This window comes from Taudactylus pleione, unplaced genomic scaffold, assembly GCF_031769625.1.
Source record: "Taudactylus pleione unplaced genomic scaffold, aTauple2 ptg000305l, whole genome shotgun sequence".
NCBI classification, from domain to species: Eukaryota; Metazoa; Chordata; class Amphibia; order Anura; family Myobatrachidae; genus Taudactylus; species Taudactylus pleione.
In genome coordinates this window covers 4,352,867-4,424,955 of record NW_028284706.1, presented here as the reverse complement: position 1 = coordinate 4,424,955, position 72,089 = coordinate 4,352,867, and the positions used below count along the sequence as shown (strand labels likewise).

General features: G+C 39.6%; 2 protein-coding genes across 4 annotated transcripts in view; both read left to right on the top strand.

Moving 5' to 3' along the window:
- The first annotated feature begins 29,068 nt into the window (after nucleotides 1-29,068).
- Nucleotides 29,069-59,323, top strand: LOC148511533 (uromodulin-like). Of its 2 annotated transcripts, XM_088442141.1 has the most exons (10): nucleotides 29,076-29,135; nucleotides 39,109-39,150; nucleotides 39,733-39,810; nucleotides 41,741-41,958; nucleotides 42,174-42,328; nucleotides 42,932-43,183; nucleotides 47,389-47,545; nucleotides 57,247-57,325; nucleotides 57,962-57,991; nucleotides 58,777-59,323. In XM_088442141.1, the coding sequence occupies exons 1-10, from the start codon at nucleotides 29,084-29,086 to the stop codon at nucleotides 58,839-58,841; spliced, it is 1,128 nt and encodes a 375-aa protein (XP_088298267.1). In that variant the 5' UTR covers nucleotides 29,076-29,083; the 3' UTR covers nucleotides 58,842-59,323. The 2 variants fall into 2 exon arrangements, with proteins under 2 accessions (XP_088298268.1, XP_088298267.1); XM_088442142.1 differs by lacking the exon at nucleotides 39,109-39,150 and having other exon boundaries at nucleotides 29,069-29,135.
- A 9,619-nt stretch (nucleotides 59,324-68,942) lies between these two features.
- LOC148511532 (uromodulin-like) overlaps nucleotides 68,943-72,089 on the top strand; it is a 20,833-nt gene continuing 17,686 nt past the window's right edge. Inside the window, exons 1-2 of one of the 2 annotated variants that reach the window (XM_088442081.1) lie at nucleotides 68,943-69,074; nucleotides 71,282-71,341. In XM_088442081.1, coding sequence (XP_088298207.1) covers nucleotides 71,293-71,341 — 49 coding nt within the window. In that variant the 5' untranslated portion in view covers nucleotides 68,943-69,074; nucleotides 71,282-71,292. Of the gene's footprint in view, nucleotides 69,091-71,281; nucleotides 71,342-72,089 lie in introns of both variants that reach the window. The other variant, XM_088442082.1, reaches the window with a different exon arrangement.

Genomic DNA, 72,089 nt, shown 5'->3' with positions numbered 1-72,089 from the left:
ATTGTTAATACTGTATATTGATATGGGTTTCTGTTAATATGTCTATATGGCTTCATATTACAATAGGTACTCCAATTAAGATATATACATTGTAGAAAATTTAACCTATGACAGAAGAATTTGGATCAAAAGGGGACAGACCCTTCAGTTGAGAGATGGGTAAATAATTGCTATCAACCCAACTATATCCTTTCATTAGTCATATCCACCTGTTATTTTAGTAAGTGAACTATTCATATTGTTATGTTACAGCCTTATTCCAAAATGGAATAAATTTATTTTTGTCCTCAAAATTCTACACACAATACCTCATAATGTTAAAAGTTTTTTTGAGATTTTTGCAAATTCAATTATAAAAAAAAACTAAGAATCACATGTACATAAGTATTCACAGCCTTTTGCTCAATACTTTGTTGATGCACTTTTGGCAGCAATTACAGCCTCTAGTCTTTTTGAATATGATGCCACAAGCTTGGCACACTTATCTTTGGGCAATTTCGCCCATTCCTCTTTGCAGCACCTCTCAAGCTCCATCAGGTTGGATGGGAAGCGTCGGTGCACATCCATTTTCAGATCTCTCAAGAGATGTTCAATCGGATTCAAGTCTGGGCTCTGGCTGGGCCACTCAAGAACAACATTTTATATTATCCACAATCGGCAAATACAAAGACTCTTACAGTGTATTGACTGTGACTTGAAGAACCGAAGGCGCCATTCAGTCAAAACACAACTCCAAAAATCTAGCAAGTATCAATAGAATTAGTATAAATTTAGTTCTAGAAAAGAATCAGTGTAGGGTATATCCCAACACCAGCTTAAACCGCCCCGTACCAACTTCATAAAACTGACATCCATCAATCAAATAGTAAAAATAAGAAAAATAAACTAACAGTATATACATTAGACATCGTCTCCAAAACGTAAGATCAGTAAATAGCAAGAAATACCCAACCCCTGTCCCCCCACCCTGTATGACCATAACCCCAACTCATGGCATATCTGGATATCCAAACAACCCTCACCTTCCCCAAATTCCCAAAGAACTAAGGGGTAACTATTCCCATGTGCTTTAAGGCCATGGTGCATCCAGCCAAGGATAAAAATGTCCACTAGAAAACTTCTGAAAATAAAACCCTAACCAGATCCTAAAACTAAGCAAGCAGGATCATACCCTGGGGGGTGTGCAATACAGGATATAATAGGAATACAAAAACATACAGATAGAAGTTCACAGTACAATTAACAGAACCATGAAAATATAAATGAGAAAACATATGAAGACAGCATAATAAATGCACTTAAATCATCATAAAATGCAAAAACATGAGCAGATATCAAAAAAGTAATTCAAGGAGGGTCGTCCCACCCAGAGCCCCAAGAACAGGCCCATATTAAAATAGTCTCCCAAGTCACATTAAGGCAAACTATAACACCTGCAGAATAGAGAGGTTTTACAATATATGCTTCCAGAGGACCGCTCAACAATGGAAGGCACGGAGGTATATAATAGATTCGGACAACATCAATTTGAGGAGAAAATAAACTCAGAACACCACATTGTATGAAGACGGCCCTGGATTCCGGATATGCCACATTCCGAGATTCCATAGTAGTCACCCGGACATCAGCAGGATTACTACTACAGTCCAGGATGATGGAAGTAGAGTTCTCAGTCACAGCCCCCTGAATGCACACTGGAGAAATAACTGGTCGCAAGGAGGATAATTCAGCATGTAATTTCAGCACCTGAGCCTCCAACCTCTGTCCTGAACTGGCAATAGCCTGAAGGAAAAAAAGGGGTTTTGTCAAGCTTGACAAAGGCCGATCTGGGCTGAAACGCATTGGATGAGACACTATCAGAGCTAACATTCTACCTGGAAACCAGTGGCAGCTATTTACCCTAGTGAACACACACTCGGGATCCCGATCACGTGACTGAGGACGCAGACGGAGAGGCAGACGGAGACCGGAGTTTCATGAGGATAGACAGCGAAGCACAGGAACAGAGGATTAAGATGGTGAGGGTTTCCTAGGAGGTGGGAGGACGGCGCACGAGTGGTCAGACAGGTAAGATCCCAGCAGTGGAGGAAGCACCCGGTGTAAGGCTCACATACCTGAACCGGCGTCTGCTTCCTCCCAAGACATATGCACATCCTAGAGGTTGGAATGAGCGGCGTGCACTTCTAATCAAGTGCATTCCCGATCAGATCCACACTGGTTGTTAGCACGGTCCTGGACATACCAGTCAGACCTACACTCGTCCCCCATCTAGCCCGAAGACATCCCGGGCAACGATCTCACACAATACCACTGCAATCATCAGAGACAAACAGAACAATTATCCATTCCCTAGATATCACGGGACGCCGTGATCTCTATTGACAATTTATCTTATATTACAGTTTAAGATACGAACAATCTGCCTCATACAAATATATAGGACAGATTACATTAAGTAATCATCTATTCCACTACTTAATTTTTTACAATGCTGCCACCCAATACTGATTACACAAACACTTATACCAAGTTTGTGCAGTTTTTTATCAATAAATTAGAGTAATATCCTACCTTTCATTTGTATGTAATTTATGCGGGATTGTGTTTTTTAAGGCAAATAGTCATAATATACTCCTCTCCCTCATTGCATATTTAGATTCTCTGTATTTGAGACCAGGGGGATAGTAACATGCCACAATATCACACATTGTCTTAGGTGTAGCGCTTGACAAAACCCCTTTTTTTCAATTATAAGTAACACGCGGGGAGGACTACCCGCTTGCCAAGCAGCTCCCATTAAGATACATCTTCAATTTTCCTCTGGAGCACTGTTATTACTATTTTTGATTAATAGCCTGAAGGAGTTAATCCATGATACAAACAGATCGTAAGTATCAGTCAGCACCCACAGTGCAGATATGGTAAATATCAGACAGCGCCCACAGTGCAGATATGGTAAGTATCAGACAGCGCCCACAGTGCAGATATGGTAAGTTTCAATCAGCACACACAGTGCAGATATGGCAAGTATCAATCAGCGTTTACAGTGCAGATATGTTACCAATCAGTGCCCACAGTGCAGGTATGGTAAGTATCAGTCAGCTTCCACAGTGCAGATATGGTAAGTATCAATCAGCATCCAAAGTGCAGGTATGATATCAATCAGCGCCTACAGTGCAGGTATAGTAAGTATCAATTAGTGCCAACAATGCAGGCATGATAAGTATCAATCAGTGCCCACAGTGCAAGGTATTAGGAGATATCACAATGAGAAAACGTAGCTGTGTATTCCATCCACAAACCAACAGGCTTCACATCTGCAGCTTAAGTATCCAAGAGACTCAAAATATCGTGGCCTCACCACCACACAGCCTTCCAGGGGCTAAGGACATTGCATCCAGCAAGGAGGATCAGGAGCACTTCCTGGGGAGCCAGAGAGGAGCACCGCCAGACACCTGCTACTCCCAAGGGTCTGAGAAGCTGCAAGAGGTCAGAAGAAACAGACGCGCTGCAGGAGGCCAGGAGCAAGATGGCAACGCAGAGTCTCACAGAAGCTGGAGGTAAGAGCCCAGCACTCCTGGTAAGAAAGGCACAGGACCTCCAGATGGCCAAGCTCCAGGTAACTGCCACCCTTGGGGGGGGGTCAGAGGAGCCACAGGAGACCAGAGGAGACAGCCTACTCACTGGAAGCTGAATCCAAGATGGTGCCACGGTGTCCCAAACAGGCAGGAGACCGGAACACAGCACTCAGCAGGAGAAGGGGCACAGGACCAACAGCCAGCCAGAGATCCTGTCAAAGGTGTGTAGAACTCTAGAGAAAGCAAACCATGACCAATTAAGAGTTTTCTGTAGGCACAGGATAAGATAATCAGGATCAATAGGCTGGAGAGTATAGGAACCTGGATCCTACTCCATGCCTAGTTAAGCTGTGCCCCCCAGAATCATACATCTGTTGCCAGTCTTTTAGAGGGGTAGTATCACCTAAATTAAACTTATAGGCTTTTTCCTTGATCAAGGATGATATGGGGCTAGAGACAATCCAATCCAGAATTCTTTCCCAGTAATCTTCTTCTGTGGGGGGCCCAAGGCCTCTCTACCATTCTCTCTCATGACTATTATGTGATTCCTAGCAAAATACTGTAGAAGTTGGAGATCATACCCTTTTTTAAAAGGGGAAGATATGCAAAGCCTTTCAAATTGGGATAGGGTAATAAGAGAACCTGGTATTAGGAAAGACCTTAGAGAGTGTTGGATTTGGAGAAAATCATAGAATTTGTGGTGAATATTGGGAAGTCTTTATGGCATATTCAATAAGCTGCGGGGTTTTCCCTGTGGCTAATTGCTGCGCTGGATCAATTCAATTACCGTGATTCCTCATGCGCGAGTCCTTGAGACTCCGTGTGCGAGTCCCCATAGTCAGACTTTACCTCGTAGCTCATGAAGCAATCCTCGTAAAAACAACCAATCGGCCTCGCGCGCGTGGACAAAACCCATTGATTTCGCATTTTATGGTATGGGAAAAAGTCCCAATTTTATGGTGTGGGAAAAAGGCTATTTAATCCGCTGGAATTTTGAACGGAAATTAGTTGTGGGGAAGACCCCATGGCTAATTGAATATGTCCCTATGTGTCAGTGCTCCAACCACATGTTTTGTGTATTTTTTATTTCAATATAAAGTTGTACAGGGCCAAAGAGCCAAAATAAGTTCAGGAAAGTCCTAAAGATTTTCCTCACTTCAACTGCACTGCATTTCATAGAGTACATCTGCTTCCTCAGGCAAAACACTGTTATGATCTCACATTTTGTTTTTTCACTATGAACTTTACATAAGGCTTTGTATCCCCAATTCAGGATTCCCAAGTTCTTAACTGAGAATTACTCACACCAGCAAACTTGGGTCTCTCTGTCGTCATCCCCTTAAAGAGTACAGCATTCCCACTATCCATGTCATGGAATAGTTTATTTAATACACATTTCATTAGCATTACACTGCATGGTTTCTGTTATGTACAATATACTTTTTTTCTGGAATTATTCTAAGGTTGATTGTGCCACTGGTTTTAGGAAACTGAAACCTCTGAACTCAGGCTCTGTCACCTGGATTTAAACTTGATTTAAGATAATGGGAATCCTTCCTTACTTATTTTTGAATATCCTATTTGTTACCTTACCTTGGTACCTTCCTGTTTTGCAAATGTGAAGCACTGCATAATAAATAAAATTACATAGCATCCAATAATTTTCATAATGCATAATGTAATATGATCGGGGTAGGGGGTCCCTCTCCTGAGATAGATGGACACCTCCTTACACACAGCAGCCAGGAAATACCACTCCAGTCCTTGATTTTCGTGCAAGCTGGTCGGCACCAATTTTTATTGTGCAACATCAATAACCAAATAAACAAACATAAAATAAATCCTAGCCCATCTGGGCTCTAACTAGACAGTAAGTTCCCTCACTAACCGTACACTAAAATTAGTTCACATCCACAGTAACTTCTGGTTTGTAGCAAACAGTGTCTCAGAGCAAGCTAACCTGTGGGCCTGCTCTCCCAGGTATGAGACACAGCCACAAGTAAACCTAGCTTATCACAGCCATTTCCAGGTGCAAGCCCTAATGACCTGCTACCAGGCTGAAAGGCCCAACACCCGGAGTGGCCTGTGGGTGGAGCCCTCCCTCTCCTCACATCCACACCCCAGGACCCACTCCAGCTTATCACAAAAGCCGACATTTCTAGTCTGCTTTGTCCTGCAGACTTCTCCTGGGGGTTTTAAAACACATAGGACAGGAATCTATGACAGAAAAAGAAGCCATTCCACACTTCTCCTTTGCTTCTATCACAATATATAGTAACATAGAATTTGGTGAATCTTTAGCCTATGTCCTCTGATTCACTGTAGTATCCTTACTTAAATTTGAATGCAAGATTCTAGACATTGTCTTCTCTACATAAGGGCATCATGCAAGTAGAAACCAGGCTGGTATGTAATTGATCATAACTAGAGTTAAGCACACATCCACTTTATCTGTAATGAGGAGTGCTTGTACACATTTCATTATGGTTAGATACATTTATTAACTAGATTTGTTGAATTTTATGAAATTTGATGAGGGTTATTGAAATATGTAGAGTAATGAAAGAATTGAAAATCATAATTGTCATTTACTTATTTACATTAAAGAGTTTCTCATTCTCCTGATATAAATGCAGATCTCTGTTTTCAATAGCAATCAAGCCAATAATATGTTATTGGTGATTCTATGAGGTCTTAGAGGAAAGGTTGTACTTGAATGATTACAATCTTATAATGTCTTGCATAGAAATGTTTCATTTCAAATCTCCCATTACCTGTTGCTGTTAAAACACTGAGTAGTCTTTACACAGATAGAATTGTCAACCAATTTAAGTAAAACTTAGAAATTCCATGAATATAAAATGTGGGTATTGCGTAATTCTGTTTAGGGCAATGCTACATAAGCACTGGAGACTGTGTAGCCTTTTCTCCTCTTTCTCTAACTACCTGTGCCCTGTGGGCATGGCTATACCATCTGCTCTGTCTTGGTAATGCCAGATAAAGAGACAACTGGATGGTATTTTGACTAAGAATGTACTAGTACAGCTTGTCCCATAAAGGTCCAGTTGTTAGAGGATTAAAGGACAAAAAGCAGTGCAATCAGCAGAAATACATTTAGAGTAGCTGTAGCTTTAAAGATGTTTCAAAGGCATTTTCTAATTCTTGTAACTTAAAATTTAACAAAAGGCGTATTGTACATATAGTTACGGGTGTTTTACTTTTTTTCAGAATTCTTTACATTTTTGCTTGACATGCATAAATAAAGAGAAGACATCCACACAAATCTGTATATAATTCTCATACAGCCATGGCCAAATATTTGAGAATGACACAAGTATTGGTTTTCACAAAGTTTGCTGCTTCAGTGTTTTTAGACCACCCTGAGACCATTCATGTGTGGGGTTGATTCTCAGCCAAGGGAGTGTTCTCACTCACAATTTTGCCTAAGAACACAGCCATGAATAAAGAATGGTACCAAAACATCCTCCAAGAGCAACTTCTCCCAACCATCCAAGAACAGTTTGGTGACGAACAATGCCTTTTTCAGCATGATGGAGCACCTTGCCATAAGTCAAAAGTGATAACTAAGTGGCCAGGGGAACAAAACATTGAAATTTTGAGTCTATGGCCAGGAACCCCCCCCGACCTTAATCCCATTGAGAGCTTGTGGTCAATCCTCAAGAGGCGAGTGGATGAGCAAAAACCCACAAAGTCTGACAAACTCCAAGCATTGCTTAGGCAAGAATGGGCGGCCATCAGTCAGTATGTGGCCCAGAAGCTGATTGACAACATGTCAGGGAGAATTGCAGAGGACTTGAAAAAGAAGGGTCAACACTAGAAATATTGACTCTTTGCATAAACTTGTAATTGTCAATAAAAGCCTTTGACACTTATGAAATGCTTGTTAATTTACTTCAGTATACCATAGTAACATCTGACAAAAAGGTCTAAAAACAATGATGCAGCAAACTTTGTGAAAATCACTACTTGTGTCATTCTCAAAACCTGTATAATACAATAAGCTCAGATTAAAAAGGGTGTGTGGAATTGGGTGTTGTCTTCATTACAGAGCGCGTCTGCAGAGCCTCCAGACAGAGCTGCAATGAAGTCACATTTCTAAAAATGATAATAGATCAGAAAAGACAACGAGTCACAATCAGCATATTTTAGATGAAGTAATACGTGCAATCACGTATTAGAGAGATAATCGCATAAATGTTATTGAAACATAACTTTTACTTCAATTTTAAAAACATCTTCAGAAGGAATACTCATTTTAAAAACACAGGGTCTGAGTTGTACACAAAGTGGCTGTAATTGTAATAAATAAATAAATAATTGTGGGCAGGGCCAGATTAAACATTTGGGGGGCCTGGGGCACTTAAGACCAGGGGGCCCATCCCTACTCCTCCAACCCTCCCTCTTGTCAGCACAGCCACCCAATTGTCATCCAGCCTCTCCCCACTTGTAAACAAAACAAATTAAAAAGGAGGGGTGTAACAGCAATTAAAGCTGAGCATAATGCAAGACAGTGAAGCAGCATTTTATGTGTGTGTGTGTGATATATATATATATATATTTATATATATACAGGGCTGCCATCAGAGATTGTGGGGCCCGGGACTCACAAAATAGGCAGGGCCCCTCGTCTTGGGTGGGGGGGGAGCAGATTTTCCGAAGTGGGCATTGCTGTGGATAATGTGGGTGGAGCTCCAGCAGAGGTGGGGCTTTAATTTGAGCGTAAACCAGTTTAATAAAAAATATCAAAGTTTGGGCTGTGGTGGGTGCTAACATGTCAATCTGTAATATAGAAGTGAGGGTGAGAAAGCAGAGTAGGTGTGTCGGTGTGGGTGAACAGGGTGAGGGTGGGAGAAGAGGGAGAAAGTGTGACAGCAGGGCAGGGCAGGCTGAGGGTGGCAGAGCAATCTGAGGGTGGCAAAGCAGGCTGAGGGTTGGAGAGTAGGGTGAGGGTGGAAGAGCAGGATATCTGTACCTGGTCTGTCTCCACTACATGGGAAGTGGGATCCCCCTCTCCTGCCCATCTCTTTCACCATCATGCTGCAGTGGATGTATGCAACTTCTCCCCCCGCTGATGCGGCTCCTCACTCTCATCTCCTCGTCTGCTCTCTATCCGGCCTCTTCTGATGGCTGCTGGACTGCGGCTCCTTCTCCAGGCACGCCGCTGACACTCACCCGGCCAGAGAAAGGGGCCCGGGTAACAGCGGCATTTCTAATTTGGTGCCGGCTTCAAGTTAATCGGAGGACACGGACAGGCAGCCAATCATGAGCCGCCGCTGTGGGCGCTCTTGATTGGCTGCTGGTCTGCGAGCTCCGATTGGCTCGCGGCTGGCCAATCAAATATGTCACCGGCGCTTATCCTTTCTGCTGCCAGCCTTCCACCCGGGCCCCCTTTCTGCCCGGGCCCGGGACTTTAGGCCCGGCAGTCCCCCCCTGATGGCGGCCCTGATCTTGATGAAGTCCCCAGGACGAAACGCATTGGGGGAGAGCTTGCCTTGCCTTTTGAACCTATGAATATGCTAATTTCTATCCACCTCGCTCAGATAAGCTATTTATTTTAACCTTTAAAAAAAGATTTTTCTATTTTTAAAGTGCTTAGTTTTTTAGACTTTCTCTGATTTTACCCTTCCACAAAAGGGTTTTTTATGTATATGCTGTATGTTTTTATTATGTTTTTCTTCTATCACTGTATATTTTGTATTGATTAAATTGATAAATTATTTATTTATTAAGCACTGGCACTTTTCATTCATTTTTAAACCACACAATTGGTTTGAATAATTATATGACTTATGCACATTTATAAACCAGTCGCTCTATAGTCAACCCACTGTTCAATATATATATATATATATATATATATACAGTCCAATCGGGCGGCACACACGCAACAAACAAAATCAATAGTCCCTGGTGCCCTCCGCAGGAATTCACCATTTGGGGACCCGCGATACACACAGCAAGTGACGACGGCACTCAGGTCAATAATCAGGGTAATGGAAGCAGGGTATTCACCAATGTTTCGATGTTTATTACATCTTTTTCAAGGTACAAAAACATTAAAACAGCTTACCTTTATAGCTGCCACCATCACCGCATGTGTCCTACAGCATCAACGACCCGGGAACTGACACCCACATATGATGTCAGTACACCCGGCTCGTAGCCATAGTAACAATACAACAAGAAAAAACATACACGTGACCAGTAACCAGCAATAAGGCTGCCATACACACTACTAGAACATGTTGCATAAATAGAGAAACAGCTAATCATCAAGACATTGTAACAAAGCATAGTTTGCCAAGACATTTATAAAAATGTCAGAATAGCAGTCCTGCAACTTTAAAATTTATGGGGATAGAGCATAATATGCTGGATAAAAGAGGTGGAGATCGGGAGAATGCATTGATACAACGGGAAACTTTTGGGATTATCACCTTAAATACCCTGGGCCTGATTCAGACCCGGTCGCAAGCGCTGCGCGCTCGCAACTGGGTCGATGGTGGCCCAGAGCGCATGGGCACGACGGAGCCGGCTCTGTCGTGCGCATGCACGAGACCCGGATAGCGACGGACAATCCGTCGCTCTGGGTCTCGCAACAAAGGGGGCGAGCTGTCGATGTTGAGTGACAGTTCACCCCCTTTGGTGGGCAGGCTGGAGTGGTGGCTGCGAAAACGGAGGCATTCCCATGAGAACACATGTCATTTGGGGGTGGCCCCACTGACATCACAAGTGATGTCAGTGGAGAGCTTCTGGCTCTGTTAGAGCCGAAAGCTCTCTGGGGCTTGCGGCCACGAGACCCTACCACAAGGGTCTCGTCATAAGCCCGATATTCGCGATGGTCTTGACCATTGCGACCATCATCATTGCCGCTTGCTGTAGCTGTGGGTGGTCAACCACAACTATGGGAGCGGCCAGGAGGCCGTTCTAAAAAAAAAAAGCCCGGCCCTGATTCACAGCGAGCGCTCTGTCAGAGCGACCGGGTCTGAATCAGGGCCTCTGTCCCCCTGTGGTTTAAATGAAGGATTTGAGATCAGTCCATTTTTGAAAAAATAGATTATACAGGTGATCCCCATTCATCTTGTGTCCTTATATTCAGTTCTTTCTCTTTTCCTTTTTTCTTATGTATCTCTCTTTTGTTATGTATTTTTGATGATTGTTATAGTGTTATAGCATTTATATCACTTATGTGCATGTGTCTTTAAATATATTCTTTTAAAATGTATTTTTTCTTGCAGGATTGCAACTGATATGCATTTGTATCTGAGGTGTATTAATGTTGTTGTTCACATTTTATGTAATATATTAACACTGTATGCATTATTATTCTGAGATCCAGATGTTTAAATGCTTGTTTAATATAGCAGTTAGCCATTTTGGTATTGTATTAGTTTTAATGTGTTTTCTATGAGACATTTTCTATTTGTATGTTGCTATTTGAGCATACTGAAAGAATTAATTGTAACAAGCTACAGCTGTGAATAATTAAGTGTTGTGATGAATGAAGAGATGTGAGAGCATTGATGCTATTTAAAGGATGACTGTATTATGCAGCCAGCCTCCTGACAAAGTCTTACGATGAAACATATAGAGGCGTGGCTTGGCGTTTTGGATTGTGCAGAGGAACCAGTTCCCGGAGAAGTCCTTGGAGACGTCCAGGTTACAGACCGGGTTACTGCCTCTGCTTATTATTGTGCTGTTTACACTAGCGGTGGCTCTGACCGCTTGTTCTGGTACGCGCATTGTCATTTTTAAAGATTGCAATAAAATATTGTTATACTTCTAAGCACTGATGCGGCGCCCCCTTTCTATGTTTTCTTATTAGTGTTGTTCCTGGCTGGATTCAGGGGTTCTTATATTGGAGAAGACACCGATTCATTTCAGATATAGGATCTCTGCTTCATATGTGAGGAATTGATTATAAGACGCTGTTTGTGCAATCACTTGTGGGACTCATTCCCTGGACATTGGTATTGTTCTAAATCCGGAATTAAGTGCACTATTTATTTGTATATATATAGTGTGTACATATAAGATGTCCCCGGGGAAAGTAGGTGCAAGCGCCTTGTTCCCAGAGACCCATGCTTGCGCAGTAGATTCTGACTTTATAACGCCAGCCAGCCTCCTGATGAAGTCTTACGACGAAAGATGCAGTGGCGTGGCTTGGCGTTTTGGATTGTGCAGAGGAACCAGTTCCTGGAGAGGTCTTTGGAGACGTCCAGGTTACAGTCCGGGTGACTGCCTCTGCTTATTATTGTGCTGTTTACACTAGCGGTGGCTCTGACAGCTTTGTCATTTTTAAAGATTGCAATATAATATTGTTATACTTTTAAACACAATGTGGCGCCCCCTTTCTATGTTTTCTTTTTAATATATATATATATATATATCCATATATACACTGAATAACCACAGCGCCTGCAAGTGAATTACGCAATAAAGGTATCTGTAAGAGTGCAAATACCTTGTAGTTGCTATACTGTAGCTTCCATGCACTCCCCAGTAGATTAATCAGTGTCAGCTCATTTAATAAAGTACAGGTAGTGGGTACCACCCAGTGAGAAAATGAAATAAATTTATTGAAATTAGCACTTAAAAGTGGTACTGTGTTGATATTCAAAACACAATAACCATCAGGGTAACCATATAAAGTCCAGAACGTGACATAATAAGAAATATATATATATATATATATATATATATATACACACACAGACTTCTACAGTATGTACAGATACAAATTTAAATGTAATAACTAGTGCATAAAGTGCTGAATACAAGAACAAATACAATTAAAAACATACACTGTAGACAGAGAAACTTATTTTTTTTTAGGAATAACTAGGAGATACAAAGTTTGGATTATCTCTTAGTTCTTATTTAGAGAGGTCCAAGAAGGAAATATTGCACAGCGACTAACGCGTTTCGTCCTGTATTAGACTTCTTCAAGGGGATTGTGGCTAGTGTGGGATAACCAGATATTTATACCGCACTAACAGAGATAATTACAAGTGATTATTGAACCATGTGACATCAATTCCTGTTTCTGTCACTTCCTGTTTACTAGAAACCCTAACAAAAATCATTCAACTAAAATGTATTAGCCTATCATAGGGCATTGCTGATACATCAGTTAGGCAATGCCCTATGATAGGTTAATATATTTAGTATGTGGATACTTGCAATATTCATACGGCGACACAATAAGACTTACCTCTAGTCTTCAGTCCTTCAAGCGTTCCCTGAAAACTCACCTCTTCAGACAAGCTTATCAGATTCCAGAACTGACCACATAACCTTCATAGCTTCCATGTCTTATTCCATCCCCTCTCACAGTCCACACATAACCTCACACATTGTCTTTCTGTCACTTCCTCCTGATATTTGGCCGACATTCCTGTGTGACTGGATCATGCAGCCCACCAAGAAACTCTGCATTCTGGCCGGACCAAATTGCAATATATAGCACCTATCCTTGTGTATCAATGCCTATTTCCCTATAGATTGTAAGCTTGCAAGCAGGGCCCTCTTACCTCTATGTCTGTCTGTTATTACCCTGTTTTGTTCTATCAATGTTTCCAATTGTAAAGCGCAACGGAATATGCTGCGCTATATAAGAAACTGTTAATAAATAATAAATAATAAAGTGGGAAGCTGCACTTCCCACTGTTTTTCCTTCCACAACCACAACCATCATCATTAGTATTGGCATATGCAATGCCCTGTGCTGGGTGCTAGGGATACGTCAGAAATAGGTTTCCCTTCACTGTATGCGTGTCTCAGAATAGCAGAGGACACTGCCTACTCACACCAACAACATTCCCATTACACTTCCATTTGTTGCACCAAGAAATGCCCATTTCACATAAAGAGAGTTCAGGTCAACATCAATCAGAATCACCCTGAGATATGCAAAAATAACAAGATAAAAAAACAAATGCATAAAGAAATATATCAACATTTATAGGCCCAGTCAGAAAAACTTCAAGATGAATTCAGCTCTCCACCAATAGCATGTATGCCTGGCTTATGTAAGACATGTATACTGTAGATGCAATATAAATTATAATTAGCATGCAACAATAAAGGAGGAGAGGCAAAACTATTTACAACACAATAAACTGATGCAAGAGAGACTAATACATAACTTCCAAATAAAAACTTTTCAAATGTAACCAAAGTAGAAGCAATTGAGTGGAAAAACACATTTTTGGATTTTTTTTGTATTATTTAAAAACATACCAAAAGTACAGAATAACATTACATAACAAAGGGCCATACAGCTCACCTATGACCAAATATGGGAGCAACTTATTACAAAATCAGAAATCAAGATACAAGAATCACAATTGGTCAGGTGAACAAACAAGACATTATATAAACAGATTAGGTAAGGTACCAAAATAAGGTAGATTGAAATTAAACAACTAACATAAAAATATGTTAGTTAAAATTAGTTTCACACCCACAATATTTTTTTGCATGCAGTACTTTTCACTGACTTCACCTGTATTGGCTGCGAAAACTTTTTGTGCGCGCCTCCGCTCTTCGCCTTATTCAATTCCAAATGACGTGAAATCGGGACCCGGCGAAACATAAACATGTGAAAAGTGCTTTAAAAAATGGGGAAATCAGCCTGACACCCCCCCAAAGATGCACTAACATTGGGTTCCAGTATAGAAGTCCCCGAATATCCCTACTGAAGCTATTTGGGGTACTTAAGTGCTGTCAATTGCCTCTAAGTAGCGTCTTTGCACAAGTGGTGAAGAATAGCATTAAGCAGTTTTTTTTGAGAAAATAAATAACCCTGTCAAATTTGGGGTAATTTACAATGGCTGCAAGCATGGTTTTAAATCGCTAAAATGAAGTTTTAAAAATCGTGAAAAACCCACAATAAGCATGCACCTGCAATAAAAAATAAACCTCTCCATACATGCATACCCCCCAAAAGTCTATTTCGCTACATTTTAAGTCTGTACCCCGACTTTTTCGCACCCATTTTCAAAGTGCTATTTTGGGGTGTTCCTCATTTTTTCTTAGTTTTTTTTTCATGCAGTTATCCTTTGGTGGGCTGTTCCAAGGGTGCTGAGTGGTTTCCCCACCTTTGCACCCCAAAACCGCAATTCTGCACTTTTTCTGCCTGCTATTCAGAGGCAAATCTTTTTCACCTCATACATTGGCATAGTGTTTTCGCATACGTGAAAAGTCTTTGGAATTGAATACGGAGGAAGCTTTCCGCCTTGCGAATTGATGTCACCCGCAAAACGTTTTTGCCGATCTTGGCTTTTCGCATCTGTTTGAATACGGGCCTTAGGTAGAAAAGGCAAGGAAAAGAAAAAGGGAAGGAAAGTTGTAGGGATTGAGGCCAAAGCTGGGTCATCTATTATTGCCTGGAAAAGACAGTACAGAATGCACATAAAAGGTGTTTACATGTGGCCACAAAATACATATGGAGAGAGATCTGGTATTCGGTCATTAGGTCTAAAGTAAAAAGGTAGACAACCCCTAAACCTCCGGCAAGTGCCTAACCCTAACCCTATAAAAAAACATATGTTGTCCATTTATGTGTTGAACATTTGTGTGTTGACCTAATGACCCTGTCATTTCTGTCGGTCGACCTTCTTACTAGTTGAATTTTAGTGTGTCGACCTTCAGACCATGTTGACCTAATAACTCTGTCAACCTATTCCCTCTCTAACTTGCCTTAACATTGTCTACCTTTTATTGCAGACCTAATGATCAACGCCCAAGAGATCTACAGTAGAAGTCCGGAAAATCCTTGGAGGTGGTTCATTTGAGTCATGCTAGTACAGGCTGAGTCTCCCATATCCAAAATGCTTTGGACCAAAAGTATTTTCGATATCAGATTTTTCTGTATTTTGGAATATTTGCATACCATAATAAGATATCTTGGAAATGGGACCAAAGTCTAAACACAGAATGCATTTATGCTTCATATACACCTTATACACATAGCCAGAAGGTAATTGTATGCAATATTTTATATAATTTTATGCAACAAAGTTTGTATACTTACACAAAATTCATTCATGTTTCTTATACACCTTACACACAGCCTGAAGATGATGTTATACAATATTTTTTAATAATTTTGTGCATTAAACAAAGTTTGTGTACATTGTATGATCAGAAAGCAATGGTATCACTATCTTAGTATTTCTTAAAAAATATATGTATTTCAGAATATTCTGTTTTTTGGAATATTTAGATATAAGAGACTTAGGGCCTGATTCAGAGCCACTCGCTATTTGCGGTCATTCGTTTTCTAAAAAGGGGTGGCTATTCAAATGAACCATTCGCACTTTGCGGTCTGTTCACGCCTCTAAGTCTGAACGAGCGAGCAAAACATGCGAACGTAAATTTGAAAAATACGCCCCCTGGCCGCTCGCACCATATGTCATGTCCGCTATTTATTAGATTAATCGAGTACATCGAACAGCGTCTGAACTGCTCGCTATTCTAGTGGTTGGTTTTTTCAACCACTATTTTGCGAGCAGTTCTAAGTTAAAAAAAACCAAGTGACATGGTCAATGACGCTGCTGGATTAATTATGCACTCCCTTAAAACGCCTGTTTTGACCTTTAAGCACGCCTGCGATCGGATCTCCACTCCCCGTTTTCAAGCACCTTCCCCTGTTACCACCCACATACGCCTCATTCTGTCACTCAAAATAGCAGGCATTCGCTATTTTGCGAGCACATGAATTTCGGCCGCACTGACTGGTTCGCGCATGCGTATAACGATCCGTACGCATGCGCAGTTGGGCAAACATCGCTCGGAGCGAACGAGCTGCCGCTTATGAGTGGCTCTGAATCAGGCCCTTAACCCTTTAGGTATTGAACCAATCACACTAAATTTGGATACATTTAGGAGAGTTCTTATGTAGGTAGGCAGATATTTTCTCCATGGTTGCAAAGTGACAAATATTATTCAGAAGGTGTAAGTGGGATAGGGGGTTCTTGATGCTTCCAATGACCAACAATCAATGAATGACCATCATTGACAATTGGAAGAGTAAGCTTTTCAGCATGCTTATCATACCCTTCAATTCGATAACCAAGGAGAAAAAAACAATGGGACATGGAAATCATCATCTTCAGTACTGCACTAAGAAGATGGGCATCCAGATATGGAGGAGGGGGCCCACAGGGCCATATTTCCTCCAGCACAGGTCAAAGTTAGTACCATACATTTATCTCAACCTAGTAGGTACAAGATACCACCTGTAATAAATCTTATAGGAATTGTATTTTACCAAAGAAAAGATAGAAGACTTTGAGACTCTTTATTCTAGTGTCCACATTGAACATTTCAGATCTACCTCCCAATGTGATTTATTTATGAAGATATATAGATAGTAGTAAATTATGGTCGCATTCATTTTAAGTGAGGTGAATGGCCTAGTGATTAAGTAACTAGGAAGGGATTCTACATAGTGCCTCACCATAAGATATGCAAACAGGTGGATAGAAAGACTATTGGATAACAACCTAACACCATCCACAATCCATAAACAAATGTGAAAAAAGTCTTGTACTGGAAAAATATCTTGCCACAGAGAAGCGATAGGCAGGCGAGAAGAAGTATTTTAGTGGGTTATACAGTAGTCCCAGATGGAACATGAAAATGCAATGACAGGGTGAGACCAAGTCAAATAGTCTAGTGGAGGCAGGCACACTGGCCATCATAGGAAAAAAGAAACATTGCAGGATTTGTCCTCCAGAGTGATTAATCGTGGGGCCTGTGATAAGCAGCCAAGTACAAGAAAAGATTTTTTAATATTTGTTTTGATGGCAAAATAACACTTTTGATTATAAGCTAGAGTTACATAAAAGCACATTTATAATACCACAGGTATAAGTGACCCATTTGTTTTACCATTCCCTTTTTGTTAACTTAACCTAAGCCTAGAAATGAACACACTGACACACGTATGCGATTAAAAGAGGTCATAGCCAGAATTTATTGATCGAATTGAAATCAATAAATAATAGGGACGGACCCCGCCCTGCACAGACCGACCTGAGGCAGTACCATCCCCCCTTAATTGGCACAGCCTCGGCCCTTCCCTTGGACAGGGACCAGGTCCCCCCTTTGGGCGGTGACCAACTTGCCGCTCTCAAAGGAAAGATGCTCCTCCAGGCACTCCTGCGCTAATAATAGGCCGCCCAGGAGCACTGCTTCCCGCCAGGCTGCACTTTTACCTGTTGGAGGAAAACACTGAAATGTACAATCCAACAAAAACAAAAAAGGATACAAACCAGCTTAGTCGGGTCTGGTTTCAAGAAAACTGGAAAATAGAAAAATGGCTCCACTCACCAGGCTATATATATATATATATATATATATATATATATATATGAGTAATCTGAACCCTCCCACAAATCCTACGATTGGCTTATACCACCCAAATGCCCACTGCCTAACCGCACCTTCCCCTAAGTCTTAACCCTTAACTAACTAACTAACTAACGAAACTACATGTCAAACAGGGTGCTTATCTATCCTCAAACTTATTTAAGTATTTGGATGCATTAATTTTCCTTCTTGTGTAGAAATTATAATAGTAAAGTTTCATTACAGACTAAAACATGACCATTAAATCCTATATAATAGGTAATGGCAATGAAAAAAGTAAAACTACAGTAGTTTAGGAAGTGAATTGCAATCATTCAAACAAAAAACACTAGCTAGTGCTGGCAACCGTCATTATCATCAGTGTGTATTAGCACAAGCCCTCATGCACCAGAAAGTGATATGACTGACAGACATATCTGCATCTACTGTTTGGCAGGACCCAGATTAAGAGCCACATGGGCCTATTGCAGAAATTAATGAATAGTCTGTTGTGAGAAATGAAGGAGCTGTAACTAGCTCTGTGCAGGTATGGCTTACTGTACATTACGTCATGTGGGCCTGAACACACCCTTACACTATCAGTCTCAATGTCTCTCTAAATAAGTAAAAGTAGAAATAAATCATTATTTTGTGATGAAAACAGAAATACAATATTAATAATTGTGATTTATCACCAGATGGCCGGCTGGTCATCATCATGCTGTCATAACGATGGGTAAGTTTTTATGTGGAGGTCTGGGGCTGTAGTCCCATCTACCCCATTGCTAATCTGGCCCTGATTGGGGGTCAGCTTCAGTCACAATTACTTGCACAGACCCTTACTGCAATTGAACTGCTTTTGCCCTCTTCTTCTATCCGCGGTCCACTTTGTCAATTCATAAAATAGTGTATGTGTCAAGTGCGGCAAAATTCACATACAGGCATATGGGTACCTTTCTTTTGTGGGACCACGTAGTACCATTTTCATTTTTTGATCTTGTAAACCATGCACCTTGCTGTGTCAAATAAATATGTTATTCAGCTGAGACAATTTGGTGAGGTGAATTCTGAATTATATATCCCATAGCTAGCTTCCATAATCTGTTAGATATATGCACTTGATCACCTAATATGTATTGGGGTCAATTGCCTCTATACCTCAGACAACCGGGGACTCGCTCTTGGTACCCTAAGGTAAAGCTCCGCTACACATAACCAGTCTCTCTCAGATCCCTGGTCAACTCTAATACAGCCGAGTAATCCCAAAGATTAACTGTGGGACATTTTCTACCTATTACGGGGTATCACACCGTTATACATTTATTTTTGACACAAATAAACAATATTTACTAACTTTACATCTACTTGTATTTTATGTAAGATATACTGTACAGTAGGTACACACCGCACAGAGAAAGGGGGTTCCACTAGTAAAAAGGAATTAGTGAAATGAATGATTTAGAAGATTCAGATACAATTACTTATCTATAAACAACAATGATAATATATGTACACAGTGGAGCTACAGCCAGTGTTTTTGAAAACATACATTTTGGCAAAGAGAAATGTGGAGATTATCATTAAAGATCTGAAATATTTTTACCACATTTCTGCTTCATGAAATCTTTTTTTCCTATCTCCTGTCTTGCTTTACCTACAATAAAGGCATAAAAACAAATGTATAGTGTAGTTACTTTACATATAGCTTATACTACTGTATACTAGGGGTGTGCACCGGCCACTTTTCGTGTTTTGTGTTTTGGTTTTGGATCTGGATCTTTCTTCGTGTTTTGGATCTGGATTGGTTTTGCCAAAACCACCCTTCCGTGTTTTGGGTTCTGGGTTTTGTGTTTTGGATATGTATTTTTTTTTAAAAAAGCATAAAAACAGCTAAAATCACAGAATGTGTTGATTTTTCTGCTCCTATGCTATTATTAACCTCAAAATCCTTAAATTCCACTAATTTCCAGTTTATTCTGAACACCTCACACCTCACAATAGTGTTTTTATGTCCAAAAGGTTGCACGAGGTAGATGGATGACTATGCTAAGCGACACGAGTGGGCGGCACAAACACGTGGCCCATCTAGGAATGACACTGCAGTGGCAGACAGGATGGCAGTTTGAAAAACTAGGCCCCAAACAGTACATAATGCAAAGAAAAAAAAGAGGTGCAAGATGGAATTGTCCTTGGGCCCTCCCACCCACCCTTATGTTGTATAAACAGGACATGCACACTTTAACAAACCAATCATTTCAACACCAGGGTCTGCCACACGACTGTGGCTGAAATGATTGGTTCGTTTGGGCCCCCACAAAACAAGCTGGCAATTAATCTGGCCCTGCACAAACTGGCTCTACGGAGGCAAGATGTCGTCCTCATCCTCCTCATTCACCGATTCCTCATCCTCTTCAGTGTTGTGTACATCCTCATCCTCACAGAGTATTAATTCGTCCCCACTGGAATCCACCACCACAGGTCGCTCTGTACGTTCTGGAGGCTGGTCTCCTTGGAAGAGTTAATAATTCATTTTTATGAACATCATATTCTCCACATTTTGTGGAAGCAACCTCCTATGCCTTTTGCTGACAAGGTTCCCGGCTGCACTAAACACTCTTTCGGAGTGCACACTGGAGGGTGGCCAACTCAGGTAAAATAGAGCCAGTTTGTACAGGGGCCTCCAAATTGCCTTTTTTTCCTGCCAGTACATGTACGGATTGTCTGACATGCCTACTTGGATGCTGTCACCGATGTAATCCTTTAACAGACAGACGCACGCTTGCCGCTGCTGCTTTGAGGATGCAGGTGCGGCTACAGCCCACACAATTCACAAAGACAGGAAAAAAAGAAGAATTTTTTTATTGTTTGTGAAGCGTACTTTGAGGGTTACACCACCCTTTAACAGACAGACGCACGCTTGTTGCTGCTGCTTTAAGGATGCAGATGCGGCTACAGCCCACACATTTCACAAAGACAGAAAAAAAAAGAAGAAATTTTATTGTTTGTGGAGCACACTTTGAGGGTTACACCACCCTTTAACAGACAGACACACGCTTCTCGCTGCTGCTTTAAGGATGCAGGTGCGGCTACAGCCCACACATTTCACAAAGACAGATAAAAAAAGAAGAATTTTTTTATTGTTTGTGGAGAGCACTTTGAGGGTTACACCACCCTTTAACAGACAGACGAATGCTTGTCGCTGCTGCTTTAAGGATGCAGGTGCGGCTACAACCCACACATTTCACAAAGACAGAAAAAAAAAAAGAATTTTCTTATTGTTTGTGGAGCGCACTTTGAGGGTTACACCACCCTTTAACAGACAGACGCACGCTTGTCGCTGCTGCTTTAAGGATGCAGGTGTGGCTACAGCCCACACATTTCACAAAGACAGAAAAAAAAAGAAGAATTTTTTTATTGTTTGTGGAGTACACTTTGAGGGTTACATCACCCTTTAACAGACAGACACACGCTTCTCGCTGCTGCTTTAAGGATGCAGATGCAGCTACAGCCCACACATTTCACAAAGACAGAAAAAAAAAGAAAATTTTTTTTATTGTTTGTGGAGCGCACTTTGAGGGTTACACCACCCTTTAACAGACAGACGCACGCTTGTAGCTGCTGCTTTAAGGATGCAGGTGCGGCTACAGCCCACACATTTCACAAAGACAGTAAAAAAAAGAAGAATTTTTTTATTGTTTGTGGAGCACACTTTGAGGGTTACACCACCCTTTAACAGACAGACACACGCTTCTCGCTGCTGCTTTAAGGATGCAGGTGCGGCTACAGCCCACACATTTCACAAAGACAGAAAAAATAAGAAGAATTTTTTTATTGTTTGTGGAGCGCACTCTGAGGGTTACACCATCCTTTAACAGACAGACGCACGCTTGTTGCTGCTGCTTTAAGGATGCAGGTGCAGCTACAGCCCACACATTTCACAAAGACAGAAAAAAAAAGAAGAATTTTTTTATTGATAGTGGAGCGCACTTTGAGGGTTACACCACCCTTTAACAGACAGACGCACGCTTGTCGCTGCTGCTTTGAGGATGCAGGTGCGGCTACAGCCCACACATTTCACAAAGAGAAAAAAAGGAGAATTTTTTTATTGTTTGTTGAGCGCACTTTGAGGGTTACATCACCCTTTAACAGACAGACGCATGCTTGTCGATGCTGCTGCTTTGAGGATGCAGGTGAAATCTAGATTGGATTTGGAACCGGGGACACACTACCTCCATCAATTGTCTAAATCCCACTGCACTAATGGCGGATACCGGACGCACATCTAACACCAACATCGCAGTCAAGGCCTCAGTAATACGTTTTGCTTCAGGATGACTGCTGTCGTACTTCATCCTCCTCGCTAAGGACTGTTGGAGGGTCAATTGTTTAGTAAAAGTAGTGGTGTTCCTACTTCCTCTCTGGGATGATTTAAGGATGCAGGTGCGGCTACAGCCCACACATTTCACAAAGACAGAAAAAAAAGAAGAATTTTTTTATTGTTTGTGGAGCGCACTTTGAGGGTTACACCACCCTTTAACAGACAGACGCACGCTTGTTGCTGTTGCTTTAAGGATGCAGATGCAGCTACAGCCCACACATTTCACAAAGACAGAAAAAAAAAGAAGAATTTTTTTATTGTTTGTGGAGCACACTTTGAGGGTTACACCACCCTTTAACAGACAGACACACGCTTCTCGCTGCTGCTTTAAGGATGCAGGTGCGGCTACAGCCCACACATTTCACAAAGAGAAAAAAAAGAAGAATTTTTTTATTGTTTGTGGAGCGCACTTTGAGGGTTACACCACCCTTTAACAGACAGACGCACGCTTGTTGCTGCTGCTTTAAGGATGCAGATGCGGCTACAGCCCACACATTTCACAAAGACAGAAAAAAAAAGAAGAAATTTTATTGTTTGTGGAGCACACTTTGAGGGTTACACCACCCTTTAACAGACAGACACACGCTTCTCGCTGCTGCTTTAAGGATGCAGGTGCGGCTACAGCCCACACATTTCACAAAGACAGAAAAAAAAAGAAGAATTTTTTTATTGTTTGTGGAGCGCACTTTGAGGGTTACACCACCCTTTAACAGACAGACGAATGCTTGTTGCTGCTGCTTTAAGGATGCAGGTGCGGCTACAGCCCACACATTTCACAAAGACAGATAAAAAAAGAAGAATTTTTTTATTGTTTGTGGAGCGCACGTTGAGGGTTACACCACATTTAACAGACAGACGCACGCTTGTCGCTGCTGCTTTAAGGATGCAGGTGCGGCTACAGCCCACACATTTCACAAAGACAGAAAAAAAAAGAAGAATTTTCTTATTGTTTGTGGAGCGCACTTTGAGGGTTACACCACCCTTTAACAGACAGACGCACGCTTGTCGCTGCTGCTTTAAGGATGCAGGTGTGGCTACAGCCCACACATTTCACAAAGACAGAAAAAAAAAGAAGAATTTTTTTATTGTTTGTGGAGCGCACTTTGAGGGTTACATCACCCTTTAACAGACAGACACACATTTGTCGCTGCTGCTTTGAGGATGCAGGTGAAATATAGATGGGATTTGGAACCGGGGACACACTACCTCCATCAATTGTCTAAATCCAACTGCGCTAATGGCGGATACCGGACGCACGTCTAACACCAACATAGCAGTCAAGGCCTCAGTTATACGTTTTGCTTCAGGATGACTGCTGTCGTACTTCATCCTCCTCGCTAAGGACTGTTGGAGGGTCAATTGTTTAGTAAAAGTATTGGTGTTCCTACTTCCTCTCTTGGATGTTTTAAGGATGCAGATGCAGCTGCAGCCCACACATTTCATAAAGACAGAGAAAAAAGAAGAATTTTTTTATTGTTTGTGGAGCGCACTTTGAGGGTTATACCACCCTTTAACAGACAGACGCACGCTTGTTGCTGCTGCTTTAAGGATGCAGATGCAGCTACACCCACACATTTCACAAAGACAGAAAAAAAAGAAGAATTTTTTTATTGTTTGTGGAGAGCACTTTGAGGGTTACACCACCCTTTAACAGACAGACGCACGCTTGTCGCTACTGCTTTAAGGATGCAGGTGCGGCTACAGCCCACACATTTCACAAAGACAGAAAAAAAAAGAATAATTTTTTTATTGTTTGTGGAGCACACTTTGAGGGTTACACCACCCTTTAACAGACAGACACATGCTTCTCGCTGCTGCTTTAAGGATGCAGGTGCGGCTACAGCCCACACATTTCACAAAGACAGGAAAAAAAAGAATTTTTTTATTGTTTGTGGAGCGCACTTTGAGGGTTACACCACACTTTAACAGACAGACGCACGCTTGTCGCTGCTGCTTTAAGGATGCAGGTGCGGCTACAGCCCACACATTTCACAAAGACAGAAAAAAAGAAGAATTTTTTTATTGTTTGTGGAGCGCACTTTGAGGGTTACACCACCCTTTAACAGACAGACGCACGCTTGTCGCTGCTGCTTTGAGGATGCAGGTGCAGCTACAGCCCACACATTTCACAAAGATAAAAAAAGAAGAATTTTTTTATTGTTTGTGGAGCGCACTTTGAGGGTTACATCACCCTTTAACAGACAGACGCACGCTTGTCGCTGCTGCTTTGAGGATGCAGGTGAAATATAGATGGGATTTGGAACCGGGGACACACTACCTCCATCAATTGTCTAAATCCCACTGCACTAATGGCGGATACCGGACGCACGTCTAACACCAACATAGCAGTCAAGGCCTCAGTTATACATTTTGCTTCAGGATGACTGCTGTCGTACTTCATCCTCCTCGCTAAGGACTGTTGGAGGGTCAATTGTTTAGTAAAAGTAGTGGTGTTCCTACTTCCTCTCTGGGATGATGAACAACTCCCAGCAGCAGCGACAGCACTAGGAGGAAGTGGTTCTTGTACTTTGCCTATTTTATTTTTATCGGAGAAAGTTTGGTCCTCCATTTATGTTATATTGATATATACGTGCGGCTAAGGCGCACACAAACACAGAAAATATTTTTTTATTTTTACTGGAGAGTAGTGCACTTTGTGGGTTACACCACCCTTTAAGAAATGAGCCAGCCGGCTCTTTACTTATGGGACACAGGCGCACACTTGGCGCTGCTCCTTTGTTGATGCACGCGCGGCTACAGTGCACACAATTCACAAAGACAGAAAAATTTTTTTTATTTTTTTTGGAGTGTACTTTGGGGGTTACAGCACCCTTTAACAGTCAAGACAGCTGGCCCTTTACTTATGACACAGGCGCACGCTTGGCACTACTTTGTTGATGCACGTGATGCTACTATGCACACAATTCACAAGCACAAAAAAATATAATTTTTTATTTTGTTTGGAGTGCCCTTTGGGGGTTACAGCACCGTTTAACGGACAAGCCAGCCGGCCTTTTACTTATGGGACACAGGTGCACGCTTGGCACTGCTCCTTCGTTGATGCACGTGCAGTCACAGTGCACACAATTCACAAACACAGAAAAAAAAAATTTATTTTGTTTGGAGTGCCCTTTGGGGGTTACAGCACCCTTTAGCGGTCAATCCAGCCGGCCCTTTATTTATGGGACACAGGCGCACGCTTGGCACTACTTTGTTGATGCACGTGGGGCTGCTGCGCACACAATTCACAAACACAAAAAAATATATATTTTTATTTTGTTTGGAGTGCCCTTTGTGGGTTACAGCACCCTTTAACGGACAAGCCAGCCGGCCTTTTACTTATGGGACACAGGCGCACGCTTGGCGCTGCTCCTTTGTTGATGCACGTGCAGCCACAGTGCACACAATTCACAAACAGAAAAAATATATTTTTTTTTAGCACTTGGGGGGAGCACCCCTGATGGACAGAGCACCCCCTGGACAACACTACAGCACCCCTTTAGGACTGGGACACTGCACAGGACTTTGGAGTGGACACAGCCCCTATGGACAACTGACTGCACAACACAGTCCAGCCAGCCCCTATGGACTTTGAAGTAGTGGACACAGAACCTATGGACAACAGCAGTACAGCGCAGCACAGCACAGCACAACACTACACTGCACTACACTACACTACACTACAAAGACTACACTACACTACACTACACAGCCCAGCCAGCCCTAACTCCCACCCTCCCTCTTCACTGTCCACAGCCGAGTGAGAAAATGGCGCCGACGCGGCTACCTTATATAGGATCCAAAACCCGCGAGACCCGGAAGGCGGGATGATGACGTTTTGCCTCGATTTCAGATCCGAGTCATGCGGGAAAAGTCGAGCCTGACTCGGATCGGCCTCGGATCGGGGGGGCTCGGGGGGGTTCGGATTTCAGAAATCCAAACCCGTTCACACCTACTGTATACTGTATAATTAACAAATGAAATATAATTGAAGTAAAGACAAAATTGTGAGCTAAAATAAATTTAATTAATTAATTATAAGTTTAAAGAATGGAGCAATTATTTAGGTATTTCTTTTAGGGGCTGATGCAAAATTTAGCACGTCGGTTTTGTGGATGTACAGTATCTTTTGTATCTGTGTTTGTGTATTGAACACATTCAGAGACCGAGAGTATGGCTGGTGCAGAGGTCATACAAAACTCAGTTGTATCTCCACTCGTGTCTGGAGGAGCATTAATGGGGATCTAATGGGGCCTTCACACATAGGCAAAGTTCTATGAGGGAGTATCAATGGCATTTCAGGCTCTTTGTTGTTATGCATACACTAATTATGCCTGTTTCCAGGAACAACATTTGTACCACAACTACTGTAGGTTTTGGTACAAGTGTGCACTGATAATGTTGATGACTGTGAAACAAAATATACAGGTACAGTAGGGGGGGCTCGATCGCAGAGATGTCTACAACTCTGCATACAAGAGCACTTCATTCCATCCATGCATTGCGGGAACAATTCCAGCCAACTTGTATTTAAATTTGTATCACACCTTGATTTCCAAAATGACCAAATCATTGGGTCAGTGCAGTGATAGGGCTAAGATTCAAGCCCTGGAATGCCCCATGTCATGACTTTGCACACATGATGTCTTTATGTGTGCAGAGAGGGTGCAGAAGGCAGCACTGCGGAAGTGCAGCCTTGAACAGAGCATCCTGAGGTAACCCCAGCATCACTGCAGTAGCGGTCTTGGGTATGGGGTGCCAAGTACCCTGCTAGCCAGAGGTAAGGGCCATGGGGTGGCCGTGGTGCTGCCCACAGAGCCCTGCATTCTGTGTGGTGGCAACAATCACATATCCCTAGTTATGGTCGTGCGTTGGGACTACAGAGTGGTTTATGCAGGGGAGTAGTGAGGGTGGTTCCAGTGGAGCATGAGCTCCGGGCGCCAAAATGGACAGAGGGCACCATCTAAAGTTCGGGAATTCATGGGGCGCTACATAGTATGACGGCCGCCTGTTAGTTTTATCTTGGTTAGTTTGCTCTATATTATAAATAAGTTACAGATGTTAAAAAAATATTAGGAGACCTGAAATAATAATAATAATAAAGGTGGTAGACAGAACATGACATGATTAGTAGTACTCACATTAATATAGGTGCAATGTATATTTGTGAAGTAGTAGCATATCTGAGAAGGGAGTTTCCCATAGGTGTTCTAGTAAAAGCTGTTTGGGGCAGTAATTGCAGTCATAAGCTGTGCACCCTGTGAAATCTGACTCTAGCACATGTATTCTGTCAATTTAAGTTAAATGATCAGAATATATAATGCAATATCCTCTATTGATTGATAACAATGACTAACAATGATTCAAAAGAGATAAAAGTTAAATCCTAGGTGCTATACATAAATAAAGCAGTGCCAAATGAGCTACCCCTTAATGTCAGATAGTGCATCACCGAAGCATTCTATTCCCCCAATGGGACCTCAATGCCCAGCATGATACTGCCACTGTTTGCTGTTTTTGTATTCACTTCAGTATTCCCCCACAGGCTGGTTATACCCCACTGGCACAGTTCAGTACAGGGAGGAGGGGGCGCTATGACATGCACTTTCTCCATGGTTCCATGCTACTCCTCTGGGCTTATGGAAGCAATATTCATGTGCAGCAAATAAGTTTAGTAATAATTCCAGAGTGAGAGAGTTCCTGGTCAGACAAGAAATAAATTTGCTGATGGATCCAGTTTTGCAGATCAGTGACAATATGCCGGTCCATTTACTAGTTAATATAAACACAGGTTACAACAGTAAATGGTAGAGCCAAGTGAGACAAAATCCTACACTACTTCCTTGTTGTAGTTTACGTTACAGTGGGTCTATAGAGCTTTATGATGGGCACAAGGCCTCAGTATAAGGAAATCCCTTGCTTCTGAAGACGGTACTCCCTTCTCACAAGTGACAGCACTCACTCTACACTTTTCCCATTAGAAAAAATGTGATAGATTTTATTAAAACAGTTCAGATGTCCTCTGACTTCCCTGATTAATTTATGTCATAAATGAACATTATTTTATGAAACAATTGTCTAATTCCAAAGTGATATTAGGTTGGACTTTTGATGTGAAGTTTCATATTAGCAATGATGAATATTCCATACTGAGGGCTGGGTCGACTATTTAGGTTCAATAGTGAAAAAACAGGCAGTCCAGTACTTATTATAAATTAGGTCAATGATGAATTAGAATTGTGAAAACTGTAATTATTTGCTATGAACACACAAAACCTATTTACTGTCTAGTTCTACTTGTTGTAGAATCTCTCTCACCTTGAGGCAAATACCTCACATCATTGGTTAGAAAGGAATGGCACATGTCGTATGTACCACTCCTCGTCATCGCACATCCTGTGGCTAATCTACAGGCACAACAGCAAACAGTATATAAGTAGCTCAGTAATAAAGTCTCTACACAGCAGTCCTCATCATCTAATCTACACGGTAATTATACCTAATTTGCAATCTTTAGTACTATCATACTGACTAATAACAAAATTAGCAAATTATATTGATTAATAATTTAAATTAATTAAGGAGCCATATTGTGAATTTCACATATTCTGGATTTTCTGAAAATGTTCATTAGACAGATAACCATTGATTAGACAAGTATATTTTATGTTTAAAAGATGGTGATATATTATTTTCAATGAATGGGAAATATGCTCATATACCTGTCTCTTCTAGAATCTGTACGACAATGAAGAGTTTTATAACACTGCTCCTGGTGCTGTGCACTCAGTTATTATCAGGTAAGAAACAATAAAATACATTTTTTTTAAATTACACACAATTATGTATGTGGATATTTGATTTAAAACAATAATTTCATGTATTAGCTTTACCAATCATATTCATGAACCAATCTGTTTGAGAGGTGCCCAACCTACATCAATAACAAAATAGTTAATTACACCTTTGCACTATAAACGTCACCAATGATGATAAATTAGTGCTCAGATGTATAGCAGCAGCATGTGCTATAATGATATACAATTAGTGTCTATCTGATAGAACTAATGTTGCACTTAGACAAAGGATTTTGTTATCTACTGTATTCGCAAATTTCCATCACGATACACTAATTTATTATCATTAGAGCTCATACTGCTGCTATTGTACATCACTGATGATGTTTACAGCACATGGTTGTACTGAACTGTATACTTGATAAATACCTAAACAAAATAATATAATTACATTATTTTTGTCTTTTTAAGTACAGTAATTACACATCAGTTTTAGCAAAGTGACACTCATCTATTTTTATTCTTCATCTACGTTGAAGGGTATTCCTTCTCCAGCCGCACCCCCGCTTTTTGCATGAATCGCATAACCATACTTTTGTATGGTGAGTGCAATTCATAAAGCTTTCCGTTCCTCTTCTGCGGTACAGATTCATAGAGCCAGATTAAGATTCACATGGGCCTGGAGCTGAAATTTATGAAGGGCCTATTGAGTGCTGCTGCAGGTGGTGTGACAATATCTGTGGTGGTGTAAGTAATAATGTGGGGGTGTGACAATTGTGTTGTGGGTGTTCCAGTACTATTATTCCTAAATCTGTGTGAAAGTTTTAATTTTCAAATTTAAGAAAACTTATCATATCCCATCCACATTATAAAATGTGGGATATGATAAATCATTCCCTTAGCAACAATAGTTAAACAGTCATGGCATATAACTGCCAATTACAAATACATCTTGCAGGTCTATAATACCCTACACCAGGGATGAGGAACCTCAGGCCTGGGGGCCATATAAGGCCCCCGGAATCATTTGGTCTGGCCCTCGGAGCTGTTTTCTGCTAACCTCATCTGGCTAGCATGGTGTCTAGAATGGCACCCTGCAGCCAGAATCTATGCAGCAGTGCCGCCTGGAGCGTCCTTAGGACGCGTCAGACAGTCACACCGCTTACAGCTCCTTGGAGCATCCTCAGGATACTCCGGGCTGCTGTAATCACCGGCAATTGTGGCCCGCACCCTTTTGACATCACGCGGAGGGGGCGTAGCCTGCACCGGGCCCGCAAATAATATATATATCAAAATGGCCCTCGGTAGAAAAAAGGTTCCCCACCCCTGTTCTACACTATGACCAGACCTCCTACACCCTGGCATATATATTTTTTCACACATACATATACATATATTATTTTAAATATGTCGGGTCTGTTGGAGAGATTATATATATATATATATATATATATATATACATACAAACATATTATATGCACACATACATATGAATACATAAATATGCCCTCCAAACCCCACATATTGTAATTATAAACACATGACTAGAATTCAGATTATCTACCTCACTCTCAACTCTCTTAGGTGACAGGTCTCTGTCAGTCACAAGGAGGCCAGCTGCTCTGCATTGCCGGATTAACGGCAGGGCGGAGTGGGTGTTTATCTCGGAGCCCATACACATTACACATGGAGGGCCCCTACACATAGGGCCTGATTCAGACCCGATCGCTAAGCAGCGGCATCTCGCTTGCAAAAGGGGCTGGGTATGCAAATCCCGCAATCCCACTGTGTGGTGTAAGGACGCCCTCTATACAGAGCGATGGCAGTGAGCGTATGCAGGACTATAATACCTCCCACCTGTCACTCGCTGCACACGTCATCTCCAGGAAGTGTGTGTTTAATTGGGAACATCGAAGGCCATCGGTGCTGCTCGCAGCGCATGTGGTAGACCTTAACCTCCCGCAAGCACTGCGATCAGTTCAGGCTAAAATACAACCAAGTGACGTGTACAATGACGCTACTTTGCTAATTATGCACACCCATTAAACTCCATTTTGACGGCCTGACACGCCTGCATTCGCACATCCACACCCCAGTTCACAAGCACCTTCCCGTTACCACCCACAAACGGCGCAATCTGTCACTCAAAACAGCGCTCAGTCTGTGCACAGCGAGCGCACGATTCCCGATCGCTAAGACTGGCTTGCGCACGCGCACTGCAAACCATACGTATGCGCAAACATACGATTATTGGCAAGAGCGTGCGAGCGCAGCTTAGCGACCGGGTCTGAAGCAGGCCCGTAGCCCTTACATCGCGACTGTGCAGTGCAGCTGGAACTTGGAGGCACAGCATTTCTGTGCTGTGACACAGAGCTGTACAGGATACAGCAAAGGGGATGGGATGGAGAGCACAGGGGGGATCATAGGGGGGCCCCTAATAACCTTAATCAAGACTCTGCCTGTGTGTGTTCACACTGTCCCTTTGGGAGTGGTGGGGTGGTACTCTATACCAGTCCCGGGTCCAGGCACGCTCCGTGCGTGCGACCGCACAAGGGCTCCAGGGTCCAGGTCTGAAAACAAAACCGCCCTCCATCCACTCGCTGGCGTTATTAGTATAAGCTCGGGGAGGGAAGGGGCGGAGGGGGAGCACGGGACAGCGCTTGGTGCGAGTAACCTAGTGCCGGCCCCACTCTATACGATGCAGGGAGGGCTTGTGAAGTCTTCCATATTATTCATCCCCTCTTGCACTCCCAGCTGTGGTGCCCTCAGTGAAAAGAATTGGTCCCTTATGTGCGCCTCAAGCTCCTAGACCCTCCCCATTTACCACTGTGTGTGTATATATGTGTGTAAGTGTATATATATATATATATATATATAAAGTAGGAGATGTGTTTACCCTCCGGGGTAAAAAACACAGCACGGCACTACAGGACTTAAACAAAATGCTATTTATTGCACGACGTTTCAAGGTGCGTAACCTCGTCCTCAAGTGAAAAATACAGAAATGAACAAATATACAAGTCCTACCTTATATCCCAGATCACCATGTGTAACTCGATCCGACCCGCCAACCAGGCACCGTACTGCAGCGTGTACCCGTGGAGCGGCGTCTATTGATGACGTACTTCTCTCAGGGGTATTGGTTGCTTAGCAACAATAATGCTGGCTCACGGCACCCGGCGGCTGTGGGATACAATGTTAAAAACAATAAATAAATTATTAAACAGGTGAATATGTCTGAGATCCATACACAAAGTGTATTAATGACATTAAACCAATGTGTTAAAAGCGAACATTACACTTAATGCTAATGAATCTCAATGAAATGGCATAAGTATGCAGAAATGAGACACACTAAAAGTTGCAAATGAAAATAATTATAGTAACGTATTCCAAGAAATTCTTTCATTCAGTCCTTTTGGAGTGACCGTCTCCAATTTGTAAATCCAGGGTGCTTCTCTTTTCAGAAGAGCTCTAGATCGATCACCACCCCGTATTGACTCAGGTATATGGTCTATGATCTTGTATCTCAAAGTTGCAAGCTGGTGACCAAATTCTTTAAAATGTACTGCCACCGGTTGTTCTATAGGTTTACCCGCTATAGCTGCTTTTATAGCGGACCTATGGAGTGCCATGCGCTCCTTGAATTTATGCGTGGTCATTCCTACATAAAACTTGCCACAAGGGCAAATTATTATATATATGACAAATCTAGTGTCACAAGTCAATACATGCTGAATGTGTAAGATCTTGCCCGTATGTGGATGTTTAAAGGTAGCGCCAGGTATGAGATAATTACAGGTCACACAACTAGGGCATTTATAACAACCCGGTAATTTTTTACTGATGGCCCGTATATTTCCAGTATTTCTGTCCGTGATATCTGTCTTGACCAGCAGATCTCTTAGGCTACGACCTCGCCTATAACAAGCCATGGGTTTTGTAGAACGAAAAATTGGTAAGTCTTTATCTGATGAGATGATAGGCCATAATGCATTACTGGCCTTTAGTATCACTGTACTAGAAGTATTGAAAGTGGTAATCCAAGGAAAAGATCGATCTATTTTATTACTGTTATTAACAGGAATCAGTAAATCATCTCTATTTCTCTGTAAGACTGATTGTTTGATCTCTAAGAGAGATCTCAAATTATATCCTCTCATGGAATTTTGCTACAATTGAATCAAGTTGTGATGGTAATTCCTCTTTGATGCTACATATTCTTGCTATTCTTAACATCTGTGAAAGAGGTAAACCCCTCTTTAAAGAGGGTTGATGATGACTGCTATGTAGAAGCAAAGTGTTCCTATCAGTCTCCTTATAATGGACAGTAGTAGAAATTTGATTGTTGGTTAATAAAACTTTAACATCCAGAAAATTAATACTGGAATAACTCCATGAAAAAGTAAACTTAATTGGGGAAGGTAGTAAATTAATTTGGTTCATCATAGCTTCAAATGATTCAGGGCCTCCATTCCATAATATAAACAAATCATCTATAAAGCGACAGAAAAATTTAATGTGCGGGTGATATTGCGGTGTGAAAAATAAATGTCTCTCTTGTTTAAACATAAAAATATTAGTGTAAGATGGTGCTACAGCTGAACCCATTGCACATCCGGATACCTGTAAATAAAAAGACCCATCAAATAAAAAATAATTCCTGGTTAAAACCAACTTCAATAATTGTAAAAATAAATCCTTGATAAATCTCACTGATGATTTTGAGTTTAACAAAAATTTGTTCACAGCCTCTAACCCTAACGAATGAGAAATAGATGTGTATAAGCTAGAGACATCCATAGTGCACATAATAGTGTCACCTTGTAGTTGTTTAATCTCACGTATACGATTAAGAAAATCTGAAGTGTCTTTGAGATAAATTGCTTTTTTGACAATATGCGGTTGTATGAGGACATCCAATAGTTGGGATATGGGTTGAAATAAACTGCCCCAGCTGAGATTATGGGCCGGCCTGGGGGGTGAGTAGGGTTCTTGTGTATTTTGGGCACAGAATAAAACACAGGCACTATTGGATTTTTTTGTATCAGCGCTTCAAAAGTTTTACGATCAATACTGCCAGAATCTAATGCTTGTTGAAGTATTTCATTAAGTTCTCCTTGGAACCTGTGAGTTGGATCTGAAGGTAATTTTTGATATATATGGTCGTCTGCTAATTGCCGCATTATTTCAGACCTGTATTCACTTAGGTCCTGTAGAACTATCGAGCCCCCTTTATCCGCTGGCCTTATAATAATGGATTTATCATCGCTTAGCGATTTTAATGCTTTGCGTTCATTTTTTGACAAATTAGATGGAGGAATCGATGCTGCATGAGTATACTTATTAATGGATTCATCCAATAATGTCGTATAAGTTTTTATGGCCGCATTTTGTGAGGGAGGATCGAATGTTGAATGAGATTTACTTTGTATAAATTTAGATACTGAATTCATAATGGTTTCACTTTGTTTATGTTGAAAATATTCCTTTAGGCGTAACTTCCTATTCATATGGTGGAGATCTACTTGCCACTCGAAGGGGTTATAAAGTGTTGTAGGCACAAAAGATAAGCCTTTATTAAGGACTTTAGTTTCATCTGATGTTAATGTTCTGCTTGATAAATTGAAGATGAAATCTTCTTTTTGGCAGGTGCTCTTGTATTGCCTTTTGTTTTGGCCCCCCCTGCGGGTTCTTTGCTTTTGGTATCTAAACCTTGTCTGGTGGTTACTCCTAAAGGGGGCCTAGTTGATGTAGATGGTTCATCCGAATCGGCTATAGCGAAGTCGCTGTCACTAAATGTTGATTGTTCCGTAGATTTTTTAAGATTTTTAGTGGTCTTATTCCGCCAAGTTTGTTGGTACCTTTGGCGAAATCCCGGTTTTGTTGGTTCAGTGCCTGTGAGCCATCTGTAGACTTTATTTTCATCATAATCCTGTTGGACTGTATTGCATTTAGTTTTCTTAAATTTTTGCAAATCCTTCCTATACGTGTCACATTGCATAGACAATTTGGTCCACCATCGTTCATATTCAGGATCTACCAATGCTTCTTTATATAGTATTTTGGCTTTATCCAGCTTCTCTTAGTTTTGCTTTAATTCTTTACCAGCCTCTTCTATAACTAGTAACATTAAGTCGAAGCTGCATTTATTTAATACAGCTATCCACTTACGACAGAATTCAGAATTAGTTCTTCCTATAGTGGGGACATTGCGAACTCTAAATCCCCTTGGGATATGCTTTTTTCTAAAATAATCGGATAATGATTGTCCGTGTAGTTGAAAATCTATTTCTCGACGATGTAATTTATATATCTGGTAATAAATATCCTCAATGCACATGTCATCCACTGTAGTTTTTTCTGAAAACAAAATCCTGTATGCTTCATCTTCAGTGAAGCTGAGTGTTTCTCCAACTGGTACATGGATAATGCCAAATTCATATGTGGTATCTTTAGTATCGGAGTTATCGATGGCATCCATGTTTTAATGCCAATAGTGTGAATTCACTGGAGTATAATGGGTATAGCTTTAGACATAAATGGTCGCTGGTGCCTTGTCCCTTACAAACTGTTTATATAGAAAACAGTCTGAATCAAATATTGATGTGTTGGACCGGCACTCGGTCTATTGGTCCTGCTGCCTGTGTGCCTACTCACCCCCCAGGCCGGCCCATAATCTCAGCTAGGGGCAGTTTATTTCAACCCATATCCCAACTATTGGACATCCTCATACAACCGCATATTGTCAAAAAAGCAACTTCAGATTTTCTTAATCGTATACGTGAGATTAAACAACTACAAGGTGACACTATTATGTGCACTATGGATGTCTCTAGCTTATACACATCTATTCCTCATTCATTAGGGTTAGAGGCTATGAACAAATTTTTGTTAAATCTCACTGATGATTTTGAGTTTAACAAGGATTTATTTTTACAATTATTGAAGTTGGTTTTAACCAGGAATTATTTTTTATTTGATGGGTCTTTTTATTTACAGGTATCCGGATGTGCAATGGGTTCAGCTGTAGCACCATCTTACGCTAATATTTTTATGTTTAAACAAGAGAGACATTTATTTTTCACACCGCAATATCACCCGCACATTAAATTTTTCTGTCGCTTTATAGATGATTTGTTTATATTATGGAATGGAGGCCCTGAATCATTTGAAGCTATGATGAACCAAATTAATTTACTACCTTCCCCAATTAAGTTTACTTTTTCATGGAGTTATTCCAGTATTAATTTTCTGGATGTTAAAGTTTTATTAACCAACAATCAAATTTCTACTACTGTCCATTATAAGGAGACTGATAGGAACACTTTGCTTCTACATAGCAGTCATCATCCATCCTCTTTAAAGAGGGGTTTACCTCTTTCACAGATGTTAAGAATAGCAAGAATATGTAGCATCAAAGAGGAATTACCATCACAACTTGATTCAATTGTAGCAAAATTCCATGAGAGAGGATATAATTTGAGATCTCTCTTAGAGATCAAACAATCAGTCTTACAGAGAAATAGAGATGATTTACTGATTCCTGTTAATAACAGTAATAAAATAGATCGATCTTTTCCTTGGATTACCACTTTCAATACTTCTAGTACAGTGATACTAAAGGCCAGTAATGCATTATGGCCTATCATCTCATCAGATAAAGACTTACCAATTTTTCATTCTACAAAACCCATGGCTTGTTATAGGCGAGGTCGTAGCCTAAGAGATCTGCTGGTCAAGACAGATATCACGGACAGAAATACTGGAAATATACGGGCCATCAGTAAAAAATTACCGGGTTGTTATAAATGCCCTAGTTGTGTGACCTGTAATTATCTCATACCTGGCGCTACCTTTAAACATCCACATACGGGCAAGATCTTACACATTCAGCATGTCTTGACTTGTGACACTAGATTTGTCATATTTATAATAATTTGCCCTTGTGGCAAGTATTACGTAGGAATGACCACCCGTAAATTCAAGGAGTGCATGGCACTCCATAGGTCCGCTATAAAAGCAGCTATAGCGGGTAAACCTATGGAACAACTGGTGGCAGTACATTTTAAAGAATTTGGTCACCAGCTTGCAACTTTGAGATACAAGATCATAGACCATATACCTGAGTCAATACGGGCTGGTGATCGATCTAGAGCTCTTCTGAAAAGAGAAGCGTCCTGGATTTACAAATTGGAGACGGTCACTCCAAAAGGACTGAATGAAAGAATTTCTTGGAATACGTTACTATAATTATTTTCATTTGCAACTTTTAGTGTGTCTCATTTCTGCATACTTATGCCATTTCATTGAGATTCATTAGCATTAAGTGTAATGTTCGCTTTTAACACATTGGTTTAATGTCATTAATACACTTCGTGTATGGATCTCAGACATATTCACCTGTTTAATAATTTATTTATTGTTTTTAACATTGTATCCCACAGCCGCCGGGTGCCGTGAGCCAGCATTATTGTTGCTAAGCAACCAACACCCCTGAGAGAAGTACGTCATCAATAGACGCCACTCCACGGGTACACGCTGCAGTCCGGTGCCTGGTTGGCGGGTCGGATCGAGTTACACACGGTGATCTGGGATATAAGGTAGGACTTGTATATTTGTTCATTTCTGTATTTTTCACTTGAGGACGAGGTTACGCACCTCGAAACGTCGTGCAATAAATAGCATTTTGTTTAAGTCCTGTAGTGCCGTGCTGTGTTTTTTACCCCAGAGGGTAAACACATCTCCTACTTTATGCATTTTTCTGCAAAGGCACACAGGCAGCAGGACCAATAGACCGAGTGCCGGTCCAACATATCAATATATATATATATATATATATATATGCACACATATTTATAGACACACATATATATATATATATATATATATATATATACACACATGCATCATGGACATATGTATATTATATATACACACCCATTTATATAAACATATATATATATATATATATATATATATATATACACGCACGCACATACACACGCATACATATTATTAACACATATATACATATTCACATACATATATACACATTCCCAAGTTACATACTTATTAAAGTTAATTTCCATAAAGGTTTAAATAAATTTATTACACACACATAAAGGCTTAAAGCAGTTTAATAGCAGTATATATATATAATCTCTATATCAAACTGTTTTAAACCTTTGTGTGTTATATATATATATATATATATATATATATGCTGCTGTTAAACCTTTATGTGATCAGATGTTATATATAATATACTACACACACAATGCATATACTGGTGCCAGACATCACACCCACCTGAGTTTTCTGTCACAGCTACTGCCCGGCTGCAGTTGCCTAGGGACGGAGGGGTCAATTGGCTGAGCCTCGGAAGACATGGGGGCGGATCCTCAAAAGACACGGGGGCGGAGCTTCAGGCAACTCAGAGTATGCAATACACAGCTTCAGGTTCAGAGAGTTTAGCATGAATCAGAGGCGGAGCTTAGCGCAACTCACAGTCGGCCTGGGGACGGAGTTTCGGACAGCCCGGGGCAAAGCTTCACCCAAGCCCGAGGGTAGGCGGGGCTGGAATAGGCAAGAATTCTGGCTGCCAGTATAATGTATAGGCTTCAGAATGCTGTGGTGGTGACAGGAAAATAGTTTTTTCCTGTCTGCACTGCAGCAGTGAGTCTTGTGGGCCTATTTTCATGGGGAGGCCTGGAGCTGTAGCTCCACCCACCCCATTGTTAATCCGGCCCTGCAGATTCACCATCTAAGGATGGCATTGTCTGTACCGCAAGCCGAACAGATCAGGGAAGTTGCATACTGTACTTCCCTGCTTGTCTGCCCAGCACCTGGCGCTGGCTCCACCTCCTTTTCCCAGCATTCATTGCAGCAGGTCTGACCTAGGATGCCAGCGCATGCGCTGTAAGAATACAGGCATATCGGGCTCCCAATATATCTGTTTTCTCATTGCGTCCAGGGATCATGGAGGGGCCGGACAACGTCAAAAGATGCCGGACAGGTAAGTGTACATGAATGGCTACTAAACATCACTATATATCACATTGACATGATGTGATATATAGTGATGTTTATCGTGAGCCACTTCATCTTCTTTATGAATAGACCCCTATGTACAGTATGTAATATGAAAATGTGTTAGGAAAGTAAAGTAACACATAGGGGTAGAAGTGGAGATGTATGCATAGCAACCAATCAGATTCTTACTATTACCTTCCAGAAGGTGCTAGGTAAATGTTAAGTAAGATCTCATTGGTCGCTATGGGCAACATCTCCACTTCTAAAAACCGCACTTCAGTAAATATACCCCTTAGAGTTGCTCTGCTAGTCTGTTAATTTTAAATGTTTACCCTGTTCTGCACTGCAGACAAGTGTTTACTTCTGTATTAAGAAAGAAAACATAGGTTGGTAAATACTAATTGTAATTTTCTATGGCCAGCATGTAATTTTTTATGATTGGAATAGCATTCATTAATACATTATGTCACTGTTAATAAATGTGCTGATAAATAGTATGATACAGTAACTGTATCAGGAACAAGCATATATTGTGTTATATACCATTTCTTTTCTTTTCCTCTAGTGCATTCTGCAGCTGAGAAACCTTGTACTGACCCTAGTGCTAATTGTACTTGCGACCTTAGTAAATACAGTACAGCAGGTACAGTATGCATACTCTCTATTGTTATCTGCATTACTAATTATCAAGTTTTCTGTTTATTAATAATTACAGAGGGACATTTTTTGAAACATGGTACAATTGATTTGTATACATAAAATTGGACACATAGCCTCTGCAGTATGTGCAGTTACACATAGTTTATCCTCTGGGCCCCTGTCGTTAGTTGTCTATCAGAGCATGGATTACATGTCTGAGCTTCAGGTCATATCACATCATTTAGAAATACTAGCAGGTACTAATGTACCCTCCAGGTAAGACATGCAGTCAAGTGATCCCAGATTTACTCTGGTCCTTTTATTACCAAGGAACCCTTCTATACTGTACACATATATATTACCTAGAGCTGAGATTTGTGAAATTCATTGTTGCTAGATGCAGCAATATATGCAGTGTAATAAACTTGTCACTTGGGTAGCAACAAAGAAAGAGAATGGCGTTGAAGTGTGTTATAAATCTTATGTATACCTAGAATTGACGCAGATTATAAAACATCTACTTTTATACTAAAAATAACCATATGAATGTTTTCACATAATAAAAAGATATTTTAATCTCAAATAATTATTCAGCAATAATAAAATTAATTATAAAAATACATACATAAAACAACCATTATATATACAGCCTTGTGAAAGGCATATTGTTCAACAGACAAATGCTGAAAACATAAATTCCCTTACCTACTGCCATATAAAATCAGTATATACTGCGGTCTGCGGACATATTTACCAGTATCCAAAAGTGCCCTTTAGGGATACAGAGTGCACCACAGTAGAATAATAATAATAATGCTGCAAGCAAAGCAGTCATTGTGCTGTGATGTATATCCCACAATCATAGCAAAGGTCCTTTAGGGACAAAGAATATTGCACAGCGGAGTATTGTTACTGCAATCCAGGTAGTTTCTAATGCTGCATTGAATATCCCACAATGATGCTGTTACTGGACAAAGGATAATCCAGTTTGCAGAAAAATAAAGTCCAAGAGTCCAATAGTCCAATGTCAGATAATGGGAAAAGGCAGATAGGTGTAATTCCACAAATAATATCACTGGTGCATAGCCTAACATGTTTCCTTGTCATTAGACAGCTTGCTCAGATGTGTAAAATATACTGGTTTCAATAAAGTCACCCCTATGTATTTGTAAAATTAATCAGCATCTTATGCATTTTAAACCACAGACTGCATTGCATAGTGTTGACTCCCAGGAGAATGAACCAAACTCCCAATTCCGTAATGAATTGAATCATGTCACCACCACTCTGTAGAATACCACAAATCATGGTGGCCCCACCTACCCATACAATATTTTTAATAATTTGTGCCTTAGACAAAGTTTGTGTACTTTGAGCCATTAAAAATCAAATGTTTAATTATCTCAATCATGCCAAAATTAATCCGTATTTCGGAATATTCCGTATTTCGGAATATTTGGATATGGGAGACTCAACCAGTAATAGAAATCCTGCAGAGTATATCCTTCATTGATACCCTACAAAGGCCTGCCAAATTACTGTACACTGTGGCTTAAAATGCACATTTTTGTGATTATAACTATTTTATTGTTATATTATGATACAGTATGCTAATATGCATATAATGGGGCTGATTTGAAGTTAGGAGCAAATACAACTATTGGGTGCAACAATTGCCCTGGAAACAAATAATTTCTGTTGCAGAGGAGGAAATGTAAAGTACATAACCTGATTTAGAGATGTGAGGGGGCATGGCCTAATACAAATCTAAAAAGCAATGTAACCATAGAGTTGCCTGTATATGTGTGCAGGACGTAAGAACATGCAGTATTTGCCTTGTTGATAAATCTAGCTGTGTGTATGATTCAGAATAGCACTGTATGCATTTAGCATTATCTTATTACAACTTTCCCTATTCTCTTCCCATCACTTAGTTCCACCTCCGCTTCCAACTGTTGAGTGCCTTAGTGGAGTTATGAACATCTACATGTCGAAGTGCCAGCTAATAAAGAACCAATACAGTGCCTCTAATTTGGCCTTGATTGATAACACTGGGGCTCAGTGTGGTAGTGCTGACTATATTGTGAATGATGAAATTAAAGTGACTTTTCATAATCCAATGAAGATCGGGCAGTGCGGTAACAATGTAACTGTAAGTGAAACTGTACAAACTGATTTGTTACCAAATGAACTTTGGTTAATATTTATAAAGTGCTCCAAAAAATAAACCCACAAAAGTTTTCCCGATTAGTCTAATTACAATTACCTGTGAAAGAAAGGAAACAGAAATAAATAAATGAAAACAGTTATGTTAGCTCTCTGTTCACTATGTTGATGCAGATAAAGTCTGATTGACTTTCTTCACAGAAAAATGATACTCACGTCACTTATTCCAATATCCTGCACATTTATCCTGGGGGAAAACTTGTAACCAGAAACAATGCTACTGCAGATGTGAGCTGCTCCTATCCCTTAAACTACAATAACGTTCAACTTAATGTCACTCTACATCCCAAATTTTCGTAAGTATGATCCACATTCCCATCTTACTATGACTGTCTAAGGCAATACATTTATATCATAATTGGCCAGTGTCTGAGGCATATTATAAGCATTAATCAGTGTATATATAGTCACAATAATACCAATGCGTAATACATTTGCCATAATGAGCAGCAATCTGCCAGCTCAGGATATTCAGTGTAATGATACCATTCTGCTGTGGTAACTACTGTCACTTCTGCCTGACATACAGTGTGATACATTTCATATTTTACTATAAAGCATTCTTTGCTAATCCCATGGAGAAATACATAATGTTCTGGATACTATTCTGATTTCATATATGTGACTTACTGTAATATTATTGCTATCAGGGTAATGTTATGAAATATATTTTGCTATATCCAGATGTTGGCCTTAGTAGATATGGATATACTAAATGGGATGATACAGTACATTACATTTAAATTGATAATTGAACCTTAATGTCACTATTGTTAAAATAAGCACAATATTGTGTATTTCATCATAAAATCATGCTCAAATCTATATAACCCTGACAGGGGATTATTAGAGAATATTTCTTGTTGTCATATATATATTTTTATATCTGTATATTTCAGGCAAACACAGTTAACTGTGCCAGGAGCCGTTGGTGCCGTGACTGTTACTATGACTGCATATACAGATGACACATATACCAGTATAATAACGAGTGACACTGTACTGACAGTGGAACAAACTATATACATTTCAATTTGGATACCAGAACTGGATGCAGAAACACTTTCAACTAAAGTGCTAAGGATATATGCCGGCCCAGGGGGAACAACACCCAATACAAATTACTATAATCTGACGACTGGATCAAATGGGTATGCTGATAATGCCAAGCTTTCTTACTGCTTTCTCATGTGCAATGTCTTCATAGAATAGGGAGATTAGTATATAAAACTCTTGTTAAATTGTAATTTTGGTTGCAAAGATGTGCAAGTATTCCACACAGTTTATGTTAGGGCCACCCGGCCACAGCACAAGAACAGAAATAGAATTTGAAAATATTACATTTACTTTTAAAAAGTTTATTGCATTTAATGGCTTATTATCCTGTCTAGATGTATTATGCTTTCATTTAGGGGCCATTTATATGGCAGATGACTTAAGCAACACAGCATAATCTATATGTTAAATTACACCCATTTTTATACTTCTTCTCCTATACATGAACTCACCACAGTTGAGCTGTTCCTGATTCATATGTATATCCAGGGGCTCATTTACATTTGTATGCATTTACACTAAGAACATAGATAGGAAAAGACACAATTGATAAAATGCATTTACCTGCATATGTTAAATCATTTGCATCCCAAAATACATCCAGCTCAAAACTACAGTAGTAGCATTTCACTTGATGTATATCAGGTATTGCCGCTGTGTACACTAAAGCTGGCCACACATCTAAAGATTATCTGTCCAACCAGCCAACTAGATGATTGGTTGGAATGAAAACTGGTAACGTATGGGAGAAAATGATGATCAGCAATTTGCTCCTAAATGCCAGAAAACAGATGAAAATGGTCGTCAGACAAGTTTGTTACATGTTAGATCTAAACAATTTGTTCAAACGACAGTTTTGGTCCATTTTTCGGAGTTTGGGAGCAAATTGCTGATTGTCATTTGCTTTCATACCTTACCAGATTTTCATTCCAACCAATCAACTAGTTGGCTGGTTGGACAGATAATCTTTAGATGTGTGGCCAGCTTTACAGTATGCCTCACTAATACTATAGCATAAGAATAGTGTACAGAAGGCATAGAAATGTGGATTGATAGTGTTAGTTGTAAATACTCAACTTGCATTACACTATTTATACACATGTCATATACATAAAACAGAATAGGGTCATGATAGTTATTAATAAAGGTCACATTTCCATACAAAATATAAGTGAATACAAACACAAATAGATATGAAATTAAGATACATGAAATATAGATGTCTTTTGTTTTCCCCTTTAATATTTCAATGGCATTCTTTTCTGCATTAGATTTAATAAAAAATATTTTCATTAAGTAATGTGAAAAGATTGTCATGACTTCATATAATATAGCAACAATGCTAATTAATTGAGTGTTATCTGCTGTAAGGAAGGTTCATCCCTACTATAGGGACTATAATCATTGAGTTCATTGGAGCGCTGTCCTTTACTGAGCCACACTTGTAGTATTTCTGCCAGCAAGGCAGGGACCAAGACCAATGTCCTCCTGTTTTTGCAGGTCCACAAAGTAGCACGGCCCACAGGGATTTCATCAATGTCTTCTTGACCAATTCATCAGGAGCTATAACCCCTAGTTAGTCTGAAAATGAAAAAACTCAGACATAGCACAAGTGCTCTTTATATAGAGAATCAATTCAAATAAGTAGTTGGAATACCGCCTCAATCCTAGTGATGGCCAATCTGATAGAGGTGTACACTACACTGACCCAACTAAGTGGAACTAGATTTGACAGGGCCAATGAGCAAATACTTTGGCTTTGCTATAGAGTTGGACTGAAAATTGGTGCATGTGCTCCGACACTGTGTACACCCAAAAAAATTGGTATATTTTCTCAATCGCAGAATTGCATGTAACTTGCAATGTGTCTGTTATGAATCTGAAAGTGGGATTCAAACATATTATATAGTATTCGAGAAAAGCATGCCTCATAATTTCAGAGTCCACAGGACACCAGATGCTAATTAACATCTACCTTCTTGTCACACCTCATTGCAAAATCATACTGCTTCCTGATATACTAATACCTAGAAAACAATTACTTGTATTCATTCTTGGCTAACACATTTAAAAAGATCCAAAGGTAATTATTTTACTTGTGATACTGAGATTGGAAAAACATGCACTGTTGGGGTCACAGAAGACCAAGTTTGGGAAATGTTAATCTATACTGTAGGCTGTATGGGAAAGAGAGTGTAAAGGTGCGTACAAACTGGGCGATTAGGAAAGACAGTACAATTACGACATCATAATCGTACAGTCGTTCATGATGCCCTGTAGTGCCTACACTGAACGATCAGTCATTCAATGCAGGCACATTCCAGCATTCCTGAACATGGCCAATCTATCGTTATCGGCAGATTGTTCTGTATGTTCAGGTGATGATAGATGACGGAAATGACCGGTGGGAGGGCGCATCACGATCTGTGCACAATTACTGAGCGATTGCACGATTACTCTGTCGTAATAGTGCAATCACTCAGTAATATCGCGTAGTGTGTATGCACCTTAACAAACAATATTTCTGTATCAAAACAAATTTATCTAAAAAAAAAATGTAATATAAATAATATGTGGCCAGGAAACTGTAAAATCCCATAATAAATATACCTACATAGTATACCTAGTAGGAGACAGAGCTGAGATTAATAAGCACACATTCTCCCACTTCATGTTTAGATGCCTGTCTCTTTTTGCTGGCAGCTTCTGGTCCATTGCAATGATTGAGCACTCAGATCCACATGCACAGCAGACTTGGGTCCGTATTCAATTAGCCGCAAAATGTCAGAATCCACGAAAAAGAAACGCAGATTGCAACTTTTCACCAGTAGGAACATTTTTGCATTATTCAATTGCAAACACTTTTAGCGTACGCGGAAAGTCAATGCAATGTAATACGCAAAAAAGATTCGCCTCTGAATAGGTGGAGACAAAAAGTGCAAAATTGATAATTTGGGGTGCAAAGCTGTGGAAACCACTCAGCACCCTTGGGACAGCCCCCCAAAGGTTAACTGCGTAAAAAAACTCCTAAAAAAAGTGAGGAACACCCCAAAAAAGCACTTTGAAAATAGGGGCAAAAAAGTACAAAGTGGTGGTACAAGCTTTTAAACTAGCAAAATATAATTTTTGGAGGTCTGCAAGTATTGGTGAGGTGTTTTTTTTATTGCAGGTGTTTGGTTGAGGTGCGTTATTTACATTTTTTAAAACTTCACTTTACTGACTTTAAACCATGCTAGCACCCATTTTCATGTACCCCAAATTTGTCAGGACTACTTATTTTCACCAAAAAAACTGCTTAATGCTATTCTTCACCACTTGTATAAAGACGCTAATTAGTACCTATTGACACAACCTAAGTAGCTCAAATAGTTTTATTAGGGCTATTCGGGGGGCATCTACATTGATCCCCAATGTTAGTGCATCTTTTGGGGGGTGTTAGACTGATTTTCCCAATTCTGTTAGTACTTTGCTTGTCTCACATTCGCCGGGACGCGTTTTCTCGTCTTTTGGAATTGAATACGGCGAATAGCGGGGGCAACCATGACAACTGTTCACGGCCAAAACACAAACGAAGTCGGCGAAAAGCACAGCATGTGAAAGAGTATCGTGGGTGCAAAACTAGTTGAATACAGGTCTTGGTAGGAAAAGTTGCTGCTACTGGACATGCACAGCAGTTCTGTTTCATCCTTTATATGGCAGTTTGTAGCTGTAGCTGTAGTAAAATGTTATATACTAATATTGTTGTGTTCATGAATTGAGCTGTTGGCTGAGGGACTACCAGGCAGCCGGAAACAACCCCTACACATTTTGTAAGCCATAAATATGTCTGACATAAATAGAGATGTGCATAGACCCCTATGTTTTTGTATTGGTTCTAAACCTTTGTCTTGTGTTGGTTTTGGTAAAACCACTATACGTGTTTTGGCTTGTTTTCAATTTGGACTTCTTTAAAAATTTATGAAAACAGCTAAAATCATGTAACTTTAACCTGTTTTTGTTCCTATAGTATTGTTAACATCAATAGCATTCATTTCAAGTCATTTCCAGTCATTCCAATCAATTTTGACCATCTCACAGCACCTGAAATAACGAAGCACAGGGCAAAACTGCATTATAGAAAGGGTGGCATTTATTTCAGCTGTATTATTTACACTAATGCTAGTTTAATTATAACAAAATAAAATAAATACATACTGTAGACACTTTTACAATTATTATTGGGAACAAAATGAACAGAGATATAATGCTCCAAAAGGGGCAGAGTCTAATTACTCATTTATCATCTGCTTACATATTTTAGGTGCCCAGACCTCAGTTATGGTTCTGAGCTAATCAATATAACTAAAAATGGAGATGGTTCTGAAGCAAGATTCACATTGAAAGTCTTCAAGATTACTAACTATGATGATGTCAACATCTATGCGGATGTAACACTTTGCAAAGGCAAATGCATTACGGTAAGACTTTATCTGATGACGTTACCTAACTATACTAAGTTCATACCAGAATGTGTTTAATATTTCAAATAAGCCATATCCATAATATGGGACTGATATGATATGCAAACTCTCCATTCTCAAACTCGCATCCAGATGTTTTCACATTGAAAACAATCAACTCGCCCAATGTAATAGAGTTTCTGTTTCAGACTCGCAAAAAATAGTTTACCAAAAGTCCCCAAATAATAGACCTGTTTCAGGCTAGCGAGTACATCCTGAGCAGGTCAGATTAACACAGAAACATGCACATATCCATGAGATATGTACATGTTTCTGTGTGTACTTATGTTAAATGTTTTTAAATTAAAAAAAAATTACGTGCACCCCCTCCCCAAAAGCATAACCAGCCCCGGGCTTTATAAAGCCTTTTCTGGTTCTAAAAATACAGGGGTCAAAATTCGTAGGGGGCCCCTGTATATTAAGAACCAGCACAGGGCTTTGTTGAGCTGGTCCTGGTTCTGGAAAATCAGGGGACAAAACGAGTAGGGGTCCCCTGAAAATTCCAGAACCAGCAACAAACTCTTTCTAGCAGGGGGATAATGCCACAGCCAGGGAAAACCTTTCACCGGTTTACCGGCCAAAGCATTATCCCTGACCGCTAGTCAGTCCAGGCCGGGGATCCCTGGGGAGTTGGGTATCCCCCCAATTAGGGGTACCCCTCTCCAGGGCACCCCAGGCCTAGACTGATAGCCCGGGGCTATCTCCGGCACCCTATGCCCGTGGGTGCCGGGTTGATAGTGTTAGTGTAAAGTGTAAAAATAAATTTTCCATATTGTCTTTAGTTGTAGAACCACAAGTACCAGCAAGCCTCCCCTGCATGCTGGTATTTGGAGAACCACAAATACCAGCATGCGGGGCATTACGGGCCCGCTGGCACTTGTAGTTCCACAACTAAAGAAATACGTAAATAAACAAACATACACCGTGAATGTAAACTTTTATTAAAACATACATGCACACTCACACTCACACATACTCACCTAGTATCCGAAGTAATCCATAGGGGTGTACCTGAAAAAAAAAATCCATACTCACCTCTCCTATGCGTAGATCACGTCCACTTGTCCAAGTAGGCAATCCAGGGGTTAAAATTAAAAAACACCAAAAAAACGATCCATGCCGGACTGAGCAAAGGTATGTGTTTGAGATGCTCCCTGATTGGCTGGTGGCCCCTTCACTGACGGGGCACATGTGTGCCCCGGTCATTTACGCGGAGCAAAGGTATGTGTACACACATACCTTTGCTCAGTCCGGCATGGATCGGTTTTTTGGCGTTTTTTTATTTTAACCCCTGGATTGCCTACTTGGACAAGTGGACGTGATCTACACATAGGAGAGGTGAGTATGGATTTTTTTTTTCAGGTACACCCCTATGAATTACTTCGTATACTAGGTGAGTATGTGTGAGTGTGAGTGTGCATGTATGTTTTAATAAAATTTTACATTCACGGTGTATGTTTGTTTATTTACGTATTTCTTTAGTTGTGGAACTACAAGTGCCAGCGGGCCCGTAATGCCCCGCATGCTAGTATTTGTGGTTCTCCAAATACCAGCATGCAGGGGAGGCTTGCTGGTACTTGTGGTTCTACAACTAAAGACAATACGGAAAATTTATTTTTACACTTTACACTAACACTATCAACCCGGCACCCACGGGCATAGGGTGCCGGGGATAGCCCCGGGCTATCAGTCTAGGCCTGGGGTGCCCTGGAGAGGGGTACCCCTTTATTGGACTGACTGACTAGCGGTCAGGGATAATGCTTTGGCCGGGGAACCGGTGAAAGGTTTTCCCTGGCTGTGGCATTATCCTCCCGCTAGAAAGAGTTCGGTGCTGGTTCTGGAATTTTCAGGGGACCCCTACTCGTTTTGTCCCCTGATTTTCCAGAACCAGGACCAGCTCAACAAAGCCCTGTGCTGGTTCTTAATATACAGGGGCCCGCTATGAATTTTGGCCCCTGTATTTTTAGAACCAGAACAGGCTTTTTAAAGCCCGGGGATGGTTATGCTTTTGGGGAGGGGGTGCACGTAATTTTTTTTTAATTTAAAAACATTTAACATAAGTACACACAGAAACATGTACATATCTCATGGATATGTGCATGTTTCTGTGTTAATCTGACCTGCTCAGGATGTACTCGCTAGCCTGAAGCAGGTCTATTATTTGGGGACTTTTGGTAAACTATTTTTTGCGAGTCTGAAACAGAAACTCTATTACATTGGGCGAGTTGATTGTTTTCAATGTGAAAACATCTGGATGCGAGTTTGAGAATGGAGAGTTTTAGTAACTCTGAAAAATGCGAGTTTTAGTGAACAGACACCCTATTACATTGGAGAGTTGTGAAAAATTGCGAGTTTAGCACCAAACTCGCAATTTACCAAAACAGACTACCTATTAAATTTGGCCCAATGTGTGGAACTTATCATCTGCACATGCACAGTAGTACACAGGAGTCCCAATAGAGAAGTGATTTCTGATGTAGTCACTTCACTCTAATAACATTGCAGGGACTGGCTCATTTTGGAGCTCCTATCCATGCAAGATAATTTTGATGAACTTTATTTCATATTGCTGTGACTAGCAGCAAAACATCACATACTCTGCATTTTCATACTATTCATTTCTTCAAACCTATTCACCTTCTAGAAGCTGTCTTTCATCTTTCTCCCTTCCCAATCTCCAAATTCCCTGACAACTTTGCTTCCTGGCTCCCCCACTTCCTCTACTCAGACCTTCCAACCTTCATCTTAGGTGACTTCAATATTCCTATCAATGTTCCCACAGAATCCTCTGCTTCTAAACTCCTTACCTCACATCATCATTTGGTCTTTCCTAATAGACCTCCTCACCCTCCCATGTGAGTTGACACTCACTTGATCTGTTCTTCGCTTACAATTGTGATATTTCTGATTACACCAATTCCACATTCCCTGTCTCTAACCATCAGCTTCTCTCTTTTAACTTGTCCCTCACTCCTTCACCTCTGCCTCCTAAGGTTACCATCACTAAGTGTAACATTGAGGCTATCAAAACCATTTCCTTATCCTCCCTGCTTGACTCACTTCTCCACCCTATTCTCTCTCTCCTGCCCTGTACAAGCCCCTTCCCCATACAATGCCACCATTACTTCTGCTCTTGACTCTGTTGCTCCGGGCAATCATTACTCACTCTCGCTGATCCACACCTCAATCCTGGCATTCCAAATACACTAAATATCTGCAAAACTATTCATGAACTGCTGAGCCACAGTAAGGATATTACATTTTAATGCAGACTTCTACAATTTCAAAGGTATGCTCTCATCCTACAGTGCTGCCCTTTTCCTTTCTAAACAGTGATATTTCAAGAACATAATCTCCTTCCAGTCCTCAACCCCCAGTGTCTCTTCACTACTTCCAACTCCCTCCATTGCCCACCCCCTCCTCACCTCCCCTTCTCACTCTCTGCCCTTGACTTTGCCACCAACCTTAAATCTAAAATTGACTCCATTTGTCAGGACTTCACATACCCTCAGCACTCCACCCCATCCTTTCCCAGCCCACCCCTCCCCAGCCATCTTACCAACTTTGACATCTTTCTCCCCTGTATCTGGAGAGGAAGTCATGGTCCTCATCTGGTCTTTCCTTCTCCCCCCTTAACCTTATCCCCTCCCATCTCCTCCACTACCTCTCTCCTTCTGCCTTTTCCCATCTCATCTGTCACTGTCCCTTCTGCATTTAAGAATGTACTCGTCTCCCCCATTCTTAAAAAGCCTAATCTTGATCCTAACACTCTCTCCAACTACCGACCCATCTCTCGCCTCCCTTTTGCCTCCAAACTCCTTGAGCAAATTGTTTACAACCGTCTTACAGTCTGACTTCCATCCTCTTCACTTCATTGAAACTGCCCTTACAAAAGTTGGCAATAACCTCCTTGCTGCCAAATTCAATAGCCACTACTCTATGCTTATTCTTCTCAAACTTTCTGCTGTTTTTGACACCGTGGATCTCCCTCTCCTCATGCAATCCTTGATCTACGTGACACTACCCTCTCCTGGCTGTCCACCTACCACTCTGACCGTTCTGTTGCCACCCCAATTCCACTAATGTTAGATGTCTCCTGAGGTTCTGTACTTGGACCTCTCCTATTCTTCGTCTATTTGTCCTAAGTAGCTCTTTTGGTCTACAATATCATCTCTGTGCTGATGAGACTCAGATCTACTGTTCCTTCCCTGACATCTCCCCCTCTCTTCTTACTCATATCTCTGTCTATTTGCTATCTCTTCCTAGATGTCCCTTCGCTTTCTTAAACTTAACATGTCTAAGACTGAGCTGAACACCTTTCCACAATTAGGGCCCTGTTCCCTCACATGCTTCTCCTTCCCTTACTTATATTATCATCTACTCCTAATTCCCTACAAGGGCACCTAACACTTGGTTGCTGACACTCTGCTGCTTATTTAAGTGTTGTGCAGCAATGTTTATAAATCAAGTCCTTGTCCTGCATTGTTTTGTACTGTTTATAACTGTTTTATAGTGTGCGCATTTGTTTATGTACTTTGTAAGGCACTGCGGAACCCTTGTGGTACCATATAAATAAAGGATAATGATCATCATTATAAATCTGCGGTTATAGTTCACAGTATATGTGGATGTCAAGTCCCACTCATCATCTGCAGTCATGGTATTAATTATCAGGGCAAATCTGTGCATTTTAATAAATATACACTAATAAATACAATTCTCAGAATAAAATAGGGCTCTATTATTATTATTGGTTAGATAAAACACAGGCCACTCTCATTCAAACCACTGCAAATCTATATATATATTAGCGTAAGAAGACATGTTCTAATTATGAAAACACTAAAATGTGGAAAGTATTATTATCATAATTATTTTTATTATTAAATAATAGAAAAGCATATTCTATTGCATTTTACAATAGGGACATAGGGCCTGATTCAGAGCCAGACGCTCTGACAAGCTCGCGAGCAGGTCTGAATTAGGCCCATAGTAGGGTTGATGCATTGTGAGATATTCTTTGCAATTTATTTATGCAAACATGGATGTTGTTTACAATATATTGTCAATACAAAAACATTCATGTACATTTTAATTCAGAAACGACAAGATATCAAGAATGAGTTTGATAGTCAAGTGTTAATAAATAAATAAAATAGTATTCATAGACATTTTCATAAGTCTAATGATTCAGATCCCTGCACTTTAAAATTCAAAGCCATTGAACACTTAGGCCAGGGTGAAATAAGAGGGAGGCCGAATTTTAAGGGAGAATTACATTATTGGCAATGTGGGTCTGTGGTTTTTAGTTGCATACATCCCGAGAATTACAGTAGCACAACATTGCTCATTTTCCTGTGCACCTGTATGAATTTTTGAGGAAAAATTGTTGATGTTAGACCCTGCATGGTGATGGTGCTCTGATCAGCACCTTGGCATTTCTGAGTATACATGATAAACACCACGAGAATTTAAATCTCCCCTTAAGATATTGGGGAGACATTGTAGATTTATATACTGCTGTAGGCACTTTGCATTACCAAGATTTTAGCGAATGTTCTGAGATTACATCCTTTCTTAGATTAATTGTGACCATGGCAGAAATGTTTTATAGCAGAAAATGTATTTAATAACTTTCTTAGGGGTCAATTATTCAATATGTCCTGAAAAGAAAGATTTGCTGTCATGCTTATCACAGCAATACAAAATCATTTCTGATGAAAAATAACTTTGCCAGGGCAGCTCAGCAATACTACACGGTGCTACTGGCTTACAACATCTTCACTGGCCAGTCCAGGTCTCTATGCATGTGGATGACTTGGCTTTGCTGGGTCACACATGCACACTGCACTCTAAGCACAGTCTTGTTTTAGCAATTCATCATTTTAGTCATATATTATTCCAAAGGTACCACCTCTGTCATTGTTAAATAGGCAAAATCGAGCTTCCACATGATAAGCCTGAGATGGAAAATTCTGGCAAGATGCAGCTATAGTCACCACCAGGGGTAGCCTTCGTTAATTTGCAATCTCCTGAGTAAACAGATGTTTTGGTTGCAGATTGTACTTTCTCGCGGCTTAATAAATAAACCCCTAAATCAGTGGTTCCCAAACTGTTTTGTGTGTATCAGCATTGTTTTCACGGCACCCCTAAGCCAAAAGTTTGTTATTGAGAAATTCAGAAGCTTTTTTAGTAAAGTAGTAAAGTGAAGTCATTTGTGCTTACCTGTTATACTTAGGTTCAGTTATGTGGTGATATACTTCTGCTTGTCCATATATTTACATTAAATTTAGCATCAATAATTTGATTTGGTGCTGAACCACCAACCTGAGGCACCCCTGCAAGTGTCCCAAGGCACCCCAGGGTGCCACGATGCACAGTTTGGGAACCACTGCTTTAAGTATTTAAATAATCCTGGAGACTTTTTTATATATCTTTTATATCAGCGCCATAACTTCGAGTTATGAAGCTCGGTGCCGCCCAACCCCACCTCAGCACATAACGTCATGCCACAGGGGGCAGGGCCACAAGCGACCGGAAAAACAAATCTGCCCAGAGCATCCTCAGGATTCTTAGAGGGGCTGTTATGGCTGCAGTCTGCCGCCTGCTGTTTGCATGGGTTTCCTAGAGGGGCTTAAGTTTCCTTCCAAAGACCATAATCATAATTCATTTACAGTACCAATTCTAACAACTGTACAGTTGGCCCTCTTTTGAGACTAAGCTCCTTTATTCCAATTTATTGTCACTCTAGTCGTCTTTTATAACTATTAAAACTGTTTGTAGTCTTTTAATGAACAGTTCTTAAATGGGTTTAAAAAGTCTGCCAGAGGATATATATATAAAAAACAATTCTGACAACTGAATATTATTTGGTGTTTTCTCTTATTTGTAATTTGTATAATAATTCTTGTTTAAATTCATCTGTCAGAATTTCATGAGTACAAAATTATAGAAGGAAGCAAACTTTGGGCATAATGCTTCTAATAAAGTTGCAGAGTAAGGTGAGATAGCATGTCCCATATTTGTCGGTCAGTGCAAAAAAGGGGGATGTATCATACCATATATCATCTGTGAAGTGGGAAAGTGTAGTCACCCATAGCAACCAATCCTCTATGTTTCGTTTTATAGCATGTACTTGATAAATGCTCACTAGAAGCTGATTGGTCAACATTTCCATTTTTCCACTTTTTCTCTCTATAGAAGATTTATTGCATTTTCCCCATAAGTTTCAACAGTAGAACTGTTTTCAGAATAGTGGCCTTCCCTGTCCTAATTTTCAAAATTTAGCAGTTTAACTACAATTTAGTGTTAATATGTAGTTGTATTAAGAATCAATCATTCCTAAGAAAACCACTGGCAATCTCTATAAGTATCTGTATGAGGGAATGAGAGATATGTTTAGGTGACTCTTTAGACTTTGCTATCCCTTTAGTATCTGCCCACTAGATGGCCACTCCAAGTTTCTGTAATGGTGCATCATCTAAGAAGGTTCTTTAACCATCAAATTTGTTTGCAGTCACTGCTTTTAACAGTATGGGATGACAGAGTAGTACTCAAAATAATGATAAATAAATCAATATGACCACTTCACTCAAACAATTGACTTCATGTGAAATAATTATTAGTTACCAGAATCCAGGTTCAATAATTATAATTTGTTATTGTGGCAATAAGAAATTAAAGATCACATGAATGAAGAAATTCAAGCAGGGACAAGGGCTCCGAAAGGCGCTTTTCCCTGTGATGTGCTAGAAGTAAAGTTACTTTGGGAACCCAACACTGTTCTGAGCATGCACGGTCTACTACCACACTTGTGCCAGCACCCATAGTCAGGGAGAGATCCTACAGATCCATCTTGCAGTAAACCCTGTGGAGTATAACCTATTAGGCAGCGCAGTATTTATTCCAACTGTTGTTTCTTATCAAGCATCCTATATACAGTAAATTGAGCAAAACCTGTGTATCTGGTGCTCGTCTGAAATACAGTAGGGGAGAAAACACATTTATGCAGTATCCTTGAGCAGAAATGCAAATGTGTTGTCTGGCTCACAGTACAACCAATCTCTTTACACATTCCTTCTTTGTCTATGTATTACTCTAGCAACTATGGATACCCCTTAATCGCTATACCTAAATGTTGCTAATCAGCGCTTCAAGTCGCTAAATTGAAATAATTGCTTTCCAATCCAATTGTGGTTCCAAAGCACAAAAAGTTATATCTTACAAGAAAAAGTATAACTCGCTGTGATCTAAACAATTAGCGCAAAAAGCAAGTAAACTACAAGGTACAAGCTGATACATATGCATGTGCACTGGTCCCAGTATACAGTTGTCAATCCAGAAGCCTGTGGTCATCCAAGGAGAATGGCTGTACACTAGAATCAGCATGCAGGTTATATACCTTACAGTGTTCAGCTCTAACAAAGAAACTAGTTGACAGATTTCCATTGGTTCTTGCTCCTGGACATTCTGGTACGATGCAGGTCATAGGTCAGGTCATACAGTGTCACTAGGGGTATGTCCCAGTTCCTCAGAAGTTGCTTTGTGTGGTTTTCCCGCTGAAGAACTGGTTTAAACTGGCTAAAGACACTACATACAGAGGTATACATTCTAATCACTAACTCCCTATAATTCATAAACTTGCGGGCGCATGATGCGATCTCCTTGCCGATAGAACCGGAGATCTGCGAATAAGCAGGGACTTAGAATGGTACCAAATATGACATGTCTACTATGTTTCTGTACCTTAAATATCATATACATTACATTTCACAACATAAGCATTTGCTAATAAAACCTCTAATATTAAGCTTAATGTGAGAGAACCTTTTTATAAGTGCGTGCATGTGTGAGTGTGAGAATATTGTGTACTTTCGCTAGTATCCGTTGTGCGTATGTGTTTTGTGCTTATCTGTAGGCTTTGATGTACAGCGCAAATGTGCGTTTTGCATCTTGTATATTTTATATGTATTATCTAATGTGCGTATAGGTTTTGATTGGACTTTCAACAATATGCAGCAGCAAAACAGACTCACGATGCTAATAACGGAGTATAGCATCGTACACAATGATAACGTGATGACGACGCAAAATGGCATCATCAGACGCGACGCAAAATGGCGTCGCCAGATATTAACTTAAAAGATTTGGTCTCAGCCAATCATCCGGCTTCGATACAACCATGACTATGAAATAATGAGTCATGGTACTGAATTAATCTGCAATTAGCATTTAACTGACAAATCAAAACTTTAAATACAATTTACAAGCACACTATGTACTCCCTACAAGCCATTGGGTAGCTAGGAAGAACTGTAAAGCCTTTATGGTTTGAAAAAATTGGACTAGGACATAGAGGATGACGAGGTTTCCTTCAGTGCTGCAAAGTGAATTTGGTAATAGATGGTCATAGTACTTTATAACATTTTATAGAAAAACGAATTTGCACCTAGCCCAGTGCAAAAATATATGTTAGATAATATATACAATTATCATATACTATCCTTAGATAAAAGCTATGAAGTTTGTGTTTCCTACTTCTTTGCTTTCTCTTTGTCTTATAGTAATGTCACATGAATATAAATGGTGATATACTTAAAAGTATCTCTACTTGTAAAGAGCCCTAACATTTCCCTATCTGTCTTTTCTATGCTGAACAGACTTGTGGTGCCGACACCAAATCAGATGATCGTTCCTCAGATGGGAATGTAGCAAGTGTCGGTATAGAACTTACAGCTTGTAAGTAGCCCTGTAATAAATCAACTAACTACAGTAAATTTAGTAATCATATATTTACATTGGCAATAAGTTCTCAGAAATACTATTTTTGTATAACAGTATTAATTATGTTCAATAAAAAGAAGTAATAGAGTCACCTTATGCATATCTGTACAGTGTAATGTTCATAGAGAAAGACCTTTAATGATTTGTCCTAAATGTAACACTTTTAACAAAATTATTAATAAATATATATTTGTATACATTTCACCACTTATATTATTACATTGATCTTTACAAAATAATTGATCTTTAAAATGTATTTAATAAAAAACAGATTCCAAATAGTGGTCTGCATGTGATTTCCCCCATCCATCTACAGTACACCATAAATGGTTACATTGTTAGCCAGTCCCAATGAGGGGACATCAACTGCACTTCCACAGTGGGGGATTCTATACTTTATATTGTAACTTAATACAAAAGTGGTGATAATTCCAGTTCAGCATGCTAACTTTATGATGTCATCTATGTGACTTCACCCATTTCAGCCATATTATTGTTAGTTATTATTATTACTAGTAATGATAAACACAATGTATCCTTTTAATATATGCAGGGCACATGTCTAACCTTACATTTGCTTACCTTTTACAGATGAAACTGTCTTTTCTGGAGCAGTTGACTGTAAGTGCTTATGTAATTTACCTTCTTAAAAGTGGCCACTATTTTTTTAATGAAGCAGCAATCATACCAGTGTGCAAACGATGTCAAAGGCTCAAAACATCTAATCATTGCTGGAGAGTGGAAAATATCCATTAATTACACGAACCCCTAATATCAGTATGGTAGCAAAACAAAACAAACAAATGACATGCAGACATCTTGTTTTCTGAAGTTCTCTGCAGTGGTTGCAGGCTACCTAGGCAGGGAACACTTGAAAATACAACTGTGGTAGCATTTTTAATACCACTGTGACAGCCCATACAGTTGCCAGGGGACACATAAGGGATAAGGGACCTATGAATATGTGCACCACCAAATCTAGAAGCACATGCTCTGTTCTTCTGCGCATACATGGGGGCTCACATTTGTTCATCCAGTTCCATTTGTTGAAAAAAAAAATGTAAATATTGTATGTAACATACAACAGTATATATAAAAAATCGCTTATATCACATATAAATTAAATTTTATTACATTTCTTAACTTTTTTTTCTAATAATCAAATTAATAAACTTATTTTAATATTATAAGAAAGAATACATTTTTTCTAAAGCTTTTTATACTGAGTAAAGGTATTGAACCAAATCACTAAAAAAAATTTATGGCAAAGTAACTATGTCAATGTAAATGATTGCTCTGAGATACAGATAATCAATGACATTTATATCCTGTGTCTCGAATATTTAAACATATATTTATCCAAATTATGCTGCATAGAAAAAACCCATGTTTGTATTTTATTGTAGGTTTCCCCATGCCATGGACGCTGTTTTCACTCATCTCATCTCTGCTCTGTGTGAAGTTGATGTAAATGCATTACTGCTTCCTGTTAGTGCCAATATGGGAGTCCACAACCTGAACCAAATCAGACTGGATTGAGAAAAACATTCTTATTTCTTCCTTTGTGCATCAACCTTCATTATTTACTCTGCAGTCACAAGTATATGAACTAAAAAAGACAAGTTGCAACAATTACAATACTGCTAGTCTATGTGGACCTATACTGTATGTTACAGTATTCACACTGTGGTCAAAAGTCTGGTACATTACTACCTGCTTGCTTTGTTTATTTATGGATCTTGGACACATTCAGACTGTAAGCTATTTGGTACAGGGGCCGCCTCAGTAGTATTGGACTAATGCTTTGAACTTTTGCCATCCACACTATAATATGCACTTTTTTTTCCTGTCTGTAGCTTTACATGTGTAAAGCATACATGTATTACTTACATGCACATGACCTGTCATCTGTATTCCATATGTATTCAAAAATAAAGTTTTATTGTAAATTCTGAAAGCAATAAGGTTTTACTATCTTTCATTTAACCACCTCCTGTAGCTGACATTTTCCTGAAACATTACTAAGTGTAAAAACAAATATGGTTCTGGAATCCTTTGTGCCACAAACAGTAAATTAATGGAAGTGTACTTCTATGACAAGGAGATGCTCTGTTTTATAAGTATTGTTAGATGTATTCAAACAAAGGTTATAATATGTAATTATAATTCAACCCTACACTTACCATGACCTTATTAAGCGTAGGGTGGCACAGGGATTTAGTTAAGATCCCGGCGGTGGGGATGCCGGTGGTCAGAATGCTGGCGTCCCTGTACCCAACCCAGTTGGAGCCATAGGTATCTCACATTTTAAAACTGCTCACATGTACTGGAATCCAGTCAAATGGTCCATTATCTACAAGGCCAGATATGTGATGTAATTTAACTATGTATGAAGATCAAATTGTTGACCTGTTCATTCAGGTAACAGAACAAGTGATCAGATGACAATTTGTGTCTCTGTGACGCTGGTAGGGTATGGGAAGCCTGAATTGAAAGCCCACGCATTTATTACAATATAACTACTACATATAAAACAATCCCTATTCAATGTTTGAACACATTCCTATGGACTGAACATACAGTATTTCTGTTAAAGGGCTATATGGAGCACCCTTATTTTAGAGGCTTTCATGAGGTGTATTTCTATTGCTGTATGTCTGAAATCTTAGTTTTGCCCATGTTAAATTGATGAGCAAGTGCAGAATATAAACAGAACAATACTTTAAAATGCAAAAAAAATTGTTATTTGTATATATATTATGTATGGTTGAGTGCCGTGGATTAAGCCTGTAATTTATTTTATATTTATATATATATATATATATATATATATATACATACATATATATACATACATACATGAGGGTTTCTCATTATTTTGTATCATGTAACCTCATAATAACAAATTCTTGCCAAATACCCTAATGTTTGTAATTTTATCCAAAGTAGCCCCAAATACATATAAGTGTGTACTATCACATTTTTTGTTAAGTTTTATGCATTACTAATATAGTAAAATCTTATTATTCATTTAACAGGATGAGGATATTGAATCTGTAAGAGGCGACCCTTGGAGGTACATGTAGCACAGGTTATTAAACACTAATACAGTATATATGATAATCTGGCTTGGCCTAGTCAATGCTACATTATATATTAATAATGTGCAATTACATATCGATATATAGAGGTAAATGTTCTGCCTTTTAATAGAAATTCATCATACTTGTCAACAGTTTAGATTTATGTGGATCAGTCCTAAATTTTCAGTGGCTGAAAGTGGTATTACCAACCACACAATTGTGACATTATCTGAAATTGGTGTGCTTTTGTGTAGACACAACTTGGAGTATTAGTAGGTAGGGAATTCCTGTGTTATTCTGTGTAATACTTAATATAGAATCGGTATGATATACCATGATCTTCAATATTCTGACAGGGGCCAGTAAGTAACCTAACCCTCCCCCTCAACCCGTGGTGCCTAACTCTAGACCAAACCCTCCCGGGGTGGTGCCTAACCCTAACCTCCCTCCCCAGTGGTGCCTAACCCTAACGCCCCCTCCCCACTACCTAACCCTTACCCTCCACTAACCATAACCCACCCCAGGAGGTCCCTAATCCTAACCTCCCATCCCTGTGCTAACGCTAGTATACTTACCTTCGGGATGCCAGGGTTCGGGATGCCGACGTCGGCATCTTGATCCCTTCGGGATCGTGGCATCGGCTTTCTGACAGGCGTCCGGACTTCGACGTCAGTATACCGACATCTGGCATCCTGCCCGCTGGGATCTTAACCGCATCCCATTAATATATTGCTCCATTAAACCTTGGTAGTCTAAGACACTATGAAATATAAATATATATTGCTCTTAGCACAAAAACTGCTTCTTTTGCATTGATACAAACATATTTTGGGGTATAGTAAAGCTGCAGGCTACTTCAGAGACCAAATAAATGTATTAAACACAATACCAATAGCAAAAGAATAGATTCTGCACTTCTATACTCACAAAGTTATTTAGTGGCTATAATAAAAATTTTATCTAAGACAACATACTGTAAGTATCAATGTTTTTAAACAGAAATAAATGCAAGCAACAGACATTAAAAATAAATATAATTTCATGAATCAGAATTTAAAATAACTATAACCATACTTGAATATTTAGGTAACATTAAATTGGTACAAAAAGCATATGTTCAGACTCCAGCAGTTCATTATAAAGTCATGCTGATATTAATAGTAAAAGCCCTTATTAGAAGTCACTGCACAAATACACTTGGAATAAATTACTGGTGGTGATGATAGTTTGTCGCACACATGTGGAACCATGGGACTCCAGTGAAGTATCCCACTGTAATAGCAAAATCTTGACAAGTACCAGAATTATTGCTGGTGCAATATAATTAGTGTCTCTCTTCAGTGACTCCAAGAAGGCAGATGCAATTATCATATGAGTATGTTAAATGATGACTGTGTGGGTTAATGACAGGATACCCAGCAGTTAAAAACTACTCGGTCTGGAGTTTCAGGGTTTGCCACACACTTGCAGGTCCTTGGGACTAGCAAGTTGTCTGGTAGTTAATAGATCCTCATTCCAGGAGGTAAATTTAATAAGAATCGTGCTTGACTTCTACACCAAATCGCTGGACATTGCTAGCGTTTTAGAGGTTGTAAATGCAGTATTTATTAACCATCATTTTTGAGTGTCTTTTGTCTTTCGATGGTGTTACCCATAATTTTTTTCTGCCTAAAAGTCTGTTGGATTGATAGTTTATGATAGACTCTGCTGTCAAATAGATGGCAAACACTTTCTATCAGTTCTCTATTGGTGAAGGCATCACATGCAATTGTGTCATCACCCCAAGCTATCCAAACACGAGCAATGTATTGGTTTTAGGTGGAAAGAGTTGGCACTTGTGGAGAAAGGAGAGTTCCAGCTAGTTTGGATGGATGGAGTTTGTTTTTGTGGCTGATTTTGTATGTTAGTAGCCTTGTGTATTTCTGTGTTGTTAGTTGTCTCTTTAAAGTTTGTTGTATTTTTTTGTCTGGTGTCTTTATTTAGTCTTATCACTGTTTTTGTGTATCTGTAGTGTTTGTGGTTAGTAGGTTAGTTTTTAGATGTCATTTTTTTATTGTCATCATTATTAAGCCTGGGCGAATTGGAGGACTTTCCACATACAAATCCACTACTCATTTGCTAGTCTATTTTTTTGTACTATTGAGTTGCGATTTTTCAATGGTTTGTATTGGTTTTACTAACACAATGCTTAGTAAATCTTCAATTCGTATTACTGTCAATGGAAAGTATTTGATGTTTACTCAAATGATCTAGCCATCTATTGCCTTCTAAATAGAGATTTTTTTAATTCCCTGCAGGTTTGTCTTTAGTATATTTCACAATAGCAAAAACAACAGGATTTAGAAGGAAAACACCAAATCCACCAAAATTGATGCTTAGTCAACTTACACCAAGGACGAAGGATTTATTAACTACCAGACAACTTGGTATAAGCCTGCACCGCTACCTACCACTGATTCTCTATGAGAATTGCACCCATATATTTTGGGTCACAGAGGAGGTACATTAATATATTGCACCTATAGGGCCTGCTAATACTGTACATTATGTTACTCTGTTTGAAATTCCCGCTAGTGTGCGGCAAGCCATCATCAACTCCAGTTGTAGTAGCTTTTAACTGCTGTACATCCTGTCATAAGCCCACACAACCATCATTTACCCATACTCTTATGAGAATCACATCTTGGTTTTATTACAAATCATCTTCAAGATAAGTGCATACAAACAAGAGCATAATGCAACTGACTTATTAACCATTTATTGAAAACCTAACTTAAAAACACAATTGCTTTCTACCTGACATGTACCAAACAAGATGGAGTATCAGTGTGAGCCTGAATAATATTTTTTACTAATAGGTAGATTACAACTCATTTGAACTGGTCATAAATCCATTGTAGCACATTCTTGTTGACATTTCATGCAACTCCATGGTGGATTATGTAGTACACATGGATGCTCATTGTTAATACTGTATATTGATATGGGTTTCTGTTAATATGTCTATATGGCTTCATATTACAATAGGTACTCCAATTAAGATATATACATTGTAGAAAATTTAACCTATGACAGAAGAATTTGGATCAAAAGGGGACAGTCCCTTCAGTTGAGAGATGGGTAAATAATTGCTATCAACCCAACTATATCCTTTCATTAGTCATATCCACCTGTTATTTTAGTAACTGAACTATATACTGTCCAATTTGACAACAGAAATGCATGAAGTTGAACAGACATATCCCTCTGATTTTATTTTTTGGTTCTGCTTTTAACTGTTTAGCCTCCATTTTTACAGAGTTCTAAAATTGGCTGGATTCATTAAGTGTTCTTTGTACTAAAGACAAATTAAATTAAATTAAAATTAAAGTAAAGACGAAATAAAAAAATTGATTGGTTTTTGCATTGTAGCATTACTTGTGGCATGCATGTATCTGTAGTGAGATATATATTTTGTTGAGGTACAGTACCATCATGTCAGCATCCAAATGGATCTCTTTTAAGTCCATTCCTCACAATCACCAGTAACATTTTAAATTAATACACAGAATGTGCATGTGTCTCTATTTAAATGTTGAGTTGTAAAGGACTTAAGAAAGGTACATGTATGCTGGCGGAGGCGCAGTGACTGCTAAGTGTAATATTATGTTACTCACATACTAAATGGTGGAGGTTACAAAGCTATTTAACAACAGCAAGATCTACAGGGAACAGAGTTAAACATGATTCATTTGTACATCTTATTTGCTCAATCACATTGGAGTCTATTATACTGTACATGTCTTGCTAAATTAAAATTTCATTAATAAGCCTGGGCCAATATATTGGACCAATAAGTTTACCTCTTTTAAACTTCTCCCAATAAACTGCCCATTTCACTCTCATTCACGCACAGCAATTTCTTACAGTACGTGAATATTGGTATTGCACTCATATAAATATGCTCTTTCTTTAAAAAAATAAAATAGATTGGTTTTTGCATGCAAGTTATACTTGTGGCATGCATGTATCTGTAGTGAGCAATATAATTTGTTGAGGTACCATCTTCTGCCATTTGTAAGCTAGGATCTAGGGCAGATGATGTCCCCAATTATAATAAAATTTTATATATATATATATATATATATATATATATATATAGAAAGAGAGAGAGATTCCTAATGTGTCCACACACACTTAGGAATAGCCATCTTGGTGGGGTGCTCCACAAATCACTGGTGTAGGAGAAAATCTGTATGCCATAAATGATATAATAAAATGTAATGGTGCACTCACCAGACTGTTCATCAAAGTATAAAAAATTATTTATTCCATCACATCAAAAAGTATTCACCGATGTTTTAGTCCTCACAGGACCTTTGTCAAGGAACAATTAATCATTACCCAAACAAGCCATAAATACCCGTCACCCAACCCCCAAAAGGTCACATATGCAACATAAAAAACATGGACATGAAGCTGGCAAAGAGTACTGGAATAGATAATTATCATATACTCAATATACCTGGAATCAATCCAGTGCATATACAGGATCCGTTGTTTGTATAAACACCCTAGCAAACACCGCATAACACCTGTTAACTGTGCCATGCAGATGGACCGCATGCTCCTAAAAGCGCATCATCTGTCATCCGGTCACATGGGTTGCTCCGGTCAACTCATAGGAGACACGGGTCACGCGGCTATCCATGCCACGTAATCACCCGGCCACCACCGCAATCTGGGTGTCAGGTCGCACTATGAGTGCATCACTTATAAACACATAACCTGGCAACAAACTCATCACGTGAACACGTGATTGCTAGGTAACGATAAACATAACATACGGATCCTTGGATAAAGTACAAAGGTTTCATGTATATAGAGCAAACAAATACTCCACTTAACATAATCCCAAGAGGAATGGTAACTTCATGGGATATATATCACAGGACTACCATCTAGATGTATCTTAACAATAATATCCAATATATAGCAGAGAAATGCATATGTCTTATATCTCTTTTAACCATAACATATGTTACTTAATACATATGGACAAATATATGCAGATACACATACATAGATCCCTATTTATAGTAAAATGGACAACTAGGACACCGACTATAAAAAGTTGATAAATTTGTGAAAAAATTAGTGAACAAAATAGTGAAAAAAAAAAATATATATATATATATATAAAGAGAGAGAGAGAGAGAGAGAGAGAGAGAGAAATATTAAAAAAAAAATTAAAAATCATAAACTGCAAAAAATTCCAGAATTGGTCAATAAAACCACATTGAATAGTCATATCTGAGAGTGCCCCCTACAAAAAGATATTCAGATGCATAAATTCATTCAGGCCTTTTGGCCAAACTGTATCCAATTTGTATATCCACTGGGCTTCCTTACATAGAAGCATTATCACTCTATCACCACCCCTCTGTGGTGGATGCACCCTGTCAATAATCATGCAGCATAGTGAAGCTAGTTGATGGTGGTTTTGCACGAAATGTCATGCTACTGGTTTATCGGAGTTACCAGATTTTAGAGCCAATCTAATAGATGAACGATGATTAGCAATTAGTTCACGAAACGGACAAACCGTTTTGCCCACATACTACAGTGAGCATGGGCATATAAATCACAAAGTCCGACATGAATGTGAGTCGATGTTTCATGGCAATCTTTCGCCCATTATGTGGATGTGAGAAAAAAAACTTCCTGCATTCATACTCCTGCAGGTCATGCAATTTAGGCATCGAAAGCACCCCATTTTAGTTGTAGATAACCAGCTTTCACTCTCATCCCTTAAGGACATATTAGGCCGCATCAGTAAATCTCGCAGATTAGGTCCTCTCCTGTATGCAATCAAATGTTTTTTACGGATGGATTTGCCCAGTACAGGATCTGCTGTTACTATTTCCCAATTTTTCTTGATGTCTACCACTTACACAGACCTGTTTCCATCATAATCAAGCATAATAACCATGTACTCATACTTTAAAGATCAACATCTACCACATATATGTGCCTAGAAGTCACAAGCCTGCTATATACAGTACAGCCATGTGCCCAGTTTAGTACTTTCATGTCAGCCTTAGCCCATCACTAAACATATGCAGCCCAACATATAAATCTTGTGTCGACTACTGTCCAATGCCAACCATATGCTCTTTGTATTAGCCACATTTTCTGTACATGACTTCATATGATTTGGACAATTAGTAGGCAGTTACATTGAAAGAGCTAAATTTTAAATTTGTATAAATCATAAATTCTGACAAGATCATTTACAAATTTGGGTTTGATTCAGACTCAGTCAAGCAAATAAACATGAATAAAGTGGTGGGTATGCATATTAAATCATCAGAAGAAATGTGAAAAAAAGTATACTTTAACACTATTGTAAATGATAACAATATAACATTTGTCATGGAGTTCCATGAGATATGTATATTATTATTGTCATTAATTTGTATGGAGACACAGTGCTATGAAGCACTGGACAGTGGGTATAAAAGGATATACATAAAACATGGACATACTGTAGAGGGCAGACAAAATACAGACATGAAAATTGTTAGAGGGGGTCCTGCTCATAGAAAAATTGACCTAATTGGAAAACTGTACAGCTGAACTAAGACTAGTGAGTGTGGCTCAAATTAGAGGTTGGGACAGTTGGGAGAGTGAACTATGGGCTAGTATACTAGGGAGTAGAGTAACTTTGAATAAAGAGGTGAGGGTTTTTAAGAGCGTTAAAATATTTGCAGGCCGTGGGAGAGTCTGATCAGGTGTGGTAGAGAATAACATATGTGGGTAGTGACAGAGAAATAGGCCTTGTATGTGCTTCTACTTTACAGCATGTGCTTTAACACAATTGTATGGACACCAAGGGGCATATTTAATTAAGATTGATTTTAATCGATTTAAAATTAATCAAAATCATTCAACATCGACATTGTGTCGCTGGGGCTAAATCACACATTTACTAGTTCTTTAAAAAAAAATCAAACATTTTCTGTTAGTAAATGTGTGGTTTAGCGCCAGAAAAACAACATCAATGTTGATGGGTTTTGAAAGATTTTGATAGATTTTAAATTCATCAAAATCGATTAAAATTAACTGTTAGTAAATATACCCCCAGATCTGTACCTAATGGAAATTGGTCTCAAACTAATGTTTAGAAATGTATAGAATTTTATTTAAACTCATACAGTACTTTACAGGTCTAGTTCCAGGCATTCTATAATGACAGTGGGCCTGATTAACTACAGATCGCAACTGCGTTCGCGGTTAAGCATGCAGTCTAACTGTGCTAATCCATTGAGACCGCTATGCCATTGCAGCACAACATAAGGATGTCCACTTTACCCTACACACATCCGTAATGTTTTGCAGGACTGCAAAACCATTGATAATATAGAGTACATGGAGCCTCCCGCAAACTTGCACAAGCTCTGACCTTACTCAGGAATTTCTAACTTCATCACATGCACTGTGTACTCGAGCTGCGTATGTCATCGCAGTGTATAATTTATACACGCCCCTGCAATGTCATTCAAACACACTGGCACGCCTGCGTTTTGCCGACCACCCCCACATCAGCACTCACAAACAGCACTTCCTGTCACTCACTCTGCGATGGGTCGGCATAGTCTCTACGATCGCAGTCCCGATCGCAGTGGCCGGTTCGCACACGCGCACCACGATGCATACACATGCGCAGAACACAACAATCGGCCGATTGAATGTGTAATCACAGTTGCAATCCATAATGAATCAGGCCCTGTATACGGTTATTTTCCCAAAAAACGGTCAAAGAGACAGCAATATGTAACTGTTATCAGATGTGGCCGTTAGCATAAATACAGGCAGGAGTGAAGTTATATATATTTTTGCATGTTTCTATCTCGGACTATAAGGGGTATATTTACTAACTTGTGAGTTTATAGAAGTGGAAGTGTTGCCCATAGCTATCAATTAGGTTGTACTTATCATTTATCTAGGACCTTCTAGAAGATAATAACTAGAATCTGATTGGTTTCTATGGGCAACATCTCCACTTCTATAAACCTGCACTTTAGTAAATATGCCCATTATAGGGAGTGGGGGGATGTTTGAGTCTATAGTTCTAAACATTCAAAACTTGTTGTTTTATAACTTTTGTATTGGATTTTACCAGTTACCAAACTATAGAAACTTGGGAATTATTTAAAATATGCTATTACAAATATTTTTTTTAAACATGTGATATTTTCACACAGCTATTATTATAAAATACAAAATAACTGTCATACCAGTACTAAAAAATGGTAAAATAATGTAAAAATAGAAGATGCTGGAGGCTTAAGGCTAAGTACTGCAAAGGGATGGGCACATTTTCGTTTAATTATGGACTATGTACAACGTAATTCAAAGTCACCTGCCTGCCCAACCAGCTTTGTTCCGACAAACAACGCATGCATTCCTTTTGAACATAACATATATAAGCAACTCTGTGTCTAGTTCTCTTATATGGAGCCACTGACTGTGAGAAAATCAGACTGACAACTGAACTAGCTGATTTGAAGACTCAGGTGGACACAGTATCAAGCGTTACGTAGCTGGTCAAGGATTCCAGGCATTAAAAGCAGCCATTGGTTAGTATACACTCTTGTAAGTTATATATACTTGCTTCCCATTAGCTAACTACTCTATTAACAAACAATCTAAAAAAAATACAACTTCGACAAACTTGATCGATGTTTCAGTGCTTAATACACTGTCCTCTGGATCATAAAAAATGATCCCAAGGTCAGTGTTGATCAAATTCGACTGCTTCAAGTTGAATTCTTTTAAGACCTGAGTGCTGCACATCTGCATTGTATTTTACACTCCTTGTAAAGGCACTGGTTGCAGATGTCTCCTGATTATCTGGAGTGCCAGACCCATTTCATATTATATAAATAATATATATATATACATACACACACATACAGAGAGAGAGATTTTAAAACAGATATTTTACTGTATAGCAAATTTTATCTAGAACTGTATATTTATGGAGTTACAGTTAAGGTCTAAAAGAGTCAGCTATGGTTGCTATAAAAGAATGTCTGTGTCACAGCCCCAATATTATTATTAATATTATTCTTTATTTATACAATGCCGCAAGTATTGTGCAGTACCTTACAAAGTACATAAACAAATAAGTGAACAAGAAATCAGTGACTTACAGTACAATACAATGCAGGACAAGGACATGGTTTATTTATATACATGACTGCATTGGCGATCGTAATACTCAAATAAGCAACAGGGAGTAAGCAACCAAGTGTTAGGTTCCCTAGTGGGGAGTAAGGAGTAGATAAAAGTATAAGTATGGAGAAGCACATGAGGGAAGAGGGCCCTGCTTGTGAGAGTTTATATTCACATTAATAAGAAGTCCCTATGTGGGAGAGAGTGAATCTCACAGATTATTTGAAATTATTGTCAGGTAGCTATGCTTGGTGCACATAAGGGTATGCAGTCGGGATGCCAACGGTCGAAATGCTGACTGCTGGCTTCCCGACTGTGAAATCCCGGCAGGGTACTAATGACAGGCGTGGAAATCCAGACGCCTGTCATTAGACCTATGCCAGGAGCCCGACGCCCAGCATACCGAACGAAGGTAAGCCGGACGCCGGGCATGGAGAGCCGCGGAGGGGGTGGTTAGGTTTCAGGGCTCCCGGGGGGTTTTAGGGTTAGGCATCCCTCCAGGAGGGTTGGGGTTAGGGTAGGGTAAGGGGGGGTTAGTGTTAGGCACCCCTGGGGGGAGGTTAGGGTTAGGCACCCCCCCTGGAGTCTTAGGTTCAGGGTGTGGGGAAGGAGGGGTTAGGTTTAGGCACTTACAGGGGGGGTTAGATTTAGACACTAGGGGGGAGGTTAGGGTTAGGCACCCCTAAAGGAGGATTAGGGTTAGGTGGGAGAGGGTTAGGGATAGTTCGATACTTACGATCGGCATTTTCAGGCCTGCCGGTGTTCCGCTGTCAGGATTTGAACCGTTGGACATAGCTCCGGCGGTCATTCATACCGATCCTATTAGGGTCATCCAGACATGTATGGAAATAACTAGCTAAAAATACACCTTTAATAAATCAAGTGAAACATTTGTAGTTTGACATTGTTTTAATTAAAAAAAAAATCAATTTGACATTTTGTAATAGTTACAAGAAAACTAGCCACTCTACTTTATAATAAAAATGTGTGAAGTTAAAGAATTCTAAATCCTATGGACTTCCTTGCAATGTAATGTTACCTTAGCAGAGCTTCTACGCTATGTACTTAATTGGACATCTTACTAAATGTGTGTCTATTCAGAAGCTAGTATTTTACAGTACAGAGGGTGTCATTCAGACCCACTCGCGAGCGCTGTACGCGCTGTACAGAGCCAAAAGCACTCCGGGCTTGCGGCAGACGAGACCCTACCACAAGGGTCTCATCGCAAGCCCGATGGTCACCCACAGCTATGCGAGCAGCCAGGAGGCCGCTCCAATTTGAGCTAGGACGGCCCTGATTCAGAGCGAGCGCTCTGGTCAGAGCGTCCGGCTCTGAATCAGGCCCAGAATCTGTTGGTTAAACTATGTTTCAATTTCATGTATTAGATCCGCTATTAATTAATGTAAGTACTGTGTATCACTTGTCACCATTATGGGGGCTTTTGTGGATAATATAAAATGTTGCTTTGTCTGTGACCACTCGCAGTCTTCCACACACATTAATTAATGTCAATTTGTCAAGCAATACGGTTCTAGAATTCCTAAAGCTTTTCTGGAACTGAGTGACTAATTTATTATTCAATATATTTTGTTTTCATCCTGCCCACTAGGTGATTTGAAAATGAAGGTCTTCTTAGTACTAGCAATTTTATTGTCTGCGTCTATCTCAGGTAAGTGGAATTTCCATTCTTGGTTTTCACTCATGAAACAGGACAATATAAGAAAAGATGAACTCCCCTATTCATAGCCCAGACATACTGTTATTAGAGCAGCCATGTGAATTCAGACTCACTCACTAAACACACTGCAACTAGCATATCTACAGTTAGTATTTATGTAACTTATTACAGTAAAGATGTGCAGTATGCACAGTATATGCCATATGTATCTAGACCTACATGCCTCTACTTGGATTACTTATTTGTTATTTGAATGGTATGTTAATGAAACTTTTACCTGTTACAAAACACAGCAGAGTACAAAAATATGTATCACCAGGAATGGTGTCTGTAACTGATACAAACCAATCAAATATCAGCTTCAAGTAAACTAACTCATTTAGTTCAAGAATAGCTGATATCTGTCACTGTCCATCATTGCTCTTTGCAACAGATTATTAAATAAGTGCTAATGTTATTCTTTACACGTTCAATAATAGTAATTGCTTGAAATAATGTAAATTGCCTAAAGTGAATATTTAAGCTCCCAGAAACATGTTTTTTTATTAGATTTATCCTATATTATTTAATTATGTAAGACTATTCCATTACTAATTGGTTAGTCTCGGTTCAACAGAAAACTTTTGTAAAATAATGTTGATAACACTTTGTTGACCATTCACCAAATAAGGTTACCAAGAATGCTTGAGTTTCTGTCTCCTAATGCCTGTTCACCATCTTGTCCTGTAAATTGGAATAA

What these genes read in the sequence shown, in the direction of transcription:
- LOC148511533 (XM_088442141.1), top strand. Translation starts at nt 29,084, where the DNA reads ATGAAGAGTTTTATAACACTGCTCCTGGTGCTGTGCACTCAGTTATTA. An exon ending in GTGCACTCAGTTATTATCAG is followed by an intron (nt 29,136 to 39,108) that starts GTAAGAAACAAT and finishes CATTGCGTCCAG; the next exon opens with GGATCATGGAGGGGCCGGAC. An exon ending in CGTCAAAAGATGCCGGACAG is followed by an intron (nt 39,151 to 39,732) that starts GTAAGTGTACAT and finishes CTTTTCCTCTAG; the next exon opens with TGCATTCTGCAGCTGAGAAA.